Raw genomic sequence first — 72089 nt, 5'->3', positions numbered from 1 at the left:
TCAAATTCCGCCTCACCACCATCCTGCAACCTGGTGTAAATGTACAAGCTGTTGATCTCATGACCATAGACCTCTTTCCTTCCGCCTCACTGCCCTACTCCCTTCAATCATTCCACCCTCTCCTTCTGCATTTCTGTTTTCAGATATGCAAGATTTACTGCCTGGCAGCCCGGGCTCGAAAAACAGAGATCTCTGATGAAGAAGCACCATCACTTGATCTGATACTTGCAGCCACCAGTTCAGATACCCACACTAGGTGCATTTAAAGGGTAGTGTAGAAACAAGATCAGCACGTGGTAAGTCACTGGGCACAAGTGGGCTGAAGTCAGGCCAGGGGGATGGATAGTGTGTGGCAGCTTCCTGAAAGGTGAGGTAGATGATAAGTTCTGCTGCAGAGTCAGATGGCATCTTTGATGGGATTGACATTTTTAAAGTTTCAGCTTCAGTAATTTCAACACTAGCAGTGCCATGGAGCTGAATATCTGAACCTCTATATTAAAATTTGCTCACCACAGTAATTTCTACAATTGAATCAAGGGCAATGATCAATGATCCCTCTTTGTTGCTCAGGAATGTATCAAGCAGGAACAAACAGGCCATGCACAAGCGACATTCTCTTTAAGACGTACGCCTGCGCTGCTTTGCTTCAATCTTAAAGGGGCCACGCAGTGCAACAAGCCGGCCATGCGCAGCAAACAGAAGTTAAAGGAAATGTTGGTAATGATGTAGAATTATCAGTGCAAAACTCCCCAACATGAATGGCACAGAATATTTTTTATTCCCACAGAATGGGCATAGCATCTATTGCCCTCTGTTACAAAGTACAGTGGGAGCAGAGGAGCCCCCGAATCCAGAATATAGGAGGTATGTCTAACAAACAATATGATTGCAGAGAAATAAGTAGGGCTTGGAATTCTGCGCTCTTAAATCTGGCAGGAGTGCAAAGGAAAGGCCAAAAATTAGGAACCAAATATATTGGGTCCCAGTCTAACAGCAATCATAGATCTTATGTAACCTTGTACGAGGTGGAATCTTCACCCACACCATACAGTACAGAGCTACTGAAGTAGTGTCAGGGTGAGGGGATTTGGTGAGTGTGTGTAGACTTACGGCATCAGGAGATCTGTGACCTGGAATAACATAACAGCAATATACCTGGTGATTCGAGAGGCCTCCATGTGTTCCCCACATTGGGGGTTCAGACTAAAATTGTGACCTGGCTCCCTGAAAATAGAGAAAGTATTTGGTCTGCCTTTTAGTTTCCTGTAAAAGGGGCTGGGGAAACAAGACTTGCTTCTGGTGGGGAAGGAGGTGATTTCCAAACACCTTCTTTCAGCATGACCAGAAGTACGTGTGATTGCTAAAATGTTATTTGAAGAGAGAACTGAAAACCCCAACGGAGAAGCAACCAAGGAAAATGGGAAACAAAATATGAAAAGTAAACAACAAAAAAGGAAGCGGACTAAACTGCCAGAGCAGGTAAGATATGTTTTGCTACACTATACCCCTGACCAAATAGAAATAGAACCACCATTATCAACACTTGTACAATTTGCAATCATGATTATCCACTAGGACACTAAAAATTCATAAGGGTTTGCACCCCCATTTAAGCGTTGTGAGCCATCCACTTAGGCCCAACATCACTGACCCTGCTGAAGTTTACAGGGTCAGATGGTGAGGCCAAGAGAAGTGGACCTTTGGCATCGGAAAATGGTCTGGAACACATCTCAGCAGAAGAGAAATCATTGTGCTGTTTAAGTGGCTGGCTGGGCGGGTGTTGGGGTGGTGGGGGTAGGGAGGGGGGGCAAAACCCTTGGGAAGCAAATATAACACTGTAAACCCCCGCTGGGCATATGGGAGACATGCATATTTAGACCAGGCATACATCCATCTGTTATGCTGCGTTCCAATTGAGAGCCAGGGTGCAAGAACTCTGTGAGGAAGAGACTCTACCCATACTTGGCCATCCCAGGATCCTAACTGGAGGTGAGTATTTGGGTCCTGGTGAGTAGTGGTCCTTATGCTGGAGTCATCCAGATTTACAGAGAGACCACTTGAATGGCTGCTGATTTTAAAGATCCAGATGTTTTGCAAGGCAAAGCCTTGTTCGATATTCCCTCATTACTTATTATTTCTTATTTTGTATTTCATCACCTTTTCTTAAAGAATAAGCTGCACAATGTTTATTTTTCCATTTGTTTTCCACCAATTTTCATTCCCATGCCTGCAGTGCTGTTGTTATGTATGTGCAAAACCAGCATTTAGGAACTCCTGATTGTCCTCCAATTTTCCTCATACCATTGACAGATAGTGCAGATTATAAATTATTTCCTATATAAGAAAATCAAATTCAAAATTGCTGGAAAAATACAAAATAAAGCGTACCCCTCTCTGTTGCCTGACCACTAAGAACAACTCTCCAGTATCATCCCCGGGCGCACACGTCCCAATATCTTTCGCAATATCCCTCAATTCTTGGACCCCAAGTGGGGTGGAATATGTCATATTTGGGCCGGCTGGCCCTTGGCCATCTGCCCCTGCTTGTGCTCTAGTGGTTACAAGGGTGGGGGCCATTGGGGCAGATGGTTTTTCCGGTTCTGGAATATATGCCGGCAGTGGATCCTCTGGTGGAGTTTCCCCGTCACCGCTGCTGTATCTATCCATCCCGTCTGCTAAATCATCCCAATCTATATCCCCTTGACCACTTTCTTCACCTCTTCCGGGTGCGAAAGCACACAGTATGCCCCTCTGTGCAGCTAGCTGATCTTGCAGCCTCACTATCAGTTTCTGACACTTTGTGTGATCACCGGTACTGCTCCTCTTTTCCTGAGCTGCTCTGTGAATCACATTCATAGCAGTTTTTAAATCACTACATTGTTGTTTCCATCCCTCCACCTCAGCTTTAGCGGCTTGGGCTTCTCCCTCTCTCTTACTCTTTTCATTAGCCAATTTTTCACACTGTAACTGATATTGGTTCATGTGCATCAAATCCGCACTTCTCTGTCCCTTTAAATCAGTTACCTTCTCACTAAGGCGGCCTATCTCCTCACGGAGTTTTTTATTCTCTTCCTCTAATCTGTCTCTCTCCGTCCTAGCCTGCTGTGGGCATTCTATCCATTCCTCAAATAAACATCCGATCGCTACGGACTTCTGAACCTTTTAAAATTTCTTATCTGACATCTTTGTTTGTGCAATCTTCCGAACGGCTTCCCCAGCGGGTTTTCCCTGGTCACCAACGTGACCCGCATACTCCCCGTATTGCGGCCACTTCCCTATTATGTATTTTTGGAGGAGTCCCTTCCGGTTAAAACAATCCAAGTCCCCAGGGCTTGGAGATTCACTTTGATTTGTCATCTTATGTTAATAGCTATGAATTAACCCAAACTCCTGTTCTCTGTGTACTTTGCCAACTCGGTTCGGCTCGAGTCTCCTGCTGATGCGACAGAGAGATTTATCCTCGAGCCCACCCAGGGACGCCAAATATGTTGCCAGAGGTCACCGGTAATGGTTGTTGGCTTAGTGAAAAGAGGAGAAGGGTCAATTCTCTCTTAACTCTCAATTCGCTTTATTCACGTCGTTAGATCATCTACATATAGCTTATGCATCTGGTTAAATATAGACATGCAGTTTGCAGCAGGTTATACAGTTTTCTACCCAAAACTAGGATCTAAACACACACCCACAAGGTTTCCCTGACACTCCCTGAGTGGTTACAGAATATAAAAGCTAATACCCGAAAAGGAGAGCTGACGCTGACCAGGCGTTCCGTTCTCTCTCTCTTGTGTCTCTGCATTGCTGACGTAGGTTCTTCTGCTTCTGCGATGATTGGTCTCCGGAGTTCTCGCTGCTCCACACCCGAAATCCTTTCAGTCTTATACTGAATCTCATCTCTTCAATGTGTGCTATCTTTTTCCCGTTGGTTTAGGCCTGCTTGCCTGATCTGTGGCACATTCTCATTGGCTCTGTTCCAAGACTTGCAATATCACCTCGTTCTTCCATTTCTAAATAAGGACTCATCACATTTTCTTTGTCTTCAAGATACTCAGCTACTTTAAAACCGGTTCCAGCCAGCTGAGACCAGTGACTGGAGTCAGGTTTCAAAAGTTGCTCAGGCCAGTAACTGGACTCAGGTTACTTCAGGTCAAAAGTTGCTTTTGCCTGTGTCAGCAGTTCAGCTGAAGCCCCTGGCCAAGACTAGTTAGTACAGATTCAGGAAAATAGTGCAGATGAATCCATGATTGGATAAGTGATGCAGGAACTAAGGCTTCAGATTCCTGTGCCATTGGGACTAACACTGACAGGAGGGATGGAAAGCAGGGGGTGACCCCAATTCGGCAAGTGGCAGAACCCAGAGCAACTTGCCGGTAGCAGCCAATGGAGCAATTGCTATCAGGCCTGCTGTCCCCATTAAGGTCAACAGCCCACCCCCAAAAGCTCCAGTCCAATCAGCATGGTAGCCATTGCTGGGGCTGCACTTGGAAGTCGAGCACATATTGAAGGACATGCGTCAGCAAAACAAGCTAAGTGGGGCTGGGTATTGAGGCCGTTCAGGCAGGTCGTTGTGGGGTGGGTGGTGGTCACTGAGGGCAGGCAACGCCGATGCATTACGAGTGACCATTGCCACCAGGCTGCCCCTTTGTGGCCCAAAGCATGCCCAAAAGGTGCCCTGCCCATCCCTGGATCCTGTGAGCAGGATGCCAGGGTTTGCCTGGTGGGCACCCCATGCAGAAGAGGGCCATACCCCCAGCCACTAGCAAAATGCCAGCAGAAGCAGGAAGAGGCCCTTAATTCAACACTTAAGTAGCTCAGTTGGACTCCAGGTAGGCAGGCCATCTGCCACCTTCCCTGCTCCTTGCAAAATGTCATGGCAGCGAGAAGGTGTTGAACTGCCCGTTCCATTTTGCCAGCCTTCCCACCTTTGAGTTCATCCCCAAAGGCTCCTTAAAACTCTTTCTAGTTAAAATGAAGGAACAGTCAGAGAGCTGTTATGTTGCTGGGTGAGACCCCCAAGTTGTGAGAAGTATATAGAGGAACAAATCTGCAGGGAACTTTTAGAGAACTGAAAAAAAACAGAGTTGTAATAGATATTAACTTCAATTCCATTGTTATAGACCGGGGAATAAACAGTGTGAAGGGCAAGGAGGGTGAAGAACTCTGAAAGTGCTCTTTGTATCTGTCTTCACAAAAAAAGAGGATGCGGTCAATGTTGCAGTGAGGAGGGGGCAATGCTGCTTTAGTTAAGACAAAAATAAGCAGAAATTAGGTGCTAAATTGGTTGGTATTAGCCAAAGTAAACAAATCTTCCAGCTTAGATTGAAATGCTTTCTAAGTTGCTGAGGGAAGCAAGGATGGAGACAAACATAACCTTTCAATTCTCCTTTGAAATGAGAGCGCTGCCAGAGGATTAGAGGATTGCAGATGTTATAGCCTGTTCAAAAAAGAGAAGGGATATAAACCTGGTAACATTAATAACATGGTGGCGGTGAAGGATGGACCCAGAATGCATGAAAAAGTAAAGAAACTGCAGCCTGACCTGTGAGAAATGCACCTGAGTTGAAGACACAGTTGGAGATTGCCTAAAAAGAAGCCCCATTGCAGATGTGGAGGCTGAAGGACTCCACCAGAGCATGTGGAGGACCATTGCCAGACCTGATCGGATGCAGAGTCATAGGACCTAGCCAGATCACAAAAAGGCTGAGCAAAATTCAAAAGAAAAAAGAAAAGAAGGCGCAATAGCAGACAGAAAAGGTGCTAAAAAATGTCTGAAGAAGTCATACGGACTTGAAACGCTAACTCCTGTTTCTCTCTCCACAGATGCTGCCAGACCTGCTGAGTTTCTCCAGCATTTTCTGTCTTTATTTCAGATTTCCAGCATCATAAGACCATAAGACATAGGAGCAGAAATTAGGCCATTCGGCCCATCGAGTCTGCTCTGCCATTCAATCATGGCTGTTAAGTTTCTCAACCCCATTCTCCTGCCTTCTCCCTGTAACCTTTGATCCCCTTACCAATCAAGAACCTATATATCTCGGTCTTAAATACACTCAATGACCTGGCCTCCACAGCCTTCTGTGGCAATGAATTCCATAGATTCACCACTCTCTGGCTAAAGAAGTTTCTCCTCATCTCTGTTCTAAAAGGTCTTCCCTTTACTCTGAGGTTGTGCCCTGGGGTCCTAGTCTCTCCTACTAATGGAAACATCTTCCCCAAGTCCACTCTATCCAGGCCTTTCAGTATTCTGTAAGTTTCAATCAGATCCCCCCTCATCCTTCTAAACTCCATTGAGTATAGACCCAGAGTCCTCAAATGTTCCTCATATGTTAAGCCTTTCATTCCTGGGATTGTTCTCGTGAACCTCCTCTGGACCCTCTCCAGGGCCAGAACATCCTTCCTGAGATGCAGGACCCAAAATTGCTCTATTCCAAATGTGGTCTGACCAGAGCCTTATAAAGCCTCAGCTGCACATCCCTGCTTTTATATTCTAGTCCTCTCGAAATAAATGCCAACATTTCATTTGCCTTCCTAACTATCGACTCAACCTGCAAGTTAACCTTAAGAGAATCCTGGACTAGGACTCCCAAGTCCCTTTGCACTCCAGATTTCTGAATTCTCTCCCCATTTAGAAAATAGTCTATGCCTCTATTCTTCCTACCAAAGTGCATGATCTCACATTACCCACGTTGTATTCCATCTGCCACTTCTTTGCACATTCTCCTAACCTGTCCAAATCCTTCTGCAGCCTCCCCGCCTCCTCAATACTACCTGTCCCTCCACCTATCTTTGTATCATCTGCAAAATTAGCCAGGATGCCCTCAGTTCCTTCGTCTAGATCATTAATGTATAAAGTGAAAAGTTGTGGTCCCAACACTGACCCCTGCGGAACTCCACTACTCACTGGCCGCCATCCTGAGAAGGATCCCCTTATCCCCACTCTCTGCCTCCTGCCAGACAGCCAATCTTCTATCCATGCTAGTACCTTGCCTCTAACACCATGGGCTCTTATCTTACTGAGCAGCCTCCTGTGCAGCACCTTGTCAAAGGCCTTCTGGAAGTCCAAGTAGATAACATCCATTGGCTCTCCTTTGTCTAACCTACTCATTACCTCCTCAAAGAATTCTAACAGATTTGTCAGGCATGACCTCCCCTTGATGAAACCATGCTGACTTTGCCCTATTTTATCATGCACTTCCAAGCATTCTGAAATCTCATCCTTAATAATGGACTCTTAAAATCTTACCAATGGCCGAGGTCAGGCTAATCAGCCTGTAATTTCCTGTCTTTTGCCTCACTCCCTCCATAGTATTTTCCTTTCATTCAAAGGAGCTGCTGCCCTGAAAGACTCTTTAAAGATTCAAAACATAGCCCTGGAAAAGCTACTTCGGAAAAGCTATGTTGGGACTATCAGTAATCGCAATGTGAATTGCAAGAGGTCAACAAGAAAATAGACAGTTGAAAGAACAGCTAATTGTATGTAACCCTTCAGCAGCATGAATAAGGCTGTTTTGAATAGTAGTCTGGAAGAAGTCATGGAGACAGCTCTCGGGCAGGGCTGTACCTTGGAGATGTATACAATTGTGGGTTACCAATAAATGGCTTATATTCAACCATACAAGCCTCCTGACCTTGTAGTGAGACACGAAACAGCCTTATAAAATGGTTTAACATCAGTTTAATGTCACTGGGGGAAAATCAGTTAGAGACCATTATCAAGGACACAATTAATTCTCACTTGGAGAAGATGGGTTAATAAGGGACAGCCAGTACAGAAATGCTAAAGGCGAATCATATCTTATTAACTGGTTTGAGTTCTTTGATGAAGTAAGAGTAGATGAAGGTAGTGTAGTAGATGCTATATATATGGACTTTCGAAAGGCATTTGCTAAATTTACAACAAAACAGAATTATTTAGAACATAGAAGCACATGGTATTAAAGAGATGGTGGTAACTTGTATACATGAGTGACTTAGAGTAGTGGTGTACAGCTGTTTTTTCTGACTGTTTCCCCAGTGATCAGTATTAGGACCATTAATTTTCTTATATACAGATGACCTGTACTTGGGTATAGGGAGTACAATTTTGAAGTTTGAACCTAATACAAAACTTGCCAGCATAGTAACAAGTGAGAAGGATAGTAGCAGACTTCAGTAGGACATATGCAGTCTCGTGAAATGGAATACAGTTGGACATGGCAGATGTAATTTAATGAAAATGGAGTGTGAAGTGAGGGACTTTGGGAGAAGCAACATGATCAGCTGTGATGTGGGATTAAATTAGACATTGCTTTCAAAGAGTTTCTATGCTGTAAAATTTGATGATTCTTCTTCAATGTTGCCTTTTTCGCTGCTTCTGACTCCCTTCTTGACTCTCACCTTGCTTCCTCTCAACAGTTCATGTTCTAAGTGTGGTTTTTACATAAGATTAAATCAGATATTTCAAAACAATTACATTAAGCAGATTTATAGATGAGCCTAGAATGTGTGTAAAATATTTACATAGGCAAAAGAAAGCTTGTTTTTGAGTGTCCATTCTCAATTTAATTATTAGCTCCACATATACTAACTACACAACGTGTAGCTTTTATTTGCCAGTCTCTAGAATTAATTTTCCAACCATAAGAGTTCAGTATCATTGGGTGGAATTTTCCCAGATTTGCACTAAGTACGGTAGCAGGCGGGTAAAATGATGTTTTACCTGCCGGCCGCAAAGGTGGGTTTTCATGCTGCATTGCCCTAAACTCGCCACATTATTTATGGATACACACCGTTTCCATGGTGAGCGGGCTGCCATTCGCCTGGCTGCCATCATCCCGCCACTTCATCACGCTGGGTGCCAAATTGTGTTCAGCCGCAAGCACACCTCTCAGTGCTTCCAGGCCACCAGAAGACATGGCCCTGAAACTGAAGCAGACTGCAACCCGCAGATTCAGCGATGTGTCCCTTGAGTGCCTTTTGGATGCCATGGAGGCCCGCTGGGATGTCCTCTACCCCCACTCTGGCCTCAGGATGGGCAGTAACAGCACTAACCCAGCTTGGGAGGTGGTGGCAGCGGTGGTCAGTGCCAACACCCTTCAAGACAGGACAGGCACACAGTGCCGCAAGAGGATGAATGATCTCCTCCGCTCACTCTTCTTATCACTTTCAACTCTCGCACTCACAAACCCATCACACACCCAGAGGGATATTACTTGGTGCCAGTTCAAGGGACATCACCATTCACTCTCTCACACACACCTTCATTGTGCTCATTCCGTCCATGGGACCACTCACCACCCACTTAAGCCAGGCATACTTATCATCTGACCTGGCAGGCATCCTGCTTACACTCTCTCCACCTCTATTCATGCAGGACAAGCTGGCTCACAACAAGAGGGAGAGGCCACAGACAGGTGGCAGAATGCCCGAAATCAAGGTCAGCATGGACTTTGAAAACAGAGCCATCCAGCTGGGTGGCGATGATCTGGTCCTGTCCTGTGCTGACGGTGAGGTCAGCGCTGCTCTACCAAGTGAGGATCCAGCAGTGCAACATCCATCAGACAACCATGCTGTGAGTGATGTGTCCTGTTTCCCAGGCCCCTGCCATACACTAATTATCTCCCCTTGCTTCCACAGGCAAAAAACGATGGAGTCCATGACTCAGGGCCTCCAATCAAGCCTCAAAGAAACCTCTGAAGAGGAATCTGAAGGCACCCTCCCTGAAGTCCCATCAGAGCGCTCACCCACACCCTCCACCAGTACAGAGACACACACCTCGGTGGGACATAGCTTTAGAGTAGCTTTGGAATCACAATCTGGTGAGCACATCATGCTGTCTGATCCACAGCAGGCGGCAGTAAGGACTTCCCTGGAGCCCGGCACTCGGAGGACTGCTGGAGGCCAGTAATTTGCTGAATCTGCGACAGATGATGAGCCTCTGGACTCGGTCATATCACAGTTGCTGGACCTGCAAAGGCAAGCTCGGGAGCATGAGGAAGGGATGTCCGCTGCACTCCTCAGATTGCAAGGCACAATGGAGGAGTCCGTCCGCCTTTAGGCTGAGGTGATAACACCGGCATTGCAATGCGCCAAGGTCAACACTGGTAGGATGGCGGCAGCCATGGAGACCTTGGTCCAGGATGTCACTCCTGCACTGCTGCGCACGCTGAACTCTACCGTTGCTTACAGCAGTGTGTATGCGAAAAGAATGCAGCTCGATCTTACTCCAGCTACCCTCGTTCCACAAGGAGTCAGCCTGAGACCACCAGGCACCCATCGGGAGGAGGATCCGCAGGTGCGCACTCCGGACCCATCCATCCAGGTGGCTCCGAGAGTGTCCAGCCCATTAGCCTCCCCTCTCCCTGTGACCTCCGCAGATCCAGCTTCACAGGCTGAGGAGGGTGCCACTGCCACACACCAAGACCCTGAAAGCAGGCCGGGGCCCAACAAGTCTTGGCCCTCCAAACAATGCCCACCAAGCTCATCACAGACAGGCCGTCGCAATCAGTAAGCTGCCTTCACCTCTGCTGTGGATGTCCGGGGAGCACCAAGACGTAGCAGCAGAGTTAGGAAAGTTAAGGAGAATTAGTTGCACAGCCTGGGCACGGGTGTTAATCATTTGTGCACACTGTTTACTATTGTCAATAAATTCCCAAGAATGTCTCCCTGCCTATGGCCCCTTGTCCTGATGAACAGTGTTCTTGTCACTCAGATGTGAAACCTTTCTGCACAAGATAAAAGGTAGGTGTCTCAGTCCAGAGCCTCTTCCCTGTGCTCTGTGCAGCCTTCAGACCAAAGTGATGGTCTGGCTTCACACTCACTGGACACGTTACTGTTGCCTGCACCTTGGCGGTGCTGGTCATTACTGCCAGAATGTAGTGCGCAGGCACCACAGAGTTCCATCATTCTCTCTGTGTGCTCTCGGCACCTTTAAAGTGGGGCTGGCCCCCATCTCTTCAGCACCTGTGACCAGTAACGCTGTGCTCCTGAAGGCTCAGGTGCTGAAGGCAGAAAAAGGATCAGATGCTTCTAAAGTTTCATGGCTGCGTATCTATGATATGACCATGATCACAGAGTGCAAGTGAGCTGCCCTCGGCCAGACAGGAGTCAAACATTCTCAGAGGCTATGTGACGATCTATGGAATGTCCTCACTGCATATTATCATCATCCTCCTGCGATCGAGCGACTATTAGGGCCTCCACTGCATCTCCATGACAGGAGCATTCTCACAGAGGATATTAGTGTTGCCATAAGCCAGACTGGAGTCAAATGTTCATAGATGTGACGTGAGGATCTATGGGGTCTTCTCACTGCATGTCGTCATCATCCTCCACAAATCTAGCAGCTGTGAGAGCCTCCCAAGCGCACCTGTCTTGCTTCGCCAGTGCAAGGCCTCATTCCCATCATAGTTTCCTCCGAGGACCTCCTCATCCTCATTGGAGACCTCCAGCTCCTGCATCTCCTCCTCAGCCAGCTCCTCATCCTGTTGTAAAGGGCACAGCAGACAATGACGATGATGCGTGACACCCTCTGCAGACTGTATTGCAGGGCTCCACCAGACCGGTCCAGGCACCAGAACCTTATCTTCAGCATCCCGATGGTCTGCTCCACCAAATTGCGAGCTGCAGCATGAGCCTCATTATAGCGTCGCTCTGCTGCAGTCTGAGGCCGCCGCACAGGTGTCATCAGCCACGTCCTCTGTGGGTAGCCCTTGTCCCCGAGGAGCCAACCCTGCAACCTCTGTGGACCCTGGAAGACTGCAGGGATCTGCGAGCGACTCAGGATGCAGGCATCGTGCACAATCCCTGGAAACCGTGCGCACACTTGCAGAATGATCGCAAATCCAGCTGCACATTCAGTCAATGGAATCTCTTGCGGTTGATGTAGTTCACCGTGTGTTGCGATGGAGGCCTGAGCGCCGCATGAGTGCAGTCAATCGTACCCTGCACCTGTGGGAAACCCGAGATCTGGGCAAATCCAATCGCTCCTGCATCCTGGCTATCCTGGTACCCGTTGAAATGCACAAAGTTGTGCCACATTACGGCAGCAACATGGAAGCAAAATTGGCTGAGAAATAGGAAGCAGAGGGTAATGGCCAATGGATATTTTTTGGGCTAGAGGATGGTTTGCAGTGGAGTTCCCCAGGGGTCGGTATTGGGACCCTTGCTTTTCCTGATATATATTAATGATCTAGATCGTGGTGTGCAGGCGGCAATTTCAAAGTTTGCAGTTCACTAAAATGCTCATGATTTTGCAGTCTGTGCCAGGGGGTTGGGGGGGGGGGCGCCCGCCATCGGTCAGGTGCACTGTGGACGATCACAAACTGGTTTCACGCCATCGTGAAACCGATCGCGCCATTTTGTCTGCTTACACCACCCATCACGCCTGATGCCAGCGAACACGGAAAATTGTGCGGGGGCTGTGCTAAAAAGCTTTGGAGCACTTGGTGGCACATTGATGCCTCCGCGTTGTTTGAGGGGGCACATAAATCAAAAGCCCGATCCCAATCATATCTCGCTGGAACTGTCTGAATTGCAGAAGAACGGTCACTTTATACAAGTTTCCTTAATGCGTGGCCACTTCCCTACCCCCCACCCCGAATGTTTGTGCGCTATATTCACCAGCTGGGCTTTCCTTGCATCCCCCTCACAAGTCACCTTAATGGCAGGGCTGCCCTTAACCCAAAGCCCTCTGCGCCTCTCAAGTTTGAAGTCCAACAGGCGACCCTGGCGAGCGCTGCACGTTACTGTGTGCTCACCTCCGAGTTCCCTTCAAAGTGCAGGCCGCCAAGTGCATGTCACTGATGTGCTGTTGTGAAACACATCAGTGTGTTTTCCCACCGACGTGGACAGATGATCCAGCGGGGGAGGGACGATTCCAGTGGGCTGGCCTGATAATGATATGCTGATGTATGACAATAACGTTCCCGACGTCTGATGGTGGGAAATGCAGCCCGCCATCGGTCAGGTGCACTGTGGACGATCACAAACTGGTTTCACGCCATCGTGAAACCGATCGTGCCATTTTGTCTGCTTACACCACCCATCACGCCTGATGCCAGCGAACACGGAAAATTTCGCCCATTGTTTATAAAACCCTTTTAACCATCAGCCACGGTCAGCAATATATAAACTTGTACTGGATCCAAATTTATTTGGCAAAGCTTCTGTACTGCTTATGGGCAACACATTTATTAAACCCAGCTTCTCATATTTATACTTGCATCAGTCTATCCTTCATATGAATCTTGCCTCCAGTCAAGAAAGCAAACAATCAATGGAACTTCAAAACTGTAGTGAGTGTGTTGATCAGGGATTTCATGACAAGTTCATAAATGCTAAGAAGAACTGTCATTTGCTTTTTGCTTTGAGCAAGTTGTTTTCTTGCAAGCAGTTGAGGATTTACAAAATAAAATTTGTAAGGCAAAGGGACACCGGGACAAAAAGTTACAAACTAAAGCAAGTCTTACTGTGAGGAAAAGCTGCATAGTGCTCATTAGAAATGACAAAATGAAGGTGTAGTCAACATGTTCTTTGGTGTATGAGTGTGGCGACTGAAGATTCTGACCGTGGACCAGAGGGAGGAAAAAATGTGGTAGACTAGAGCTAGAAGGTACATTCCATAGGGCTAAGGAAGATTGTAAAGAAAGAGTGGAATGAAAGGATTTGAACATGAGAATGAGGATATTAAGGTTAATATAGTGAATAGGAAACCACTGGGCTTTGGTAACTATATCTGAGTGTGAGCTGTGCATTAGTAAGGGATGGAATAGAATTGACAAACCTGTGGATGGATAGGAGCTTAAGTATGTCAGGGATAGGAGTGTGCTGAGGTGAGTGTTAAAGGCATCAAGCTTTGATTGGTGTGGATGAGGTTTTCAGTGGTGATATGAATGAGGTAGGGAGGTCAACGGGTGATACCCTTCCTTAATGCCCTCAGTCAGAATTCTGTTCAGGAGTAACTATTCTGGAATTAAATTATGGCGTAATAATTATGCATTTCAAAATTTGCTTGCATTAACTTTGCATTATTCCTTGTGTGCACTTGACTGCAGAACTACAATTGTATTTTTAGGAATTAAAAGTGGGAGACAAATGGAAAGCCAGTTGACGGAGTGGAGACACTACTTTTATTTTTGTATTTGTCCATGCGGGATCAGCTTGTTTTACTGTAAAGACTTAAACAAAGTGAAAGCAGAGAGCATGCTGAGACAGGATACCAGTCTGTAATCATGGGTGGAATCATTCCAGATTTGCACCGTGTGGTAGCGGGTGGGAAAAAGGACGTTTTACCAACTGGCCGCAATGGCGGCTTTTTGCACTGTATTATTGCATTCCTGGTGCGCCGGCCACATTAATCATGCATTCACAAGGAACATGCCGGATCACTGGTGGGTGGGCATGAATTTGCCCACCATGTGTGACCTCAGGCCTTCAGTAAACAGGGCACCATATTTAAAGGCCGTCCCTGCACAGAGCTAGCACTCTTCAAGGAATAGGAAGCTGCCGGGAACTGATGGCTGCCAAAGGGAGGAAACATGCTGCCCCCAAATTTAGCGACGCCTCCCTCAAGCTCCTACTGGACGTAGTGGAGGACAGCTGTGAAGTCTCCTATCCTGCTCTGGGCAAAAACCAGCAAGCAAGGTCATCAATCCAGCATGGGAGGCAGTGGCAGTGGTGGTCAGTGCCAATGCCTTGCAAAAGAGGACAACCACCCAGTGCCGCTACAGGATGAATGGTCTTATCCATTCCACCATGGTAACTCGCTCTTCTCATCTCTGTTAACTCACAAACTCACAAACCCATCACACATCCACAGGGATCTCACACCTCAAGGGACAACACCACTAACTCTCACACACACCCTCACATCTCCATCAGACTCATATCCTCTGAATCTCATGTCCTCATCCTGTCCATGCATCCGCTCACCACAAACGTTCCAGGCAGTGCCATGTATCCTGCTCACACTCTCCATCTGTTTTCATGCAGGAGAAACTGGATCACAAAAGCTCACGTGGAGCCTTCCTCCATCACACTCATCTCACTGTTTCAAGCATTTTGAATGCTGCCTGCTGGGGTTCACTTTCAGCTGGCCATCTGAGCTGACCTGCATCTCCACCCACCCAATGGCCACACTCCCATGCAGCACCTGTTCCCGCCCAACACGAGGCTCCTCTCAATTTCGATTTCAACAACATGGTCATAGTAAGGTTTCTTCTCAGCTCCCCTGTCCTTTCCCCTCCCCCAGTCACCCATGTCCTTTCTCCCATCACTGTTGACCCCCCACCCCACCCCCCCACCACCACCGGCAATATCTTCCAACTCCCCACCATCACCTACCAACCTAACCCCTTCCTTTCGGGGATGTTCAGGTGAACGTGCAAACTCCCTACCTTCCCAAGAATCCCACTGCCATCCATCACCTCCCCAACCTCCTCCTTCCCACCCCCATGGTTTATGTCTGCCTCTGAGACCCCAACAACCACCCTCGCCGACCCTTCTACCACTACCATCACACCCTCACCCTTCTAGCCCACTCTGCCCCCTCTCATACTTACCATTCCCTCCTACCACACCCACCCTCAGTTCACTCCCCAGGAGGCAGTCATTGACTCCACAGACCCCACACTTGCACATTCACCTGGACACCTCCCATGCCTTACTCCCTCCTCTACCCTTACTCTCTCCTCCCGCCGGACTCCTTCCTTCCCTGGACTCCTTCCCCACTCTGAACTCCTTTTCCCCACCGAAATCCTTCCCTTACACCTTCCTCTCCCCTTACAACTATTTTCCCAGTTGCCACATTCTCTCCCGTTACACCGTCCTTCCCCCGTACTCCCTCCCCCCCAACCTCAGCCCCCTGTCGCCTTTGTTTCTCCCTCCCAAGCCTTACCCCCCTCACCCTCCTCACCCCGTACATCTTCCTCTCCCAGTCAAACCTACACCTTCCTCTTCCACCGCTTCCCCAGACCTTCCTCTCCCACTCAGAGCTGGACCTTCCTTGCTCCCCCATCCCCACAATAATCACCCGTAGCAGCCCATGGCCAAGACCGTGATGTCCCGAAGCAGACCCCAGACATCAATGGAGACCTGCCACGGGCTGCTTCGCGGCAGAGCCATGTCCATGAAAATCTACCCAGCTGAGGTGCACGTGTTCCTCCAGGGTTCAGTAGACGTAGGGCTCCAGCACCTCCTTGGATGTCTGGGATCTGAGCAAGGCCCTAACGGTAAATCCCGACTTCTGCATGTCACACTTGTCAAGACGTGTCCTGGGCTGGCGTGTTTTCCTGCCGACGTGGGCGGTAAACGACATGGGTGGATGATTCCGGTGAGCAGGCAAGATAATGAGATGCAAATTCATTGAAATTAGGTTCCCGTTATCTGGTGGTGGGAAAGGTGGCAGCCATTGATGGGCGGAGTGGACGATTGCAAACTGGTTTCACAACGGTGTGAAACTGTTTTTTGCCCTTCTTGCTATATGGTCCGCTCATGCCTGCCATGACACCCGATGTCAACAGGGCCGGAAAATTCCGGCCAGTGTCTGCATTAATCCAAGGAAGTGAATTACATTTTTTTCTTAGGTGTGGCAAATTGAAAACTTGAAAGACAATTGCTTTTATTGCTAGTAACTGTTCACATCACATATTATTACTAGCACTTCTCCCAACCAACCCCGATGAGAAAAGCGTGACTGCTGTGTCATGATATCTTCCTCATGTGTAAAAAGCCACCAGTCACAAGTTCCACAGGGAGCAATCTTTAAAGGCTTAAAAGACTGTCTGACTGAGCAGTATCAGGAATGCCCAGTGATGTCTGATTCTTTCTGGCTTGGCTTCAATCTGCTCTGGAAAGCATCTCATGACAAGGGTCGTTTAGATATAATTAACTGAAGTTAGTTATCATTTTTAATCTCAACGCAGCTAATTGGTGCATTCCAGTCCAGTGAAATCATCACTAACACTTATAATAAGGGAATGCAATATATTTATAAATTGTTAACAAAGTCAAGGTTAAAATAAATGATCCTTTCCATCAACTATTAGGTGTATTTCCCTTGTTTTATAGTGGTTGGTGAATTTAACACTGGTAGCAAGTTTTTTTATTGTCTAAATACAAAATAGAGCTTATTTTCAATGCTAGAAGGCCAAATGATCTACTCAAGCTCCTATTCATTACGTTCTTGTGCTCTAATACGTAGGCCAGAATATTGCTGTCAGCGTGCGAGAGCGGGCCTTAATTAGCCTGCCAATGTAAAATGGCGGCACGCAGCCGATCGCGGGCGGCGATTGGCTCCGCGCCCACCCGCTCCCACCCAGCCCGCCCGACATACGTAAGATGCGGGTGTTAGAATTTTTAATGATAAATTCTGGTGTTAACCTTTGGCAGTACTTGATGTTGAAAGACAGTTATAAGGCATCAGCCAATTAATCATATTGTATTGGCTCGTGTCAACCTTAAAGGAAACTATTATGAGCTCAAACCCTACTTCCCAAATTAAGCACATAAAATAATCTGACATTTCAGTCCAGTACTGAGGGTGCACCACACTGTTGGAATGTCATCTTAATAATGAGATGCTAAAGTAAAGATTGAAGAAGTAAACTTTCAGAAGTAAAAACAGAAAATGCTGGAAAAACTCAGCAGGTCTGGTAGCATCTTGGAGAGAGAAACAGAGTTAACATTTCCAGTCTGTTTGACTCTTCTTCAGAGCTCTGAAGACGACTCATTGACTCGAAATGTTAACTCAGTTTCTCTCTTCACAGATGTGACCAGACCTCCTGAGTTTTTCCAGCATTTCCTGTTTTTATTTAATATTTCCAGCATCTGAGTATTTTGCTTTTATTTAAGTTTTCAGAAGGCCTTGTAGAGAATTGAGAGGGCAGGATGGTTTTAGAAGGGAGATCCATAGGGCTTAAACATTGATCTCTGAAGCAGGAACAGTAATTTGAAGTTTGAGAGTGGAGGATATGATTTTGGAGAATATGAACAAATTAATGTTGGAGTAAACTTGGGGAGAGATTTGAAATTGAGGTCCAAGGGTGTTGAAGTCAGTTTACTGGGAAACAGGGAGCCAATGAAGCTGGAAGAGGATAGGATGATAGGAGAGGATCCAAGTCACAGAGTTCTGGACTAGCTAAAGTTTATGAGAATTGCTGCCAGTGAGTCCAGAATAGGATAGGATTTAATTCCATGAATACTCAAGTGCCTTGTGATGTTCAATAAGTTTTTTGTTTGAGTGTGCAGAGTGTTTGGGGTCCAAACCTTACTCTTTGATTCTGCCTCACTCCTCTCTGTTCTATATATTTAAGACAGATGAAATACTTGAGGCTTGGCTTCTGAGCAATAACAGCTATAGCCTGAAGACTTGATTAATGACTTTCCTACTGTGTATTTGCTGCACTGCCAAGGATGGTTGCAACTATGGGCCACATACTCCTATTTTTACAAAAAAAGGTGTTAATAATTCTGTTTGTTTTGCAGAATTTAGTGACTGCCAAACAAAATGTTGGCCGAGTGCAATTTTCCTTCAGGCAAAAAAGAAATCAAATTTCATTGGTGGGTATTACAGAAAACCAGTTAGTCACAAAGCATCTATTCTAAAGCTCTTTCACACTTACAAAATAGCTCAATAGCTACTTTGGGCAGAACTTTCCATTTTGGAGACTAAGTATGGTGGCGGGCGGGTTTCGCAGCGCACTTCCTCCTGGGCGGCATGACGGGAACTCACGCCTAATTTCACACTCGGAAGCTACTTAATTATGCATTGGTGAGTAGCTCTCTGAATCACGTGGCAGGGTGAGAACTGATTTGTCAGCCCCCCTGTTACCTAATAGGATCGAAGGTCCGGGCGCCATATTTAAACGCCACCCCGAGTTCACTCTTTCCTGCCCAGCTGTATGGAGGAAATATTTTGACATAGCTGCGCCCAAGAAAAAAGCTGCACCAAAGTTAAGCAATGACTCCCTTGAGACCATCGACCGCGGTGTCCTTCGGCACCAGGTGTCCCCTGACTGAGGGATGGCTCCAGGAGGCCCACCAGCCTCACCCCACTGGCCTGGGAGGGGATCGCAAAGGAGGTCAGCTTGTCGGGCACCCACCTGAGAAATGCCATCCAGTGTAGGAAGAGGGTGGATGATCTCATCTGCTCCACCAGGGTAAGTCACCCTTCAGCTTACCCCAATATCTCACTCACATAATGGCATCACGCACTCAAAGGGTCACATTGCTCAGGGATGCAACACAATATTAGCGTGGGAGACATCCGCACTGATTGTCTCACAGACACTTTGACATCACCAGCATCTCATCTATCGTGCCGCACAAACTCCATTCTCATCCCTTACTCAGCACACACAGCAGGTTTCCCAACCTCTGCTCTATCCCTTCTCATCACATCACATCCATTTGTGTTCATGCAGGCCAAGCTTGCCCACAACAAGTGGGAGAGGTCCCAGACTGGAGGAGGGATGGCCAAATTTGAGGAGGATGCTGCCGAGTTGGCAGGCGAGGACAGAGATTGTTCCCATGGGGATGGCGATATCGGCCTCTCCCAGCAAGCCAGTACAGACCAGTCCTCCATGGGTTGATCACGTCTTGACACTCACAGTGAGTGACAGGCAATGTTGCGTTCAGTCTCTTCATGAATTAAATCTATCTTCTCCCTCTCACAGGCAGCAGCAGGTCCAGACAGACCAGCACAGACAATATAAGCCCCAGCCCCCAGCCCACCTCAGAGGAGGATGATGAGGATCCATTTGAAGGAGATCCATCACTGCATTCACCTGCAGCCTCAAGCAGCGCAGAGACACAAGCCCCGATGGGCCATAGATCTAGATTAGGCTCGGGGTCACTTTCTGGAGAACACCTCACTGACACGTCTCCGCAGCAGTTGGAGGCAGAGACAGTCCATGCCTCTAACACTCAGAGGATTGCTGGAGATCAGGTACTCACTGAGTCTGAGTCAGATGATGAGCCTCTGGAAATAGCCATGTCACACATGCTGGAGATACAACAACAGGTGGCGGAAAATCAGGTATAGTTGCAAGAGGCAGTCAACAGACTGGAGCGAATGGTGGAGGAGTCTCTCAACGTTCTGTGTGGTGTCATGGCTCTGACATGCGAGCGCCTTAAGGTCTCCATGGGAAGGCCGGTGGCCACCTTACAGACCTTGGTCCAGTGGATCCTGCCGGATTTGCGCTCAGACCTGCACCCCATTGCTATAAGCATTGGTGGGATCCATCATTGGCTAGGTGAGAGGGGGCAGGGCACCTTGACCTCCTTCCAGGAGCGTCTTCTCCTCAGGGAGACAGGCAGGGGCCCTCAGGCACTGCTAGGGAGGAGGGCTGCAGCTGGAGACCACGGGGTCATCTACCAGGTCACTCCAAGAATATGCAGGCGATCCCAATCCCCTCTGCCTGTGACCCCATCACCTCCAGCTGTTTAGGCTGAGGAGTGTGCGTCTTCCCCAAAGCAGGAGGACCAAAGCAGGCCTGGGCCTCCAGGTCCCAACCCACTAGAGGACGACCACCAAAGTCATCAAAGACAACAGGGTGTAGCAATCAGTAGGCTGCCTCCACCTCTCCTGCGAATGTCAGGGATGCACCAAGACATAGTGGTAGGGTTAGCAAAATTAAGAAACTTTGACATCACTTCTGGGTCATGGGTGTTCAATCACAGTATTTATTATGCACCTTTGTAAATACATTGGCTGTTCATGAGAATGGTCACGTCATTTGAAAATGTTGTGCATTTGCATCTATGTGCCCTCTTATTGCGAGGGAGAGCCATACTCTCACGGAGTGATCACCTCCCTTTGTGTGCCTCACATTCATGTGATGTCTAGCAGAGTCATCATAATTACTCAACTTTTGTGCTTTGTCAGAGAGATGTGTCAAGCTCTTTACTGGAAGTGTTTGCAAAATGCATTAGTAACCTCTACTCCACACAAGACAACATGGGGTTAGTTAGGTGTGCTCAATAGCCTTGGAGGGGTAGCTGTAATTGTTTCTCCAAATAGGATGGTTGTCTTCATTGGCAGTGCTAAAGCACAAGATGTGCAGCCATGATGGTCTCTCCAACCATGCACGCAACTCAGTGTCTGCCTAAGGTTTCTCATTAAGGTGGAGATGACTGCATCAAGTCCCGTGACACAGTGTTTGTGCTGTTGTGATGACTTGTATTTCCCAGAGCACATGGATGAAGGTTTCGCCACTGACCTTTCCAAAGATTAGGGCCTGGTGAATCATGAGGGTTAAAGGTGCAAGTCCGAATGCTGAACTTGCCCTCGATGTTACTGGCTGTAAAGGCTTTTCAATGCATTGGCATGGCACTAAGGGCAAGAGGAAATGTGTCCGTGTCCTGTTGCCCGCACCTTATTCCTCCTGGAATTTTGTGGCTATCAGTGTGACACGGGCAAGTCTCCCATACTGTGCTTCTTCGATGGCATCCTCACATGGGAGTTGGTGGTCATTTCTCTCTTCAGTTTCTTTCACTTTCTGTTCTTTATCATCTGAGGAGCTCTCAGCCTCCTCCATGTCTCCCTCTGACAAGGGATCCCCTCTTTAAAGCAGCAGGTTGTGCAGAGCGCAGCAGACCATGATGATGGGGGACACCCTCTGTGGAGAGTACTGCTGAGCTCCACCTGAGTGGTCCAAACATTGTAAGCACATCTTCATGTCTAGTTACGCGCTGTGTTCTTTGTCTCTTCCAAGGCGCTCTGAGAATGACGCATGGGTGTCATGGGCCATTGTTTGAGCGGATACCCTTTATTCCCAATCAGCCAACCCTGTAATCGCTGAGGCCCTTTGAATATGTGAGACACCTGGGAGTGACTCAGGATGTATGGGTCGTGGGAACTCCCAGGGTACTTGGCACAAACATACATGATGTGCTTCTGATGATCACACACTAGTTGAATGTTCAGGGAGTGGAACCCATTCCTATTAATGAACATCAGGGGCTGCTGCCATGGAGCTCTCAGTGCCACATGTGTGCAATCGATTGCACCCTGAACTCTAGGGAAGCCTGAGATAGCTGCAAACCCCAGAAATATAACAGCCTGGCTAGCTTAATTGAGTCTGAACTTCACATAATGATAAGCTTTACTGTAGAGGGCACCTGTCACCTCCTTGACATATTTATGTGGTTAGGACTATGAGAAACTGCATAGGTCCCATGTGGATCTCTGGAACAACCCGCAGGCAAAAAAGTTGAGCGCAGCAGTCACCTTCAGGGGCACTGGCAGGGGATGTCCTCCCAGTCCATGGGAATTTGATCCTTCCACAGAATGTGGCAGATATTATCCACCACATCTGTTGACAACCGTAGACGTACGTGGCATTGTCTTTCGCTCATCTCCAGACCCTTGGTCACACGAGCTGCCTCCGTGAGATGGGTCTAACCTCCTCATCCTCTGGTTCTTGCTGGGGTTCCCCTGGGCCACGGATTTCAGGCTGGGCCTCCTCTTGAAGCTGTGTTAGGCGATGCCGGGCCCTTCTTCAGGGCTGACCAGGGGTGTTGTTCAGATATTGGGGAAGAGAGGTTCAATCGGGAAGAGTGGCATCAGTTGGGTGATGATATATTGTTCATGCATATGTATACATAAACATCAAGGGTGCCCCATCACACTACTGCACTACCGCCTGTGTATGGAATTAACAATGTTTCAACCCACAGCACATAGTGTGATCTGAGAAATAGATTTGATGAAGCTCCAGCATTTGAGTCTAAAATGTGATTATTTTGAACTTCTGGGAAGCACAAGATGTAACATGGTGGCAGCAGGTGCCTGTGAGTAGAACCCAAATATTAGGCTGAGAAAAATCAACCCAAATTAGTGCCAGAGAGGGAAAAAAAAACTGAAAACGAAATGGCCACTGCCACACCAATAAATGCACAGCTCCAGCTAATGATGAATTGGGTGGTTGCTGATATTGTGGATGTACTTGAGAAGTTTAAACAAAAGGGCAGATTGACATTTATTAGCTTTCTAAAAGGTACTCGCAAAGAGGAAAGTGTCAGATAGATCCTTTTGTGGGGAGGGGAGAAAGGTTTAGATTTGTTTAATAGCTAGGAGATCAGTGAGGATGATTGCAAAAACTCAGTCAAAATTTTTGAGAAATTCAGCATACATCTCGAAGCAAAGTAAAACCATTGGATCCACTGATATGAATTTCAAAGCCTGAGTCAGAGACCAGGTAAGCCTGTTGATAATTGATTAATGAAATTGAGGAATGGAGCCAGCAAGTGTAAATTCAAAGAAATGGTTGAAAGGCTGGTATGTCAGCCGATTCGTGGCTCTGCACAACCTGATCTATAAAACACTCTGATTGGAAAAGACAAGGGCCGGGATTTTCCATGCCCACTGGCGTTGGGCGTATTTGGTGGTGTGAGCAGACAATATGGCGCGATCAGTTTCACAACAGCGTGAGACCAGTTTGCGATTATCCACTCAGCCTGCTGAAGGCGGGCCGCGCTCTCCGGCACCTAACATCGGGAACCTCACTGTAATACATCAGCATATCATTGGGCGGAATCATCCCACATTTGCACCAAGTGCGGCAGTAGGTTTTACCCACTGGCCGTAATGGCGGGTTTTCATGCTGTATTGTCCCAAACCTGCCGCGTTACTTATGCATTCCCTGGAAAAAGGCTGTTTCCATGGCGGGCGGGTTCTCCTTCGTCCGCCATGCCATCACTTCGCCACTTCATCAGGTCGGACGTCGTATTTAAAATCCAGCTGAAAGCACACATCTCAGTGCTTCCAGCCCACGACTGCTGCAGTGAAAATGTCCACGAAAGGCAAAAAGACTGCAGCCCCCAGGTTTAGCGACTCATCACTGGAATGCCTTTTGGATGATGTGGAGGCCCACTGTGATGTCCTCTACCCCCCTCTGGCTGCAGGATGGGCAGCAGGGTGACCAACCGGGCTTGGAAGGCGGTGGCAGTGGTGGTCAGCACCAATATCCTTCAAAAGAGGACAGCCATCCAGTGCCGCAAGAGGATGAATAATCTCTTCAATTCCGCCAGGGTAAGTCACTCTTCTCACATTCTCAACTTACACACTCACAAACTCATCACACATCCACAGGGCCCTCACTCACTGCCAGCTCAAGGGGCATCACCATTCATTCTCTCACACTCACCTTCATTGTCCTCATCCAGTCCATGGGACCACTCACCACCCACACAGGCCAGGCATAGTTATCATCTGGCCTGGAAGTTGTCCAGCTTACACTCTCTCCATCTGTCTTCATGCAGGACAAGCTGGCACACAACAACAGGGAGAGGCCGCAAACTGGTGGAGGAATGCCTGAAATCAAGGTACTCATGGTGTTTTACCAAGTGAGGGTCCAGCAGTGCAACATCCATCAGACGACCATGCTGTGAGTGATGTGTCCTCTTTCACAGGCCACTGCCATGCACTAATTATCTCCCCTTGCTTCCGCAGGCACTTATGGGAAACAGACGACGTGTCCATGGCCGAGGGCCTTCAATCAAGCCCTGAAGAAAGCTCTGAAGAGGAATCTGAAGGCACCCTCATTGAAGTCCCATCACAGCACTCACCCACATCTTCCACCAGCGCAAAAACACAGTGGGACTTAGCTTTAGAGTAGCCTCCAGATCACAATCTGGTGAGGACATTGCATTGCCTGACCCACAGCAGGCAGCGGCAGGGACTTCCCAGGTGTCCAGCACTCATAGGACTGCTGGGGGCCAGAAATTTGCTGAGTCCGAGTCATATGATGAGCCTCTGGACCTGGTCATACCTCAGTTGCTGAAGCTGCAAAGGCAAGCTCGGGAACATCAGGAAGGGATGTCCACTGCACTCCTCAGATTGCAAAGCATGATGGAGGAGTCCGTCCGTCTTCAGGCTGAGGTGATAGCACCGGCATGTCAACGCACCAAGGTCAGCACTAGTAGGGTGGTGGCCACCATGGAGACCTTGGTTTTGTTCCTCCATTGCTGCGTGGGCTCAACTCCATCGCTGATGCCATAGTTGGCCTCCAACAGTGTGTACGTGAAAGGGGTGTGGGGCAGCTTGATCTCACTCCAGGCACCCTGCTTTGTTCTTATGCGGGGTCACTTTGCTCACAACCCGGTTGCACGCTTATCTGTCTGCGGGTGAGTCAATAACAATATACTGCAGACGAAGAGACAATATGAAATGAAGCACATGCTATTTTCTTACACAGACAACAGAGCACTAACATGATGTGTGCTTCTCCAACCAAATCTTATTCTCGACTAACATTAACATTGTAGCTCGCGCTACACAGTATTGGGTCGTACAGTCACGTGGTCAATCTGCTCACATTCTCTTAAAGGTGTACCGCACCTCAGGTTACCACATCCCTCCCCCTTTAATTGAAAGTACATATTAACTATTTACATAAATAAACTATTTACAAATTCAGTCTCTCAGGAAGCTTTTTCAAACACGTCGACCGTCAGAGTTCTCTGACTTTGGATGGTTTATTTGAGGCCTCCCTCTCAGGAGTTATCTGTCCACTAGGCTCCCCAGTAGGAACCTGCAAGTTTGCTTCTTCGACTCTCTCAGGCCCAACGGGTGCTACAAGTACTTCCAAAGCAAGAGGAGTTTCTTCTATCTGTGGTGTAGACCACAGGACCAAAGAGAATGTTTAGCGCACCTTTTCTTGTGGATCTGTTTCCCTTTTCCTGAGGTGATCTACATGTCTTCTGATTATCTGACCTTCAACTAATATGTGGTAGGACAGGGGTCCTTTCACTGCACTGACTCCACCTGATAGCTATTTGGGCCCACCTCCAAAGTTCTTTGCAAAAACGCTTCTCCTACAGTGAAGTTTCTTCCACGACAGTGGTAATCATGTTCATTTTTCGGGGTCTTCTGACTTCTCTCTTCTCTCCCCCCTAAATATGGCCTTATGAGGCTCAAACATGTCCTGAGACGTCTCTTCATTAACAACTCTGCAGGGACAATACTGGCGGTCGTGTGTGTCATAGTTCTATAGCTGAGCAGGAAACGTGATCATTTAGTTGCTATAGATTCTCCATCTAGTTTTCTCATTCCGGCCTTGAAGGTCTGGACTGCCCTCTCAGCCAACCCATTGGATGCAGGGGTGGTATGGCGAGGTCTTGACATGTGTTATGCCATTGAGCTTTGTAAATCTTTGGTATTCCCTGCGAGTAAATGCCGTTCTATTATCAGACACCATTATCTCTGGTAACCCGTGTATCACAAAACTCTGATGTAATCTGTTTATGGTAGTGGCAGATGTGAGTGATCTCACCTCATATACATCCATCCATTTGGAAGGAGCGTGGATAAGTAGGAGGAACATTGTGCCCAATAAAGGCCCCACGTAGTCAACATGGAGGCGGACCCATGGCCATTCCCAGGGATGCAGTGGAGCAGAAGGAAGCAATTTCATGGCACAGCATGCAGCTCTTGGCCATGTTTTAGATTTCAGTGTCCATCCGTGGCCGCCATAAGTAGCTGCGTGCCAACATTTTCATTCTAGAAATGCCGGAGTGAGCGCTATGCAATTCCATCAATAAAGGTTGTCTTCCTCCAGGAGGCACAATGACTCTCGCTCCCCACGGTAAGATGCTGTCCTGGCAGGTAAGCTCGTATCTCCTGTTAAAATAGAGCTTCATTTCCTCCGACTTTCGATCGTTAGACCATCCCTGCAAGATTTGTTCCCTGACGTGAGACAAAACTAGATCATGGTCTGTCCATTCTTTGATCTGTTTGGCATTCACTGGTGACGAATCCAGAAAGTTTAAAAACAAGATAAGTTCTTGTGGGATGGGGACGCTCATATTGCTTTCCTTTGGAGGTAATCAGCTCAGTGCATCGGCATTGGCAATCTGGCATCCTGGCCGGTGGATAAAAATATATTCATAAGCAGCTCGAATCAGTGCCTACCTCTGGATGTGTGCCAAGGCAATTGGAGGTATTGCCTTATCTTCCCCAAACAAGCCTAATAGTGGTTTGTGATCGGATACGATGGTGAAGTGGCGACCATGGATGTATTGGTGGAATTTCCTAATACCAAATACAATGGATAAGCCTTCTTTCTCTATTTGTGAATATCTTCATTCTGCCACCTGAGTGTTCTTGAGACATAGTCAATGGGCCGCTCAGAACCATCTGCCATCCGGTGGGAGAGTACTGCTCCTATTCCATAAGGGGATGCATCGCAGGTCAAAATTAATTATTTCTTTGGGTTGAAATGTACCAACAGGGCTGATCAGTGTAGCAACTGCTTTACTGTTGTAAAATCCTGTGTTTGTGGAGCTTGCCAAGTCCACCTGTGGTTTTTCTTGAGTAACTCCATATAATGGAGCCAGCACTGTTGACAAATTTGGGAGAAAATGACCGTAGTAGTTAGCCATTCCCAAGAAGGACTTGAGTCCTGTGGTGTTTATTGGAGCTGGCGCAGCACGGATAGCTCTCACCTTGTATTCTACTGGCTGAAGGCCCTGCGAGTCGACCCTATGACCCAGGTGGATCACTTCTTTTGTTTGGAAGATACATTTTTCCCTTTTCAAGCGTACTCCGGCTTGTGAGAAATGCTTCAATACCTCTTCCAAGTTAGCCAGGTGTTGTTCATCAGTTAGACGTGTTACTAGGACATCATCGAGATAAACCACCACATGGGGTAGACCTTGAAGTAAATTTTCCATAGTCTGTTGGAAAATGGCACAAGTCGATGAGACTCCAAAGAGTAACCTAGTACACTGGTATAACCCCTTATGTGTGTTGCTAGTCACAAAATCCTGAGGGGCCTTTTCTAGTTCAACTTGTTGGTAAGTGTGGCTCATGTTGAGTTTCGTATATGCGGTTCCCCCTGCCAGTTTGGAGTACAATTCATCAATTTTTGGTATAGGGTGCCTGTCTAGTCTGGCCACTTTGTTAACTGTCAACTTGTAATCCCTACATATTCGCACACTCAGGTCAGGCTTTAGTCCTGGAACTATGGGTGCTGCCCATTCGTAAAATTGTACAGGTTGTAAGACTCCCAACTTTTTTAGCCTGTCTAATTCAATATCCACTTTTTCTTGTAATGCATAGGGGACTGGCCTCACCCACAAGTATCTGGGGGTTGCCTCAGGATCCAAGTGGATTTTAGCTTACAGCCCTGTATCTTCCTGAGCTCTTTCCTGAACACAGAGGCATATTTCTGTAATAATTCTTGCCGATCTTTCATTCTGAGTTAAAAAATCTCAGTCCATTCCAACTTTATTTCCTTAAGCCAGTTCCAACCAAGTAGAGTTGGACTCTCCCTGCTACCACTATCAGGAGTAAGTTAGCAGACTGGCTTCTATATTGTACTGGAACCTTGCATATGCCTTTTATTTATATGTCTTCGCCAGTATATGTCGTTAATCTAGCACCTGAGTTTTCCAGCTTTAGTGAATGGCTTCCTCCATTCAGATACTTAAACGTGTGTTCCCCTATAACTGTTGTCGATGCACCTGTATCCACCTCCATTCAGATGGGTTTTCTGTTGACTTCTACTGTCAGGTAGATTGGCTCTGTTTTACCCATTTTTAAGTTGTGTAGCAAGTAAATATCTGACTCTATTCCTTCTGGTTCCTCCACTATATGAATTTCATGACTTCTGCCTTTGTGTTTGAAATTTTGTCTCAATCTGCCTTTGCAATATTGCATAATGTGCCCATTGCAATGGCAGTAGAAATACTCGTTTTTTTTAAATTGTCATTCGTTTGCACACTATCTGGGTTCCATTCCTGCTATTATTAGTGTGGTTTTTCTCTGTTAAACCATTGCTTTTTGCTGGACTGTCAATGGCGGCTGTTTCCTACCTTTGTGCGGAGCCCTGCGCTTCCGCGCCATTTCTAACCGGTGCCTCCCTCCAAATGTGAAGGATGACGCCATTTTGTGTTCCCTTGATTGTTCCTGAATCCCTCACTGCGCTTTCCATTGCGAGCGCCAACTCCAGCGCTTTGCTGAAGTCTAAATTTGTTTCTGACAACAACCTTTTTTGAATGGCATCTTTGTTAATCCCACACACTAATCGGTCTCTTAACATGTCACTAATCAACGTCCCGAGCTCACAGTGCTCTGTCAGTTGTTTTAAGGCTGCTATATAGCTGTCTCTTCAGGGACGTGACACCTCGAATTGAATTTAAAACGCTGCATTGTTACCAAGGATTTCGGCTGAAAGTGGCTTTTCACAACATTCACCAACTCATCAAAGCTCTTGGAATGTGGGGTGTTGGGTGCTGTTAGACGTTGAATTAGGCCGTATGTTTTACTGCCACACATCAATAAGAGGGTCGCCCGCCTTTTCTCCCCCCCTGAAATGTTGTTGGCTAAAAAGATAAACGTGAGGCGTTCAATATAATGTGACCGGTCATCGGTGGTCTGATCAAACAGTTCAATGTGGCCAAATTGCAGCATACTGGAAGGAGATAACTTTGACGACTATAGTGAGGGCTGTACTTACAATCGCCCTGCAAGGCTCAGCTGATTCATTTCAGTTGAGTTTTTGCGGCTTCCCTTGGTGCCGTTGACAGGTCATGTTTTGCCTTGTTGCCATTTCTTTTGTTCTGCAGTGGAGTCGCTTTGCTCGCAGCCCAGTTGCATTCTTATCTGTCAGTGGGTGAGTCAATAACAATATACGGTAGGCGCAGAGACCAATATGAAATGAAGCACATACTATTTATTTACATAGACAACAGAGCACTAACATGATGTGTGCTTTTCCAACCAGACCCTACTCTAGACTAACATTAACATTGTAGCCCACACTACACAACTATTGAATCCTACAGTTACGTGGTCAATCTGCTCACACTCTCTTAAAGGTATATTGCACCTCAGATTACCACACATCCCTTCTCCTCAAGGAGTCAGGCAGAGGCCCTCGAGTACCCATAGGGAGAAGGATCAGCAGGTGTTCCCCCGAGGGCCATCCACCCAGGTGACTCCGGGAGTGCCTGGGTAATCAGAATCCCCTGTTCCTGTGACCCCCACAGCTCCAACTCCACACGCCGAGGAAGGTGCCACTGCAACACAGCAGGAGCCTGAAAGCAGGCCAGGGCCCACCAAGTCTCGGCTGTCCAGAGGATGCCCGCCAAGGTCATCATAGACAGGGCATAGCAATCAGCAGGCGGCCTCCGTCTCCGCTGTGGATGTCCAGGGAGCACCAAGATGTAACGGCAGGGTTAGGAAAGTTAAGAAATTGTAGCTGCACAGGCCTGGGCATGGGTGTTAATCACTTGTACATACTGTTCACTATTGTCAGTAAACTCCCAAGAATGTCTCCTTGCCTGTGGCTCCTTGTTCTGATGAGCAGTGTTCTTGTCACTCAGATGTGAAATGTTTCTGCACAAGACAAAAGGCAGGTGTATCAGCCCAGGGCCCCTTCCCTGTGCTTTGTGCAGCCTTCAGGCCAAAGTGATGGTCCGACCTCTCATCCCTGGACACATTACTGATGCCTGCACCTCAACAGTGCTTGTCATTGCTGTCGGAATTTCATGGGCAGGTGCCACAGAGTTCCGTCATTCTCTCTGTGTGCTCTTAGCAACTTTAAGGTAGGGCTGGCCCCCCATCTCTTCAGCATCTGTGAGCAGTGATGCTGTGCTCCTGAAGGGTGCTGAACGCAGGCAAAGGATCAGGTGCTTCTAAAGTTTCATGGCTGCATCTCTGTGATATGACCCTGATCACAGAGTGCAAGTGAGCTGCCCTCGGCCAGACAGGAGTCATTCTCAGAGGCTATGTGAAGATCTATGGGATGTTCTCACTGCATGCCATCATTCTCCTGCAATCGTGCAACTATTAGGGCCTCCACTGCATCTCCATGACAGGAGCATTATCACAGAGGGTATTCGGGCTGCCATAAGCCAGATTGGAGTCAAACATTCACAGATGCAATGTGAGGATCTATGGTGTCTCCTCACTGCATGTTGTCATCATCCTCCATAAATCTAGCAGCTATGAGGGCCTCCTGAGCCTGTCTTGTCTGACCAGTGTGAGGGCCTCATCCCCGTCAGTGCCACCTTCAAGACATCTTCACCCTCATCCCTTTCAGCGTCCTCCTCATCGGAAGAGATCTCTGGCTCCTCCATCTCCTCCTCAGCCAGCTCCTCTCCCCATTGTAGTGCCAGGTTGTGAAGGGCACAGCAGGTGATGATGATGTGTGACACCCTCTGTGAACTATGTTGCAGGCCTCCACCAGGCCCATCCAGGCACAAGAACCTCATTTTCAGCATCCCGATGGTCTGCTCCACCAAATTGCGAGCTGCAGCATGAGCCTCATTATACCGTCACTCTGCTGTAGTCTGAGGCAGGGATTTGTGACTGACTGAGAATGTAGGAGTCATGCACACTCCCTGGAAACCATGCGCAGACCTGCAGGATGCATTTCTGGAGGTCACACACCAGCTGCACATTCAGCGAATAAAATCCCTTGCGGTTGACATAGTTGACCGCTTGTTGTGATGGAGACCTGAGCACCATGTGAGTGCAGTCGATAGCACCCTGCACCTGTGGGAAACCCGGGACCTGGGAAAACCCAATCGCTCTTGCATCCTGGCTGTCCTGGTCCCAGGCGAAATGCACAAAGTTGTGTGCCCTTGCGATGATGGCATCTGTGACCTCATGGATGCATTTGTGGGTGGCGGATTGTGAAATCCCACAGAGGTCACGTGTGGAGCCCTGAAAGGAGCCACTGGCATAGAAATTGGGTGTCACTGTCACTTTCACGGCCATGGGCAGTGGATGCCCTCCATGTTCCCATGACGCAAAATCCTGCAGTAGCTGGCAGATGTGACCGACCAGTTCCCTAGACATTCACAGTCTTCGGCGACACTGGTTCTCAGTCATCTGTAGGAATGAAAGGCGGTGTCTATAGATGCTTGGTGTTGCTACACACAGACCAGCGATGGTTCACTGTGGATCTACGGCGGCATGTGCGGGAGCCCAAGCCGCCCCTTCTTTCAGAGGGTGCTGCTCCTCTCCTTGCGGAGCCAGGCGCCTCAGTTGCTCTCTCCTCCGTTGTCTTCACTCTCTGTACACCTACAAGGCATACAGCTAGTTCACCAGGTTCCATGATCCTGATGTACTCCTCCTGCTGGATGAAAGAGAGAGGCACATGGGTTAGCATGGGTGTACTAAGAACCTGTCCAAGTTAAGTGTGAAGATCCCTTAATGCATTTCATAGAGTGCTGGCCACCACTTGGATGGCCAGAGATGTGTGCGCTGCATGGCTGCCCAAAACCCCACCCACCTCCGCCCCACTCCACCCAACCAATTGGCGGAAGTTTTGCCCATTGGACTGCACGCTGTGCTCTCAGCTCAGGCGCAGGCATTCTCCTAAGCCGCACTGCAAGGATGCGCTGTTAGCTTGAACCATGGGGGAGACGGGTCCAAACCAGGATGCTGACATTGCAAGAGGCTGTGAGAGTCTCCACCAGTGACTGCTCCATGGCCAACTTTCGCAAAGAGATTGTACAACGTACTTGGTGGTCCAACTGTTCTGAAGTCCACTTAAATGTATATTACTTTGCACTCTGTGTTCAAAGGGCGAAAAGCTCTGGAACACTTGGTGGCATTTTGATGCCTCTGCATTGCTTGAGTGGGCAGATAGTTTAGAGGCCCAACTCTAATCACATCAATGTGGCTGCACCTGAACTGTCTCAGTTTATTATGGCACAGCCAATGATAAATGCTGAGCTGCTCAAATCCCAAAGGGAAACTTGAAACAACTACCACAACTGTTCTGCAATTTGTATATATTTCGAGATGTGTGCCTTTAATTCAATAGTAATAAGACCACCGAGTCCTATAGGTTTCTTACACAGCTAAATTAAACCTTTAATAATAGAAGAAATGATTTTAAGCGTATACATAGACCTACAAATTACTACTATGGTAATTTCTAAATCCCCTTGTTAATCTAACACCCAGTTACACCTCAGTTAAGACAATGGTAAAACAACATAGATTTAAATAGACCCAGGCAAAGCACACACCCTGGACAGCCAAATTCAAAATGAGATTTTCTCAGCTTCGGTCCCTTGTAAACAGCAGCTTGAGGCTTAGATGCTGGAGGCTTTTCACACTTCTTAGATCTCAGAATGCCTTCCTTTACACACAGCCTTTGTTCATTTATACATATTTTTCCCCTTTGAATGCATAATCCCATTGTTTCACTATGTCTTTGGACTTCACCTCTCTAATAATAAAAATCTATCATAGTACCAATTTTACCAGTAATCTTTGGGAAAAATAAACATTCTGTTTCTTAACTTCTTCTGGCTAGGTGAAACATTTCACCCCCTCTTTTGAATTCAAGCTAGTCTTATTTATTTAAAAATGCAATTGCTCCCTTTACACCTCACATTCTAAATTTCACCCATGTTTACCGATTTAACATTTCAAACCTAGCTTATCTTCTGACACATCAAAGCCTTCAGCCCAGCTGCCTTTAATTCAATTAAGTGCCACCCCCCCAAACACACAAACACACACACACACACAGATATAGACACAGACCCCACTATTACTCTACTTTACAATAAATTCCAATAACATTATGAAAATTATTATATTTTCCTGACACAGTTGCAGAGGAATGGTCACTTTATGTAAGGTGTCCCTAATGTGTGGCCACTTCCCTCGCCCACGCTACCCCCCCACCACGAAAGCTTGTGCACTGCATTCAACCGCAGGGCTGCACTTGCCCCATCCCCAATGCACCTCAAGCTTGAAGTCCAACAGGTAACCTGGGAGAGCGCTGTGCAATGTTACTGTGCACTCACCTCCGAGGTCCCCTCCAAGTGCAAGCCTTTTATATGCTGTTGTGAAACACGGCAGCGTGCTTTCCCACCGACATGGGCGGATGATCAGGCGGGGCGGGACGAGTCCGGCTGGCTGGCCTAATAACAATATGCAGATGTATTGCAATGAGGTTCCCGGCATCCTTGAGAACCCTCATAAAATACCAAGAGACAAAGGAAGACCCAAACCTTGCCTTATTGTCACTCCGAGCTACACCTCTCAAGGCCTACATGAAATTGTCCACAGACATACTCAATGGCAGAAAGTAAAAGATAAATTTGGCAAGCAAGATACACCCTCCGAATGACCAGAGGAAGGAAGACAACAACTCACTGATGCATAGGTCAAAGGAGGTCAACACTTCAACAAGCATGCCAAATCCTTGCCTTTATTGCTGAGAGCACAAACTGTACATCTACAGGATCCAATCATGATAACCTGGAACCCAGCAAATGTAGTTGGTAAAGATGAGACTCCAAAGTCATACATCATTGAGACTGATATAAAAGCAAAAAGCAAAATACTGCAGGTGTTGAAAATCTGAAACAAAAACAAAAAATGTTGGAAATACTCAGCAGGTCTAACAGCATCTGTGGAGAGAAAAACAGAGTTAACATTTCAAGTCTGCATGACTCTTCTTCAGGACTGAAGAGATGTAAAAATGTGATGACATTTATACTGTTTAAGGGGGGGATGGAGCAGGTGAAGGTGGATAGGTGGGGGCAAAGAAGAGATTGGCAAAGATGTCATGAACAAAAGGACAAAGGGGTGTTAATGGTAGTGCTAAGGGCTAAAGGAGGTGCTGATAGTGGCGTTTAGGTCAGAAAGCAGAATGTGATAACAGCAGGACAAGGGTAAGCACTCTGGAAAGAATAACATGAACATGTGATGGATGGCCCTTGTTGGGGATGGGGTGGGGGGAGGGGATGGTGGTGGAAAAATGAGATCAAAAATAGGATAAAAGGTGGGGATAAAACAATGCAAAAATGAATAAAGTCAAATTTAACATTGAGTTCAACAACTTCAGACCATGAACTCTCTCCCCTATCCTTACCCCTTTTTAATCCCTTTTTTCAATATTCATTTTTATTTTTTACTTTCAATTTTTTATTTTTATCCACATTTTTATTTTTATTTATTTTCATTTTTTAAAAACTTATTCGTTGTTTTATCACCACCTTTTATCCTATTTTCGATTTTTTTTCCTCACCACCGTCCCCTCCCCCATCCCACCCCACAAAGGCCATCTGTCACCTGTTCATGTTGTTCTTTCCAGAGTGCTTACCCTTGTCCTGCTATTATCACATTTTGCTTTCTTACCTTAACGCCACTGTCAGCACCTCCTTTAGCCAGTACCACTACCATTAACACCTCTTTGTTCTTTTGTTCATGACATCTTTGTCAATCTCTCCTTTGCCCCCACCTATCGCTGGCCTCCTATCCAGTTTCACCTGCTCCACCCCTCTTAAACAGTATAAACATCATCACATTTTTACTTCTCTTTAGCTCTGAAGAAGAACCATGTGGATTTGAAATATTAACTCTGTTTTTCTTTCCACAGATGCTGTTAGACCTGCTGAGTTTTTCCAACATTTTCTGTTTTTGTTTCATCATTGAAACTGAAACTGGTAAGCAAATGAGAAGGAACAGAGTCCATATTCGATCTATGGTGGCAAAATCGCAGGGTGTGGGTATGAAGGTTGGGGGGAGTTTGTAGGCAGTGAAGGGCTGGAGATCAGAAGTTTGGTGGTGGCATTGGAGGCCTGAGAGGAAGATCATGGTGGTGGGGGATTGAGCCAATTGCGGAGGCTCCTTAGGCAAGAACCTTGATCGATGAAGCTGCTGGAATTTCCATTGCTTGGGAAACCTGGTTGACGTTTATTAAATTCCAAAAGTAGCCCAAGGCCCCAATACCATATTTAAAGTACCAACCCACCTACTCGGAGCAGGACACCTGTCTGCCTTCTGGCCTGAGTTCAAGTCAGAATTGGGCATGTTGGAGGCAGGTTTAGATGGGGAAGTTAATTTTGCAGACTTTAACCTTCCATGCAACCCAAACCTGCCTGTGTTTTAGATTATAATTCTCTTCAGGGTTAACCTGTTGTTGCTCTGCTTCTAAAAGCAAAACTCACATTTATTTCACACCTTTCACAAGCTGAGGAAGTCCCAAAGCTCTTTACAGCCAATGAAGTGCTTTTGAAGTGTAATCACTGTTGAAATGTAGAAAATATGACCGTCAATTTGTGCACAGCAAGTTCCTATAAACAGCAATGTAATAAATTACCACCTGTTTTAAATATTGGTTGAATGATAAATGTTGGCCAAGATACCAAGAGGAATGTTTCTGCTCTTCTTCAAATAGTGTTTTTGGATGTTTTACAGATAATGTAAATGACATTTACTTGGCATATTTATATGGCATTCCTTCATCTGTTATTATAAATCAGACACTAATCAATTTACTTTAAGGAGGTTAATATATCTGCTATATTGCAGACAAAGGAATGTGTTTGGTGTTTATGTGCTAACATCAATAACACTAATTTCTCAGCTTCTGAAAAAGCCATGACCAATAGAAACAAATTGCTGGTAATGCAACATCCATTTTCCAATATGTGTTGCGCACTGCCAGCCATAGAAGGAACATCTAGCCCATTCTCTCAGTTTAAAGAGAGACTGGGTTAATTTTCAGACTTTGCATTCCAGGATGAAGTCTCACCAATCGGGAGTACATGTCGGAAATGTGTGTGTGTACTATGACTGATTTTCCAACCTTTTTGCAGTTCATACTCACATATCTAGTCTGCACTCTTGATGGGTAAGGCTCTTTGCCAGGAACATAAAAGATACTAATTCCTACTATTCCCTCACATGTGGGCCTTTCTCCTGAAAATCATGTTTTATTCAGATTTTTGCAGCTTGTTCCTACCCATGGCGTGTCCACAATGTGTTCTGGTAGTGTCAATCTAAAAACGTTCGGTCTCATCCAAGTTGCCTCTTGGCAGTGCGGTTGCTACCATTTTAGGGGAGTCTATTTTCTATTAATTACTATCAGCAGAGAAAGTACAAGACTCATTTATAACTCAGTGGATATTTGCAACATATGGTGTGTAACTGAGCCAAACAAACCAAGAAATTCCTGGGTTTGATCCTAGTCTGTGCTTCATTAGTCAATCTGTGCCAGAGATATTAGGGGGTGTGATTACAATTGGCCATAGGTTCCCCAGGCTAGAGAGGGGAAAAATCAGCCCAGGTTCCCACCTTTGATCACTGAGCCCTCATAGTGAGGATGTAACAGTCGGGTAGGATCATGCTCAGATGTCATGTGACCCACAGTCAATTGGCTTCAAGGCACTTTCCAGGCTCAGAGATACAACTGGTGACCTAGGTAAGAAACTGGGGGGGCTGCTATTCCCAGAGGCTCACAAGGGAAATTCAACCAGACTGCATCGCAAGACCAGAGAGACCAGACAAGGCCTGCTCCAGGAATTTGTTCTCATAGCCTAGCAGGATTCAACTTCTGGGAAGGAGGAGTAACAGGAAATCAAAGGGAAAATTGGGAAAAGGGAAAAAGAAATGAAATAAGCTGATTTCAAGTTCATTAAACCTATTCATTTGCATTGTTGCTTCTTATGCCCAGATTATTACCATGACGGAGAGGGATTGGAGTCAGGCCGGTCTTCATGCATGCAAAATGTAGTCACTTAAATCACTAGCTGTCTCCACTGAAGTGGGATTTTGGAAGGCCGGGAGTGTGAAACCCAGAGCGTGCAGATTGGAACAGGTAAGAGGAGGCCTGAACTTGGTGGGTACCCCTTTGGAGAGGTAAGGTACCTCTTTGGATAGGATCCCGGGACACCTTTGGGAAAGGCAAGGCACCCTTTTGTATTGTTAAAAGTGAACATGACAATGCACTTCTTATGCACAAACTCATTGGAGCTGTCAAGATGTCAAAGAACTGTCCAGCTCTCAAGGAACTGTCCAGTTCTCAAGAAACTGTTAAAGAGCTGCCCAGCTGTCAGCGCTGTCCAGGAAATGTCAAAGCTGTCAAGGAACTGTCCAATGATTCTAGGTAAGTTGGCATGGAGGAAGTAATGACAAAGGGTGGTGGACATGGGTTGGCCTGAGTTGGCACTAAGTTGGCAAAGGAGGTATTGGGACAATTGGGGGTGGGTAGAAGGCCATGGGTTGGCGTAGGCTGGCATGGATGGAGCATAGGGAGTACGTGGAGGGGTGAGTAGGGGTGAGGGGTGAGGGCTGGAGGGATGTTTTTTTTTTCATTATACTTATTATTTATTTAAAGAAAGTGCCAGAGCACAGAGACAGGCCTTGTACCCAGCTCACTTCCCACCCGGTAGCCTCCGTCCTCGTTCCGGGTCACATATCCTGACTGCTATTTCAGCCCACCGCTGCCCCACACCACCCCACTCCCCCCAACTCCCCACTGAAAATCTGACCTGAGTGTGGCCATTTTAAAATATTTGGTTGGCAAAGGCAGGATATTTCTCGACTTTGCAAACACGACATGGAGATGAAAATCTGGACCTTAGTTTGATGGAACTACCATGGCTATTTGTCAGTAATTAAATTAAATAAAGAACAAAATAACTTGCATTTAAATATAAGCATTCACCACCTCGGGATATCCCACAGCATCTTACAGCTAATTAAGCACACGTGAAGTGTAGTCGCAGCTGTAATAAAGAGAAGCAAGGCAGCAAAGCCCCATAAATAGGAATGAAATAAATATTTAATATAGGTATAATCTGTTTAACATGTTGGTTGAGTGATAAATATTAGCCTGGACACTGGGAGAATACATTGCCCTTTTATGTCCACTTGAGAGGGCAGATGGGGTCTCAGTTTACTGTGATAAAAGCAAGTACTGTTGAAGGGTCATTCGGACTCGAAACGTTAACTGTGGTCCTCTCCGCAGATGCTGCCAGACCTGCTGAGTTTTTCCAGGTATTTTTGTTTTTGTCTCAATTTACTGTAACTGGCTCAAAAGATAGTGGCTGGGATTTTCCGCTCCCGTTCATGGCGGCTGTCATGGTGGGCAGGAGCAAAGGATATCGCGAGAAGGCAAAAATCGGTTTTACGACGTTGTAAAGCCAGGTTGTGATTGTATGCTCCAGTCGTCAATGTTGGGCTGCAGCATATCGGGAACGTCACTTCAGTATTTTTGCAGGTCATTGTAAGGTCTCCTCGCTGGAATCATCCCCCCATGCTGGATCATCCGGGCATGATGGCATGCAATTACAACAACGTGTTTCACAACAGCATATAAGTGATGTGCACCTGGCGACCTGCACTTCGAGGTTAGTTCGCCTACCTTGTGCCGTACAGCAGCTTGTAGGAATCAGCGCCAGGCTCTGCGGGCAGCAGCACTTCACTTTCAGGAGGCAAAGTCTCTATTTACCAGACCAGCGGTAAGGCGGGGCTGGCTTCTCTAGGACTGCAGGGCTAGGGCTGTACTAGGGAAGAGGGACAAGTGCCCTCATGCAGGAGAAGGAGCTGCAGGGCTAGGGCTGTACTGGGAAGGGGGGCTATTGGCCTTACACAGGAGAAGGGGATTCAGGGCTAAAGCTGTACGAGGGAAAGGGGGCAAGTGGCCTCAGGCAGGAGAAGGGGCTGTAGGGCTAGGGCTGAACCAGGGAAGGGGGCAAGTGGCCTCACACAGGAGAAGGGGCTGCAGGATTAGGGCTGTATTGGGGGTAACAAGTGGGGAAGGTTGCATTCTGACACATGACTGGGGGGAGGGTGCAGAGTGTTGGGGGGAGGGAAGTTGAACAGTGTAAGTGGCCTTCGGATGGGGATGGGTGAGGTCCACATTGGCCACTGGCACATTCACTTCAATTTGTTCAGGGTCTAACAAACAGACATGCAGCAGAAGCGCGATGTGATCGAGGAATACAGGGGATGAATGGGGAGGTCTGTGAGGGAGCAAAACCCAAACATGAAGCTCCTTCGAGATGATGGGAGAGGTTTCCATATTCACACATGGAGGGTCCAAGCTGGCTTGGCAATGAGAATTCAGCACCAACATCTTCCAACCTGCAGCAATGGAGCAGTACAAAATTAAAATGAGGAGGAGCTCTGCTGGTGAGGGTTCTGTGGGTGGATTGAAGGGCAGCTGCATGTACTGGGTGGGGGGGCGGGTGGGGGGCTGATTACATTGGCACACAACTGAACTGTGCATTCCGAAATGAGGAGAGAGGCACAGCCGAGACATATTCGGAACCTTTCACTGACAGTGCAGGGAATCAGGAAAGTGAAGCAACGATGCCCATTCATGTGAAAGTAACCCCACAAAGTGGCACTAATCGATCTCTTTGTTTTAACCCCTTGCATGCAGTGTGGAAATTCCCCAGAGTAATAACAAACTCTATAGTAACTGGACGAATGGACAAGCTCCAGAAGCGTCTTAGAAAGTTGGCGCTGGATGGTGCACTGAAGAGAAGCCTCAGGCCCCCCTCAAATAATTTCATTTCCTGAATGGACATTTACCCTCATGTTTATTCCCAAGAGTGTAGTATTAGAGTGCAGTGAATGAGGCTCCCAGCGCCTGGGCTGAAAGCAGCACATCCAAGTGCCTGGCCAAAGCAGTGTCATAGCAGTCAGCCATTTTGCGGGGGGCACCTTGATATGCAGCCCGCACTGGCATCATTTTGGGGTGAGTACTCTCGACACGGGAACAAAGCCCTTGAACCCACAATCACTGATGGGTCATTGACAGAAAGAGGACCCTTGGAGACTAAAGCTGTCACTTGTCTCTTTCTCATTGAAGCTGCAGAGAAGAGACCATCAGGAAGATGGAGGCTGGATTTATCGTTGCCTGCAATATTGCTTACAGGCAGGAAAGAAGAAGGAGAAGATTGCGACGGAGGTGCCTAGGTTGCCAAAGGGAGGAGCAAGACCTCAAGTCTAAGGGGCAGCAGGGCCTCCTCTGGACACAAGGGATGAGGCTCACAAACACGTCATGCTTACGTAGCTCGCAAGTCCCAGGGTCTAAGGAACTCGCATGTCTTATCTGCAGATGAGCAAGAACCAGTGTCACCGATGGCTCCGCATGTCCTGGGATCTGGTGACTCACATTTGCCACATTCTCCAGGAAATGGTGCCACGGGGACTGAGAGGGCATCCACAGCCAGTGGCTATGAAAGTAACAGCTGCTTTGAATTTCTATGCCAGTGGCTCCCTCCAGGGCTCCACTGGGGACCTTTGTGGGATCTCTCAAGTGCCACACACAAATGCATTTGAAGTCACAGACGCCTTTTTTGCCAAGGCCCAAAACTACGTCAACTTTGACAGATATTAAGCAAACCAGGCTGTCAGAGCAATGGGCTTTGCTGAGATTTCCAGATTCCCACAGGTGCAGGGTGCCATCAATTGCACTCATGTGGCTCTACAACCCCCTGGCAACAGGCACTGCAATACATAAACCGGAAAGGCTGCCACTTGCTGAATGTACAGCTGCTCTGCGACCATAAGAAACTTAATATGCAGGTTTGCGCCAGATACCCAGGAAGCATCCATGACTCATACATCTCGAGTAGATCACAGGTCCTGGACATCTTCGAGGAACTACACAGGATCCAGGGCTGGCTCCTTGGTGACAATGGGTACCCGCAAAAAAGTGGCTGGTGATGCCAGTTCGGCGGCCTCAGGCTCTTGCAGAAAGAAGGTACAGTGAGGCTCATGGCACTAGCGGAGCATTGGCGGAGCACACCATAGGGATCCTAAAGATGCGATACCAATGCCTGGACAGATCTGGCGGAGCGCTCCAGTACACTCCCCAGTGGTCTCATGGATCATCGTGGCTTGCTGCATGCTACATAACCTGGCACTGCAAAGTGGGGAGGACTTGCCAGATGACAAGATGGAGGAGCTGCACATCTCCTCCAATGTGGAGGACCTTGAAGGGGAGGAGGGTGATGAGCTCGAGAAAGCTGAGGCTGCAGTGGAGGAGGCCATAGCATTGGCCAAATGAGGCAGGCGTGCATGTGAGGACCTGATAGCCACCAGATTCCACCAGGAGGATGACGAGTTGTAATGAGTACCCTATTGGACGTGCGCCTTCCATCATTGGCCAGCATGAGCACCAGTATTGCAATTCCTTTCATTTAGCCCATGCACTTCAATGTGAGTGAATAGTTCCATATCAGGCTCATATTCTCCTCAGCTTTTGAAGGATGAAGAACCTTTAGCAGCATGTATTCTTACTGAGATGAGATGCTAACTGGAGGAGGATGTCCTAGCATCAGATGTCAGATGGTGCTGCCTCCTCAAGTATATCTACAGAAACTGAACTGGACTAACTATATAAATACTGTGGCTACAAGAGCACGTTAAGAGGCTAGAAATCCTGTGGCAAGTAACTCACCTCCTGACTCCCCAAAGCCTGTCCACCATCGACAAGGCACAAGTCAGGAGTGTGATGGAATACTCCCCACTTACCTGGTTGAATGCAGCTCCAATATCACTCAAGAAGCTTGACACCGTCCAGGAATAAGCAGCCCGCTCGTTGGCACCACATCCACAAACATTCACTCTCTCCATCGCCGACACACAGTAGCAGCAGTCTGTACCATCTACAAGATGCACTGTAGAAACTCACCAAGGCTCCTTAGACAGCACCTTCCAAACCCATGACCACTACCATCTAGAAGGGCAAGGGCAGCAGATAGATGGGAACACCACCACTTGGAAATTCCCCTCCAAGCCATTCACCATCCTGACTTGGAAATATATCGCCGTTCTTTCATTGTCGCTGGGTCAAAATCCTGGAGCTCCCTCCCTAACAGCACTGTGGGTGTACCTACACCATGTGGACTGCAGCGGTTCAAGATAGCAGCTCACCACCATCTTCTCAAGGGCAATTAGGGACAGGCAATAAATGCTGGCCTAGCCTTGCAAAGCCCACATCACATGAATGAATGAACAAGCACTTGGAATTAGCATCAGTGGCCTCGGTGAGTGCTCGGGTGAGGGGTACAGCGCTGTATCCCTAGTTTGTGATGAGAGCCTTGTCCCCGCAAGACACACAACTGCAGGGCGAGAGATGCACAAGGTTGGACATTCGAGCGCCAGGACTATAATGTGGCTAAGAGGGGCCGAGCTTCATCACCTTGAGGTGGCAGGGTGCCCCTACTTATTGGTGAGCTTAGCAAATGTACTCTCTGAAAGTCAAAAACGCAGTTGGCTGACAGCACACGAGCTCTGAGTATGGGCTCATAACATGAAAACCCTGCTGAAAGACAGAGAGCACATGGGTTTGCACAACATATGACACTTCTCCATGCGTGAACACATGTTTCCTTGTACACTGCACCTTCACCTTTCAAGAATGCAGACAAGATAGGAGGTCATCTCTTCTGTAACCTTACACAGCCAAGAAAAAACATGACATGACCCTGTGAACGAGGTTCCTTCCACAAGCACACTTAACATTAAGTTTGAGATATCACTGACATTGAGAATGATGCGCAAAAGAGACACACACACTGTGGTGATAAGGAAGCACACTAAGTAGACAAGAGGCCCATGATAACGACATGTGCAATAAGTGGGGAGAGGGACCATGGTATCACACGCGATTGACAACAACACAGCTCATCATAAAAAGATGTGAAATGGCTGCAATTCTATTTACATTTGTGCACATTGCATATATGTTGTGAACACCTGCAACACCTCTGTGCTCCTAAATCTTTTTAACATTCCTAACCCTACCGCTATGTCCTGGTGCTTTCCCGACATCCACTGTGGAGGAGGAGGCAGCCTGCTGACTGCTGCACCCTATTGACTGTGTCCTCTGGAAGGCTGAGGCCTGGAGGGCCGTGGCCTGCTTTGGGTGTCCTGCTGTGGGGAAGGTGCACCCTTCTTGGCCTGTGGAGCTAGGGGTGATGGTATCACAGGAAAAAGGGATTTGGATCGGCCAGAGAGTCTCGGAGTCACCTGGCTGGATGGCGCAGGGATATGCAGCTGCTGGTCCTGCTCCCTATGGCTCCTGCAGCAGTGTAGGACTGATATCCTGAACCCAGGTCTTCACAGCGGCCACCAACCTACCACTGTTGATCTCGGTGCATTGGAATGCCGGCGCTATCACCTCAGACTGAAGCCGGACAGACTCCTCCATCATACGTTGTAATCTGAGGAATGCAACTGACATCCCTCCTAATGTTCCCTCGACTGTCGCTGCATCTCCAGCAACTGATTTAGGACCGAGTCCTGAGGCTCTTCATCTGACTCAGAATCAGCAGAATCACAGCCTCCAGCAGTTCTCTGAGTGCCAGCGACCTCGGATGCCACTGCCTCTGCCTGCTGCAGACCAGATGGTGCACTGCGCTCACCAGGTTGTGACCCCGAGCCTGCTCTAGAACAAGTTCCCACCGAGGTGTGTGTCTCTGAGCTGGTGGAGGGTGTGGGTGAGCGGTGTGACAGGTCTTCTATTGTGCTTTCCTCTGGTTCCTCATCCAAGGTGTCCTTGGGGCTAGAGATGAGGTTTGAGGATGCCTTCGGCAGCTTACCAGAGGTGCCTATGAGAGAAAGGAGAGATAATTAGTGCATAGCCAGTAACTCTAAAACAGGACATAACACTCACAGTATGGTTGCCTGAGGAATGAGCTGGTGAGGATCTTCACTTGTGTGTGTGCTACCAACCTCACCGTTGGGATAGGCACGATCGATATCTTCTCCAGCCAGCTCTATGGCTCTATTCTCGAACTCTGTGAGGACCTTGATGTCGGGAACTCCACCCCCAGTCTGGGACCACTCCCTTTAATTGAGCACGAGCTTGTCCTGCATAAAGACAGATAGAGAGAGTGTGAGCAAGACGCATGTCAGGGCAGATGAGCAGGAGGCCTGGCATGTGTGGGTGGTGAGGGGAGCCATGGACAGGATGAGGACACAATCTCCAGAGCCCAGATGAAGATGTGAGGGTGTGCGTGAGAGAGTGAGTGTTGATGTCCCTTGAGCTGGCAGTGAGTTAGATGCCAGAGAATGTGTAGTGGGCTTGTGAGTGTGTGAGTTGAGAGCGATGAGATGGTTGACTTATCCTAGTGGAATGGATGAGATCATTCACCCTCTTCCTGCATTGGGTGGCTGACCTCTTTTGGACCGCGTTGGCACTGACCACCACTGCCACTGCCACCCAAGCCGGATTGGTCATCTTGCTGGGCCTCCTGCAGCCAGAGTGGGGGTAGAGGACATGGCAGCGGGCCTCCACTGTGTCCAGCAGGCGTTCCAGTGAGGTGCCACTGAATTTGGGAGCTGTCGCCTACTTGAATTTCAGGGCCACATCTTCAGTGGATCAGTCCTGGGCTGTAGATATTGAGAAGGCTGTGCATGGCCGCACATTAAACATGGTGCCCGGAGTGTGGAAGCGATGAAGTGACGAGCTGACAATGGGGCGGGCAAATCAGGGGCCGCCCACCAGAGACCCAGCGTGTTTCCCGTCTGCGCATAATTAATGAGATGGGGAGCGGACAATACGGCATGAAATCTCGCCATTCTGGCCTGCGGATAGATGGCCGTTTTTCACGCCCGCTCCACACTTCGTGCAATGGGGGAGGGGTGGGGGAATCCCTCCCAGTGCCCCTGACAGTGCAGCGCTCCCTCAGCACTGGATCAAAGTGTTAACCTAAACTATAGGCTAACTCTTTGCAGTGGGACTTGAACCTGTGATTCAAAAGTGAGAGTGTTACCACTGAGCCAATGATGACATTTTGGGATAGGCACTGCTGTTAGCAAGTTCCCCTGCACAGGAGGAGACCGCGCCCAATTCATGCTGCAAGTAAGACCTCAAAGTTGTTCCTTTCAATAATTTCAATAAATTAAGTGGGCTTCCAGTGCCACTTATGCTGTTCATTGGCAACTTTAATTGTTGACTCCTCCAAAACTGTACAGGAGTGAGTGACCTGATGAAATACCAAGTGCATAACAAACTAACTGACTGATCTTGCTGACCTACCAGAAGCATTTTGAAAGGAACCAGAGGAATATAATTTAGAGCCGCAGTGACCTTCACTTTACAAGAAATGCAATGCATGCCTTGGTGCCTATTTCTTCCCACATTTATCCCTATCCTATTTCTCACTCTAAAAGGTGGCACAAACGAGTGAATGTCTCCATACTGTAACACAGCCCCCTTAACACCTCTGTGAGGTTCAGGTATGATGTTCTATTCTTGAAACCCCACAGGCTGTAAAAACTTGACCCAAAACCCCACTATAGAAACCAACAAAGGATGAATCAGAGTCTTTAATGGAGATGTATTAATTTTCGTGTCTGAAAGCTGCTTGCCAATTGTGTTTGCTGCAGGCAGTGGCTGAGAACATCTATCAAGCAACCAAACCACTATGTCATTGTGTGCCCTTCCAGCATGGAGTGGCAGCTGCTGAATTTTGTGGTGACTGTTTTATACCCAGAAAAATCTTTGCAACATGGCATAACTTCTGCCCCCTTATGTGTTGATTGCCAAGGGATTTATGCCAAGCAAAAAATCACTGAAACTGCAAAAACAAAAATTTAGTTTTTGCAGTTCTATTGTGCTGTTACACGATCCAATATGGAAATATGTTTGATAACTGAAGCCATGAAGAAGCTGGGATTTGGACAGGAGAATGAATCTTTATTGGGGCAGCTTCTCTAAAACTATTTGTGCGCAGAAGATCAAAGATACATCTGCTGAGCCTCAGGAAGAACTATCACTTAGAAGATCCTCAGAAGGCTTATGCCACCAGCCACAGTAGAACAGGATGCTTCATGCAAGCAGCTGAGTGTAGAAGTTGAACATTCCCCTGAGGATTGAGTCTTTAATAAATATTATTGCCAAGTATTTTAGGAAATTCATGAAAGTCAGTTCTTGTTTATGAATCCATTTTAAATGTTTACATTGTTTCCAGAATGGATAATTGTCCATTGAGCCAAGCAATCAAGCATCTCTTTGGCAGGGGCAGTAGCCAGGGTGGGGGTGGGGATTGACAAACATGCATCTTTGTTTCTGCATTATTTTCTATTGTGTGCTACTTTGAATCTAGCCACCTGTTTCAAATCATTAGTTTATTTTCAAAAGTCCCAGCATTCCAGACCTCTTTGGAAACTTTATTCAGTGTAATTGCCCAGTCTTTTTCAATGGATGTCTGTTGTAGGCTTTGTCATTCTGTTTCCAGTCGATCCGTTATGCAATTTCATATGTTGCTTCACTAGAACAGCCAAATCAGCCTCAGTGAAACATGTCTGTCTTGTGCCTTTCCTTTCATAACTAGCAGGGAACTTAGACATAAGGAGTATTGACATAAACCAAAACAACTTGTTTCTGATTCCAGAAGCTGTGAATTGAAATTATTTCAACTAGCTTTACTTTGGCTCAATTTATTGCCATAAAGATAAATTATGAAGCAGTTGATTTAAATACTCGCCATTCGTAGCTTTGGGCAAAGTTAGCTTCCAGTTATCGCTAGAAATGCATTCAACAACAACTTGCAATTATATAGCACCTTTAATGTAGCAAAGTTCTTAGATTGCAAAAAGATCCAGAAAAGCTCCTATTCCATTGAACTAATTATTTATTTCCCAAAATTACTCCGGCTGGATACAGCTCTGTGTAAGGAGCATAAATTTGTGAAACACACTTTTCCTAATGTCTTTCCCTAATAATAAAACCTCAGAGCCTCCTTTCTTATTCCTGCCATCACCACATTTGTTAACTGAAAACTAATTTTTCGAGACTGACGTGGTCACGTCACAGTGTATAAGTTAAAAGCAAATAAAATCAGTTGACTTAGAAAGACAGAAATATCCCAGACTCACTCTTTGCTCTGCTCTGCAGCCCTTTATGAACTATTCACTTGAGCATAGTACAGCATATAAACATTCATAAGTGAAGAATGGCCTTTGGGGATACTTTCATATAAAGTACTCCTCGATTTGTACAATTAAAAACCGCATCCTACGTTTGCCACCTGATACCATGGATTTCACAATTCACTGGCCTACAAACTGGTTTGTACCAGCCTGCCCGGGCGATCTGGACACATCGAATGATCTGTGAGTCACAGCTGAAAGGCTGAGGTACCCGACATTGCAGGCGGAATTTAATGAAGACACTGAGAGCAGGAAATGTGGCAGGAGGACCAAGTTCATCAGACAGGAGCTGAAACGTCAAAACCACGACAGCGGCTTCAGAATGAAAAGTTAAGTCAGCAGCTTGGCCATGGCGGGTTGTGCCTCACATCATCCCATAGTGGGTTCCTACTTGTAATACATTTTCATTCCATGAATACTCATTATATTCAATTTTAAAAAAATACTAATTCCTACAAGATCAAGTCAGTGGCACACAGAATCCCAGTTCATGCCCGTTTAAAGGTGGCATACACCAATTGGCTTTGTACAGTTGCGTCTGAGGTCAGCAGTTTTCTCTGTTGAATTCTGTGGCACAAGTGAGGAGAGCAGGAGAGCTTGGATGGAGGGTCAGGACCGGCAAGGGCGAGTTAGGGGTGAAGGGGGGGGCGGATTGGGGGGGGTGGCGTTGGAGGGTTCGGGCCTTAATGGCAAATTCCATCCAATGCCTCAAGCCTCACTTACATCAGACCATGGAGCAGCAGACACATGGGAGTAGTCAGCAACCCACACGTCTCCAATTAACAGCTTGTAGGACTCATTGTGGAGCTTGTTAAGACCCTAAACAGCAAAAGTTTGGGGAATTTTTAATTTGTGAAGCATGGGAAAAATGGAGGGTCTGGGACATGTTAGGGTCCAGCCATTGGAACACAGTAAGGAGCCATGAGTGCTAATGAATACATTGTTCAACTGTTGTATAAAACTTTTGAACTCAGATGCTCATGCAGTGGCACAGTTAGTTACTCTTCTTAACCTAAAGGAAATTGTCACCTAGAATTCAACATTTTAGACCAAGACTCATGAGATACATTTCATTTACTGAGTACATTCAAGGGAAGTACCAGATGACAGCAGATGCATTCTCAAGATTGCCAGTGGAAGGCATCAAACTGGAAGATTTAAATTTTATTGAGGAAATGGAAGCATATCCTTCACTCATTACCAACACTTAACAGCCACCAAGAAGAACATAAGAAATAGAAACAGGACTAGACCATTTGACCTCTCAAGCCTGCTCTGCCATTCAATAAGATCATGTCTGATCCTCTTGTGTTTCGATTTCCACATTCCTATCTACCCCCAATAACCTTTGATCCCGTTGACTAACAAGAATCTATCTAATTCTGCCTTACAAAATATTCAATGACCCCACCTCCACCACCTTCTGAGACAGAGAGTTCCAGTAACACAATTCTCTGAGAAAAAAATTCTCCTCATCTCTGTCCTAAAAGAGATTACAAGAATTTAAGCAAGCACAACAACAGGATGACGAGTGCAACAAAATAAATGAGTATCAGAATAGATGGCTGGAGTATAAGACCATAAGACATAGGAGCAGAAATTAGGCCATTCGGCCCATCGAGTCTGCTCCGCCATTTAATCATGGCTGATAAGTTTCTCAACCCCATTCTCCTGCCTTCTCCCCGTAACCTTTGATCCCCTTACCAATCAAGAACCTATCTATCTCGGTCTTAAATACACCTATGGTCCTAACAACCCAATACTTCACCAATACTTCCAGCAGAGAAAACATCTCACAACCATTGATAATTTCTTAGGGCGCAAATTTCCGTGCCCACTAGTGTCGGGTGTGTTCGGCGGCATGGACAAACAATATGGCAGGAAGGACAAAAATCAGTTTCATGATGTCGTGAAACCAGTTTGCAATCATCCGCTCTGCCCATGAAAGGCAGGCCACGTTTCCCACCACTGCATGTCAGGAAATTCATTGTAATACATCCGCATATCATCATAAGCCCAGTTTACAGGAATCAGTCCAAGTTTGATCATCTGAGCACCTCGGCATGATTGCACGCCAATGTGTTTCACAACAGCATATATAAGGCGTGTACCTGGGTGAGCTGCACTTTGAGGGGAACCCGGAGGTGAGTGCACAGTAACGTTCTGCAGCGCTCGCGAGGGTTGCCTGTTGGACCTCAAGGTTGAGGTGCTGCCCGTTCAGGCGAGGGGACAGGAAAGTTGCATTTTCCCAGCTGGCTGACAGTGTGGTGCTGGGATAAGGGCTGCGCTGCAGTTGAGGTAAGTTGTTGAGGGGCAAAGGCTGCACTGCAGTTAAGGCGCGTTGCGGGGCAAAGGCTGCACAGCGGTTGATGGTGGTACACAAGCATGTGCAGGGGGGTGAGGGGAGGGAAGCGGCCATGCATTAGGGAAACCTTGTATAAAGAGACCATTCTTCTGCAGCTGAGGCAGTTCCAGGCGTAGCCACATTGTGTCACTTGAGTGGACAGATAATCTAGAAACTCAACTCCAAGCATGTCAGAGGAATGAAAGTGCCACCATATGCTCACAGCTTTTCACCCCTCGGGCACAGGCTGCAAACTAATGAGCATTGTGGACTGCAGAACAGTTGGACGACTGGGCACGTTGTATAATCTCCTCGCTAAAGCTGGCCATGGAGCAGTCACTGGGGGAGGGGCTCACAGCCCCTTGCAATGTCTTCATTCCGGTTTGGACCCATCTCTGCCACGGTTCAAGCTAACAGCACAGCCTTGCAGTGCAGGTGAGGAGAATGCCTGCGCCTGAGCTGAGAGCACAGCAGGCAGTCCAGTGGGCAAAGCTGCTGCCAAATGGTCAGGTGGAGTGGGGCAGAGGTGGGTGGGGTTTCGGGCAGTCAGTGCACTAAACTCTGGCCATCCAAGTGTGGCCAACACTTTTTGGATGTTTTAAGGGGCCTTCAGACTTAACCAAGAGAGGTTCTTAGTACATCCATGCTAACCCACGAGTCCCTCTCTTTCAACCTGCAGGAGTACAACATCAGGAACATGGAGCCTGGTGAACTAATTGTATGCCTCATGGCTTACAGGAAGCGGAGATGAATGAGGAAAGAGTGACAGAGGCATCTGGCTGGGCAGAGGGAGGAGCAGCACCCTCTGGAAAAAGTGAGGGCTAGGGTTCCCACACACGCTGCTGAAGCCACAGTGAGCCCCTGCTGGTCAGTGCCTAGCTAGACCAAATGTCTATAGACCATGTTTGTCATTCCTGCAGGTGACTGAGAACCAGTATCACTGAAGACTGCGCATATCTAGGGAACTTGCCGGTCACATCTACCACCTGCTGCAGGATTTGGCGCCATGGGGACATGGAGGGCATCCACTGCCAGTGGCTGTGAAAGTGACCATGGCACTCAATTTTTATGCCAGTGGCTCCTTTCTGGGCTCCACAGATGACCTCTGTGGGATATTGTAAACTTCCACACATAAATACATAAGGAGGTCACAGACTCCATCTTTGCAAAGGCACAGAACTTTGTGCATTTTGCCCAGGTTCAGGAAAGCTAGGATGCAAGAGCGCTGGAATTTGCCCAGATCTTAGGTTTCCCACAGGTGTAGGGTGCACTTGGAATGTCGTGGCAACAAGCAGTCAACTACATCAGCCGCAAGAGCTTCCACTCGCTGAATGTTCAGCTGGTGTACAACTACTCCAGATGCTTTGCAGCGAGTAGACTGCATAGCATCAAGGTGGAGGGAGCCACTACATCACTAAGAAGCATCTTCGTAACACATGGCAACCCGGATGTTGTGGTGTCAGGCAATGGTGCTCAGTTTGCTAATGAGCTGTTCCATAACGTTGCGCAGGAATGTGGTTTCATGCAAGGGACTAGTTCGCCTAGATATCCTCGGTCAAATGAATGAGCAGACAAAGGAGTTCAAACAATAAAGGAACTGATGAAAAAGAACAAAGATATTAACTTAGCCCTTCTTAACTACAGAACCTCACTGCTACAAAATAGGTCCTCACCATTAGAAAGCGGCTGTGAATACAACTTTCACCTCTACAACAAACACTACAACCTAACATTACCCCGCATGATCATGAGAAAGTTAGGATGTGTGAAGAGCAACAAAGAGACAGTCAAACTCATAATTTCAATTTAAGGCACAGAGCACAAGACTTGAAAGAGTTTCAACCCAGGGAGAGAGGCTGGATGTGAGGTCAACGGAAAGAAGGCATTGTAATCGAAAGGGCTCCACAGCTGAGATCTTATAGAGTTGAGGCGGAGTAGGGAAATATCAGGAGGAACCAAAGAGCCTAGATTTCATTGGGAAGGAAACCAATGGAACCTTGGGCAGACTATTTTGATCCTGATGGAGAAAGAAACCAGGGAACAAGTAGAAGCTCTACAACCACCCAGGTGGAAGACACTCCTATTGAATGACAAGAGAATGCAGTTTTTCCTCAACCTCAAACTAAAATCAGGACCAGATCAGGGAGATTGGTCAAGGCACCACAGAGACTAACCCTGTGAAGTCTGAGACTTTGAGGGGAGATATAGGAGTATGTATATAGTTGGGATAAAGACTTTGAGCAAGATGTAGAGTAAAGGGTTAACATCAGGAGCACCTGATACTGATGTAACTAATGATGTAACTATGATGCAACGTCACACCAAAGTAACCTGATACAGATGCATCTGTCCATGACAGTATCGGCATGAGTGACCACTGCACAGTCATTGTGGAGACAAGGTACCGTCTTCACATCGAGGATACCGTCCGTCCTGTTGTGTGGCACTACCATCGTGCTAAATTGGATAGATTTTGAAAAGGTCTAGCAACTCAAAACTGAGTATCCATGAGGCACTGTGGACCATCAGCAGCAGCAGAGTTGTATAAAAACACAATGGGAGGAATTGTCTGCTCCTGTTGGCATCAGGCATCATGGCAGGCTGGGCAGGGAGACAACATGGTGAGAAGGCCAAAATCGGTTTCACGCCATTGTGAAACCAGTTTGCGATTGTCCGCTCCACTCATCAATGGTGGGCCACGTCTCCCGCCACCACACGTTGGGAACCTAATTTCAGTATTTTAGCATCTAATTATAAGTCGAGCTTGCCAAAATCATTCCCCCACATCAAATTTACCTCTCACGTCAGTATGACCTCAGAATGGCGTGTTTCATGACTGCCTGTAAAAGGCGTACACCTGGCAACCTGAACTTCGAGTTGAACTCGGAGATGAGAACACGCAACCTTGCACAGTGCTCATGAGCATTGTGTATGCCATCAAGGAAGAGGCACCACACATTCATGGGGAGGACATAGGCGAGTGGCTTTTTCCCAGTTGGCCGTCAGCGCGATTCCGGAGCAAGGGCTCCAGTGTGGGTTAGGCCGGGGATTGTGTGGGGAGCAAGGCAGCACAGACTGAAGGAAGTACACAAGTACATGTTGTGGGAGGGGGCAGTGGGGGAGGGGTGAGTGAGGGAAGCAGCCATGCACTTGGAAAAGCTTGCCAAAAAAGTAAGCAATCTTCTGCAGCTGAGACTGTTCAGCTGCAGCTGCTTGACATGCTTAGAATTGGGCCTCTGAGGTTTTTCTGCCCACTAAAGTAACACAAAAGCATGAAAATGTCACCAAATGCTCCAGAACTTTCACTCCTCAGACTCAGGCTGCAAATTAATGTGCGTTTTAGAGGGGAGCAGAGCAATCGGCCGACTGGGCAAGTAATACAATCCTTGCGAAAGGCGGCCATGGCACAGTCACTAGTGGAGGTACTCACAGCCCCTTGCAAAGTCTTTATTAAGGTTTGGACCAGTATCCATTATGTTTCTAGCTAACAGTGTAGCCTTACAGTGTGAGTTAGGTTACCTGCGCCTGAGCTGAGAGCATAGCTTGCAGTCCACTGGCCGAAGCTGCAGCCAATTGGTCAAGTGGAGTGAGGTGGAGGTGGGTGGGGTTCGGACAGCCAGTGAGCGTTCTACACACTGGCCATCCAAGTGGTAACCAGCACGCTCCTGCATGTGTAAAGGGGCCTTCAGACTTAACCAAGAGATGTTCTTATGACACATAACCCACGCGTCTCTCTCTTTGATCCTGCAGGAGGAGAACATCAGGATCATGGAGCCTGGTGATTTAGCAATATGCCTCATGGCTTACAGAGAACAGAGAAGAAAAGAAGAGGTGTCTGGCTCAAAGTGAGGAGCACCTCCCTTAAGATGAAGAGGCGGCAGGGCTTGCTGCGCACCCAGCTGAAGGTCCACAGACAGCTGTTGCTCGTAGGCTCTTCACTAGACCCAGGGTCTATAGACAGCCCTTCTCCTTACTGCAGATGACTGAAAGCCAGTGTCACCGAAGACTACACATATCTAGGGAATGGTCAGTCACATATGCCACCTGCCGCTGGTTTTGGCTCCACGGGGACATGGAGGCCATTCATTGCCAGTGGCCATGAAAGTGACTGTGGCACTCACTTTTTATGCCAGTGGCTCCTTCCAGGGCTCCAGAGGTGACCTGTGTGGGATCTCACAAAGCTCCACCCACAAGTGTACCCAGGAGGTCATAGGTACCAGCTTCACAAAGGCACAGAACTTTGTGCATTTCGCCTGGGATCAGAAAAGCCCAGTGCTCTTGCTCCCTGGATTTGCGTAGATCTATGGTTTTCAACAGGTGCAGGGTGCCATTGACTGCACTCATGTGGTGCTTAGATCTCCGTGGCAACAAGCAGTCAACTAAGTCAACCACAAGGGCCTACACTCGCTGAATGTTCAGCTGGTGTGTGACCACTGCAAACACATCCTGCAGGTCTGAGCACGGTTCTCAGGGAGTGTCCACGACTCCTACACTCTCAGAAGGTCTCAGATTCCTGACATCTTCCAGGGTCCAGAGACATTGTAGGGTTTGCTTCTTGGGGACAAAGGCTACCAACAGAGGATGTGGCTGATGACACTCGTGCAGCACCCTCAGACTTCAGCAGAGTGACGGTATAATGATGCTCATGCCGTGATGCGGACTTTGGTGGAGCAAACGATAGGCATTTAGAAAATGAGGTTCTGGTGCCTCAACAGGTCTGATGGAGCACTGCAATAGTCTCCAAAGGGTGTTGCACGTTATTGTCGCTTGCTGCGCGTTCCACAACCTGGCGCTGCAAGAAGGGAGCAGACTTGGCTGAGGAAGAGATAGAAGAGCTGCACATCTTCTCCGATGAGGAGGACATTGAAGGCGATGATGATGAAGCCCTCGAAGGCGGGGATGCCAGCGATGAGGCCATCTCACTGGCCAGATGAGGCAGGCGCACTCAGGAGGCCCTCATAGCCACATATTTAGTGGAGGATGATGATGAGATGTAGTGAGGGCACTCTATAGATTTTCACATTGCCTCTGTGAATGTCTGATTCCTGTCTGGCTGAGGGCAGCTCGCTTGCGCTCTGCGATCAGGGTCATATCATGGAGATGCAGTCGTGAAAATTTAAATACACCTGATCCTTTGTCAGCCTTCAGCACCTGACCCCTTCAGGAGCACAGCATCATCGATCACAGATGCTGAAGAGATGGGAACCAGCCCCACCTTAAAGGTGCTGAGAGTATACAGATAGGGTGACAGAACTCTGTGACACCTGTCCACGACATTCTGGCAGCAATGACAAATACCACCTAGGTGCAAGATCACGAATGTGTCCAGTGAGTGTGAGGCTGGACCATCACTTTGGTCTGAAGGTTACGCGCTGCACAGGGAAGAGGCCCTGGACTGAGACACCTGACTTTATCTTGTGCAGAAAGGTTTCACATCTGAGTGACATGAACACTGCTCATCAGAACAAGGAGCCATTGGCAGAGAGACATTCTTGGGAGTTTATTTCCAATAGTTAACATTACTTACAAGTGATTAACACCTGTGCCTAGGCACATATACTAAAATTGGAACGATACAGAGAAGATTAGCATGGCCCCTGCGCAAGGATGACACGCAAATTCATGAAGCGTTTCATTCTCCTTAACTAATTGGTTGACTCCGAAAGAGTTAATTCTCCTTAACTGTCCTAACCCTGCCACTACATCTTGGTGCCCCCCAGACATCCACAGCAGAGGTGGAGGCAGCCTGCTGACTGCTGTGATGACCTTAGCCGGCAGCCTCTGGAGGGCCGGGAACTGGAGGGCCCTGGCCTGCTTCAGATGTCCTGCTTTGGGTCGGTTTCACCATCCTCAGCCTGTGGAGCTAAGGGAGTCACAGGAAAAGGGGATTTGGATCAGCTGGACATTCCCGCAGTCACCTGGGTGGATGGCCCTGAGATGTCGAGCTGCTGGTCCTCCTCCCTATGGGTGCCCAATGGCCCGTGGCTGACTCCTTGAGGAGCAGGGGAAGCTAGAGTGAGATCGCGCTGTCCCGCACCCCTCTCGTGTTGACACTGTTGGAAGCCAACCATGGCATCAGCGATGGAATTCAGCCCGCACAGCAGCGCAGGACCGATGTCCTGGACCAAGTTCTCCATGGTGGCCGCCATCCTACCAAAGTTGACCTCAGAGCATTAGCATGCTGGCACTATCACCTCAGACTGGAGGTGATGGTCTCTTCCATCGTGCCTTACAATCTGAGGAGTGCAGCGGACATCCCTTCCTGATGTTCCCAAGTTTGCCTTTACAGCTCCAGCAACTGAGGTATGAACATGTCCAGAAGCTTCTAATCTGACTTGGACTCAGCAGATTTCTGGTCTTCAGCACAAAAACAAAAATACCTGGAAAAACTCAGCAGGTCTGGCAGCATCTACGTTTCGTTAACGTTTCGAGTCCGTATGACCCTTCAACAGAACTAAGTAAAAATAGAAGAGAGGTGAAATATAAGCTGGTTTAACGGGGGGGGGGGGGGGGGGGGGGGGTGGGACAAGTAGAGCTGGATAGAGAGCCAGTGATAGGTGGAGATTGCCAAAAGATGTCACAGACAAAAGGATAAAGAGGTGTTGGAGGTGGTGATATTATCTAAGGAATGTGCTAATTAAGGGTAGAAAGCAGGACGAGCAAGGTACAGATAGCCCTAGTGGGGGTGGGGTGGGGTGAAGGAATCAAAAAAGGCTAAAAGGTAGAGATAAAACAATGGATGGAAATACATTTAAAAATAATGGAAGTAGGTGAGAAAAGAAAAATCTATATAAATTATTGGAAAAAAAAAACAAGGGGGGCGTGAATCAGAAAGGGGATGGGGATGGAGGAGAGAGCTCATGATCTAAAATTGTTGAACTCAATATTCAGTCCGGAAGGCTGTAAAGTGCCTAGTCGGAAGATGAGGTGCTGTTCCTCCAGTTTGCGTTGAGCTTCACTGGAACAATGCAGCAAGCCAAGGACGGACATGTGGGCATGAGAGCAGGGTGGAATGTTGAAATGGCAAACGACAGGGAGGTCTGGGTAATGCTTACGGACAGACCGAAGGTGTTCTGCAAAGCGGTCACCCAGTCTGCGTTTGGTCTCTCCAATGTAGAGGAAACCGCATTGGGAGCAACGAATGCAGTAGACTAAATTGAGGGAAGTGCAAGTGAAATGCTGCTTCACTTGAAAGGAATGTTTGGGCCCTTGAACGGTGAGGAGAGGGGAAGTAAAGGGGCAGGTGTTGCACCTTCTGCGGTTGCATGGGAAGGTGCCGTGGGAGGGGGCAGGAGTAGGACTGGAACAAGGAATGTTCCACATACCCCATAAAGAGACAGGCATAGCTGGGGCCCTGAACTCTCTCCTCCATCCCCATCCCTTTTCTGATTCACCCCCCCTTTTTTTTTGTTTTTTTTTCCTCCAATAATTTATATAGATTTTTCTTTTCCCACCTACTTCCATTATTTTTAAATGTATTTCCATCCATTGTTTTATCTCTACCTTTTAGCCTTTTTTGATTCCTTCACCCCACCCCACTCCCACTAGGGCTATCTGTACCTTGCTTGTCCTGCTTTCTACCCTTAATTAGCACATTCCTTAGATAATATCACCACCTTCAGCACCTCTTTGTCCTTTTGTCTGTGACATCTTTTGGTTATCTCCACCTATCACTGGCCCTCTATCCAGCTCTACTTGTCCCCCACCCCCCCGCTTAAACCAGCTTATATTTCACCTCTCTTCTATTTTTACTTAGTTCTGCTGAAGAGTCATATGGACTCGAAACATTAACTGTGCTCCTCTCCGCAGATGCTGCCAGACCTGCTGAGTTTTTCCAAGAATTTTTGTTTTTGTTTTGGATTTCCAGCATCCGCAGTTTTTTGCTTTTATTCTGGTCTTCAGCTGTCGTCCGGGTGCTGGAAACCTGGGAAGTCCCTGCCTCCACCTGCTGTGGATCAGACAGTGCGATGTACTCACCAGATTGTGACTCTGGGGCTACTCTAGAACTAGGTCCCACCGAGCTGTGTGACTCTGCGCTGGTGCAGAGTGTGGGTGAGTGATGTGATAGGTCTTCAGTTAACGTGTCCTCAGATTCTTCTTCCGAGGTTTCTTTAGGGCCTGAGTCAAGGACCTGGGTCGTGGACCCCCTCAGCTGATTCCCAGATGTGTCTGCAAAAGCAAGAAGAGATAATTAGTATATGGCAGGGGACTGCGGAACAGGGAACTCACTCACAGCATGGTTGTCTGATGGATGTTGCACTGTTGGCTCCTCACTTGGTTGAGCACCGCCGACCTCACCGTCAGCACAGGAATGATCCAGATAGTCGCTGGCCAGCTGGATGACTCTATTTTCAAAGTCTGTGAGGACCTTAATGTCGTGTTTTCCTCCACCGGTCTGCGACCTCTCCCTTTTGGTGTGTGCCAGCTTGTCCTGCAGGAATACAGATGGAGAGAGTGTAAGCAGGATGCCTGCCAGGCAGATGAGAAGAATGCCTGGCATTTGTGGGTAGTGAGCGGTCCCATGGATGGGATGAGGACATTTTTTGCAGGGCAAATGAAGGCGTGTGTGAGAGAGTGAATGGTGATGTCCCTTGAACTGGCAGTGAGTGAGATCCCTGTGGATGTGTGATGGGTTTGTGGGTGTATGAGTTCAGAGTGATGAGAAGAGTGACTTACCCTGGCAGAATGGAGGAGATCATTCATCCTCTTTCGGCAAAGGCGACTGTCCTCTTTTGCAGGGTGTTGACACTGACCATCGCTGCCACCGCCTCCCATGCTGGGTGGTGACCTTGCTTGCTGGTCTTCACCCAGAGCAGGGCGTAAAGGGTTTCACGGTGGGTCTCCACTGCGTCCAGTGGCACCCGAGGAAGGTGTCACTAAATTTGGGAACAGTGTGTTTCCTCCCTTTTGGGACCCATGCTTTCCCAGCAGCTTTCGATCCCTTAGAGAGCTAGCTCTGTGCAGGGGCGCCCTTTAAATATGGCGCCCGGATTATTGAAGGCACGAGGTACCAGCAGGGCAGGCAAATCAGAGGCATGAGTGAATGCATTATCAATGAGGTGGGAGGTGCCGGGAATGGGACAATATAGCGCGAAAATCCGCCATTGCAGCCAGCAAGTGAAACAACTTTTTTCACTCCCACTACTGCACTTAGTGAAAATCTGGGATGATTCCACCCAATCTGTAATCTCGTGGCCCGGCACATCCCCCACTCTACCATTACCACCAAGCCAGGGGATCAACCCTGGTTCAATGAAGAGTGCAGGAGAGCATGCCAGGAGCAGCACCAGGCATACCTAAAAATGAGGACTATCTGCCTGACAAACAGCAAAAGTAGCATGCGAGAGACGGAGCTAAAATATCCCCACAGCCAAAGCATCAGGCTTAAGTTTTGTAGTCCTGCCACATCCAGTTGTGAATGGTGGTGAATATTTAAACAACAAACAGAAGGAGGAGGCTCCACAAATATCCCCATACTCCATGATGAGGGAGTCCACCACATCAGCACAAAAGATAAGGCTGAAGCATTTGCAACAATCTTCAACCAGATGTGCCAAGAGGATGATCCATCGCAGCCTCCTCAAGGTTCCCAGCATCACAGATGCCAGTTTTTAGCCAATTTGATTCACTCCACGTGTTATCAAGAAATGGCTGAAGGCATGAGATCTGGAAAGGTAATGGGCTCTGACAATATTCCGGCTTCATTACTGAAGCCTTCTGCTCCAGAACTTGCTGCACCCCTAGCCAAGTTGTTCCAGTACAGCTACAATACAAGCATCTACCCGACAATGTGGAAAATTGCTCAGGTATGTCCTGTCCACAAAAAGCAGGGCAAATCCAACCTGATCAATTACCGCCCCATCAGTCTACTCTCCATCATCAGTAAAGTGACGGAAAGGGTCATCAACAGGGCTATCAAGTGGCACTTACTCAGCAATAACTTGCTCACTGACTCTTAGTTTGGGTTCCGCTGGGGCAACTGGGCTCCTGACCTCATTACAGCCTTGTTCGAAACATGAACAAAACAACTGAACTCATAACAGGACGTGAAGTGAGAGAGACTGTCCTTGACAGCAAGGCTGTCAACCGAATGTGGCATCAAACACCCCTAGCAAAATGGAGTCGATGGGAATCAGGGGGAAAACTCTTTGCTGGCACAAAGGAAGATGGTTATGGTTGTTGGGGGTCAATCATCTCAGTCTGGGAACGTCACTGAAGGTATTCCTTTGGGTAGGGCCCTAGGCCCAACCATCTTCAGCTACTTCATCAAGGACCTTCCTTCCATCATAAGGTCAGAAATGGGGCTGTTCACTGATGACTGTACAATATTCAGCACCATTTGTGACTCCTCAGATACTGAAGCAGTCCATGCCCATACGCAGCAAGACTTGGAAAACATTCAGACTTGAGCTGATAAGTGGAGAGTAACATTCGTATCGTACAAGTGCCAGCCAATGATCATCTCCAACAAGGCAGAATCTAACCATGGTCCCTTGACATTCAATGACATTACCATCACTGAATCCCTCACTATCAACATCCTGGTGGTTTCCATTGACCAGAAATTGAACTGGACTAGCCATGTAAATACCATGGGTACAAGAGCAGGTCAGAAGCTGGGAATTCTGAGGTGAGTAATTCACCTTCTGAAACCCAAAAACCTGTTCAGCATCTACAAGGCACAAGTCAGGAGTGTGAAGGTATACTCTCCATTTGCCTGGATGAATGCAGCTCCAACAACACTCATGAAGCTTGACATCGTTCAGGACAAAGCGGCCACTTGATTGGCACCCCAAACACCACCTTCGATATTCACTCCCTCCACCACTGACATACAGTAGCAGCAGTGTGTACCATCTACAAGATGCACTGCAGCAACTCACCAAGGCTACTTGGGTAGCACCTTCCAAGCCCATGACCTCTACCACCTATAAGGACAAGGGCAGCACATGCATGGGAGCACTATACCTGCAAGTTCCCCTCCAAGCCACACATCATACTAACTTGGAGCTATATTGCTATTCCTTCACTGTCACTGGGTCAAAATCCTGGAACTGCCTTCCTAACAGCACTGTGGGTGTGCCCACACCATATGGACTGCAGTGGTTCAAGACCAAGGATAACCACCACCTTCTCAAGGGATTAGGGATGGGTAATAAATGCTGGTCTAGCCAGCGACACCCACATCCTGTAAAGGAATATAAAAAAAGGAGACTAGAGTGACCTGAACTCACAACCCACAATGACTAACCACAATCTGCATCATTACGCATTCCACATTCCAATTCATTGGAGTGAAGTCAGTCTGACTGGAAAACCCATCCAAGGCAATGACTTCAGGGGACTGTAAAGGACTCACATCACCTCTCTCATTAGCAAGGCATTTGTGTCAATTAACTGAAGTATTCAACTTTTGGAGATGGTTCATTAAGACTAATTGCTTGGATAAGGGACCCTGGCTAAGTCAGCTTCCAGACATGGGCTGATCAAGTCACCTTTGGAATACATATACAATGTCTTCTTTTAAATTCCTCTGGCACTTGGCACGCCAACCCTATATATGTTTTAAGCATGTTTTCTCAGCAGCACTGAGGACAGACAGCTTAGGGAGAAGAGCTAAGTGGGGTCCCTCCAGCCTCTTTTTTCCCCCAACCCACCTGGTAAGATTCAAGTCCTGTTTGCTGACTGTGACCATCCAGGGATGCCCTGCTGCAGACAGAGATTTCGTAAAAAAATCCAACCCAGCACTACCATCTCCTGTAGAACAACTAACTCAATCGTCTACATCTTTAAATCAGAAGCATCAAGACCATTGGATTCAGCCTGAAGCTAGCCAAATCACCAAAGTGCAAACTGTATACTCTTTCACTTTCTGTACTCTAACTTGGCCAACCTATCCTTCTCACTCTATAATCTGTATTTGTGTGTGTGTGAACATTGAGTGTCTATGTAGGCGAAAGTTGGTGCATATTTCATTATTTTACTTAGATTGGTTTAAGTATAACAGAGCTAGCTTCATTCTTTGTTAAACTTCTATTGGCTCATCTATGATCACAGCAAGTAAACAGTTAAGTACTCACTGAATTGGCAAGTATATCCTTTTCAAACAAAAAGCACCTGTTACGGTGCTTCAGGCTGCTGCACCTGAGTCATTGCAGAGACAGTCTCTGTCACTGGGCCTTGCTGGCTGGATGGTTTCTCTGAGAAGGGCTGAGGAGGCGAGGGGTGACACTAGTGGCCCCTCTGGGGTGCAGCTGGCATCTTTGCGCATCAGTGACACTGAGCAGTCAATGCTACAGTGAGTCTCACTCTTCCTGTGCCTGTCCGCATGCTGTTCCTGCACCCCTCAGATGGTGTTGCATATGGCTCTCCAAGAGGCTGAGGAGGGACTCATGCACTCAAAACCCTGAGACTTTACAGAACATAGGTATCACATGGGTTCCTCCATTGTCTGCCCACGGATCCACAATGCCTCAGGGAATTCCAACAATAGGGATCTCATCTGCCTATGATGCTCCAAAAAGACCCTTCTTACATGTGACACCCGAGGCCCAGCATCTTCATCCTGTGGAGCATAACTGTGTCTGTCCTCCGTCTTCCAGAGGGAACTGTCCACACCTGACTGTGCCTCACCCTCCTCCTTCTCCTCCTCACTCAGTGTGCTTCACCTAGGCCAGGAGTTTCCATGCCCGCTGGCGTCGGGCATGTTCGGTGGTGTGAGCCAACAATAAGGTGCGATTGGTTTCATGATGGCCTGAAACCAGTTTGCGATCGTCCTCTCAGCCCGCTGATGGCAGGCTGCATTTCCCGCCATCAGATATTGGAAACCTCATTGTAATACATCAACATATCTTATAAGGCCAGCCCACTGGACTCACCCCCCACCCCGCTGGAACGTCCACTTCTGTTGGCAGGAAGAAACGTCGACATGTTTCACAATAGCACATAAGCAATGTGCTCTTAGTGGGCTGCACTTCACTCAGTGCTTCATGGCGTGTTTGCCTACCTTGCTTCGGTCAACACTCGCAGTCATCAGCGCCAGGCTTCATAGGCGACAACACATCACTTTTAGGGGGGCTCACGGGTAGGTCTCTATCTACCAGATCAGCCATTTGTGGGTGACTTTTCAACAGCTGCAGGGCAAGGTCTTGCTTGGGGAAGGGGGAAGGGGGAAGAAGTAGCCTCAGGCAAGGGAAGAGGCTGCAGGACGAGAGCTGTACTGGGGGAGGGTACCCCTAGGTATGTGTGGGGACACATGTTGATCTGTGCAAGTGGCCTCAAGATGGCGAGGACTGAGGTGGCAGCCTCCAGAAGAGATGAGGCCAGATGGAGATGTAAGGGTATGTGTGTGAGAATGGGTGGTGAAGTCCCTCGAGCTGGTAGTGAGTGAGATGCCAGTGAATGTGTGATGGGCTTGAGTGTGTGAGTTTAGAGTGATGAAATGGTTGCCATACCCTGGCTGCACGGATGAGATCATTTATCCTCTATCTGCATTGGATGGCCAACCTCTTCTGTGCCGCATTGGCACTGATCACCACTGCTACTGCCTGCCATGCTGGATTGGGCCTGCAGCCAGAGTGGGTGGTAAAGGACATCACGGTGGCCTCCATGCTGTCCAAATGGCATTCCAGTGAGGTGTCATTAAACCTTGGGGCTGCAGTCTTTTTGCCTTTTGTGGACATCTTCCCCTCAGTAGTCGTGGGCTGGAAACACCGAGAGGTGTGTGTGCGGTTGGACTTTAAATGTGGCGCCTGGCGTGATGAAGCGGCGAGGTGATGGCGTGGCGGGTGAATGAGAGCCCACCTGCCATGGTAACAGCGTGTTTCCCGGGAATGCATAAGTAACGTGGTGGGTTTGGGATGATACGGCATGAAAACCTGCCAAAAACATCGTTTTATCCGCCAGCTACTGCACTTAGTGCAAACCTGGGACGATTCCGCCTCTAATATTTCCTATTGAGGCCCAACCGAGGTGAGTGTGTCAGAGTTGGTGGAAGATGCAGAGGAATAATGAGACAGTGCAGCTTTAGGGACATCTCTCCCCACTAAGGAGGCCCGTGATGACTGAATTGGCACAGCTTGTTCTCCTACCTCAACTGCTCCTGTGGGAAACCCAAGGAGATGGTCATGGCTTACTCAGCATGTGCCTCAGCATGACAAATCCAATAGATGACAGTGCAGTGGTTTTCAACCATATTTTGGTTAAGGAACCCTATCATGTATTGTGAAATTCTGTGGAACCCCAACCCTCTCTCCCTCCTCCCCTCCCACTGTATGTATATATATATATATATAGTAAAACAAAAATGAGAACAAAGTGAAACACAATTGAATGAATAATTATATTTCATTAAATGTAAGAAGAATATATTTGAAAAATTGGGTACCATTTTCAAATGACCTGAAAATTGTGTAGAACCCTTTAGGGATGCTGGGGGGACATTTAGGTTCTGGGGGAGCCTGGGTGAAAAACAATGTGACAACGGTTGTATAACCACAGTGCACATTCGGCAGAAGTGACCTCCACGCCCTTCAACTGTAGATTTGAGCTATAAAATGACCCTGCTCTGGATGAGCTCTCATCCCACCATTGCCCACAGCCTGACGTGATGGCACTCTCACTAACTCCAGGGCTGCTTCCTCCATATGGCTCAGTATGTGGATCTGTGGCATGAGACCAAGGCACTTCTCTGGAATTATGCTCTCTCTTCTCCTATATGAAGGCAGAAAGATTTATGAGAAAGCTGCTCTCCCACATCCATCCCACATGACATTCACATGAGACATTGCATATCTCAGTGATGACCTTTGTTCAATTGTGCACCATATGTGAGGGTGGCTGATGTCTCAGGGATACAACTGTCCACTTGTTCTGAGGAGAATTATGGGCAGTCAGTCTGCTCAATCTCTGTGAATGCTGGTGTCTACAGAGTTTGAAACCTATCACCCAGGCATCTCTTCCCACTCACATTTCCAGATTTCAGTAGATTATTAAAGTGCTTTCAACACTTGTGCCAAATCCTGTGAATCACTTCCCGGCTGCTCCCTCCACGTCCACCTCTCTCCATCACTTCTTGGTATGGATTGGAGGATTTATTTTTCCGGTTAGAGCAAACATCACATTTCTTTTCTCAGAGACAGAACCTGTCAAAGCCTAAAGGGAGCCATTGGAGAAATGCCCCAGGGTTGCCTGCCCAGGCCCGCACTGCTGCTCCATTGTTCCAGGCAATGGCAAATCCAGTCATGGCTGCCATTTGCCTTTTAGAAACATCCTCCGTAACAAGGTCCTACCTCCAGTCTGCACCCAACGCCACTAATTGGGTGCCGAACTGCCTTCCAAACTCCCAACCACTTGGAGCCTTTTCCTTTAAGACTCACATTGTGCCAATGATGCCAACATGGCGCACAGTTGTGACCCAGAAAACCCACTAGGTTCCCGACCCCAGTTTGAAAATCCAGCCCGTGCTGCTGAAGCTTTTTTAAAAAAAAATGAACATTAAATTTCTGAAGGGACTTTAAAATTCCCCTATTGTGCTGACTCAAAATGGTAAAATGTAAGCTTTCCTATTATTCCTTGTGTTCAGATACAAATCTCTGTTAGACTGTGGAATTGCCCAATGGAAATCAATCACTTCTTGGAGTGAGTGAGCACTTAGGGGTGTTATGAATCAGCTTGTGCTGCTCTCACTCACCTCCTAGTCACTGGTGTAAAGCTACAGAGGATTCATGGGCTGGAAGAAAAATCAAAATGGAGATTAAAAATTAAACTAACACAGCCCAGCTAATTAGTGCAAACTATGGGGGAAAGAGAGAAGGAAAGCTGAGGGAGTGCCAAAAAGCAAAAAAGAAAGGATTAGCACCATTATGTGACAGTCTCCCCTTTGCGATTGGAATCAATTTCTTTTACTGGAGATGATCCAAGAACCCTGTTAGTGTTCCCTTACAAGACAAACACAAATCGTTTGCTCTTTCAGCAGTTATTAGCAGCCACTCGTGATCAGTTTACTAAGTGGGGATTTAAGCAATCAGGAATCTCTGCACAGGCATTACTGTTCACTGAAGCCAAGGGGAGAAGTTTTCCAGGCCAATAAAGGAGGGATCAGAGGTAGGGGGGAAGAATTTTCCCTTCCGGGACTAAGTCCCGTGACGGGGGCGGGAACGGGGAGTCTTTTCCGCCACGGAGGCTGGTGGGAATTCGTGCTGTATCACGCAACCCTGGCCTCATTAATTATGCAATCAGGGGTTTCCCAACGTATCACGTGGTAGGCCGGGCTGGATGGTGCCGTCATATCCGGGCGCCATTTTTAAAAGGCAGGACAGCGACCTACCCAGTGTTGAGAGAGGAGATGGCCTGAAGGGGACAGGGAGTTCTGGTGCCCAAATTCAGCAATGCCTCTCTGGGCACCCTGCCTGGTGAAGTGGAGGCCAAGAGGGATGTCCTCTATCTAGAGGATGGGAGGAAGAGGCCGAGCAGGGAGACAAACCCGGCATGGGAGGAAGTGCCCAAGGTGTGCGCCGGAGGACTGCCTTGCAGTGCAGGAAGTGGATAAGTGATCTCATCCGCTCCGCCAGGGTACGTGAACCTTCAGCTGCTCTCGCACGCCTCACTGAATGGTACAGGGGACATGGGCCTCAGTGGCAATGTGATAAGATGATGCCTTATAGCCCCACTGCTGTCTATCTATTATGCAATTATGCAGGTGGAGAGGCCAGTGTGGGTCGCTGACCCTTCCACATAGAGAGAGCTCACATGCTGCCTGGCGGAGGGTTTCGGGGTGGGGGGGGTGGGGTGGCGAAGGGGGTCACGTGTTGAGGGCACCAGCAAGCACCGCTAATGACATGCCTTTGTGAGCCTTATCCTGCCTGGTTTAACTGCTCTGGAGGGTGCTGCCCCAGAATCCTGGTGGACAAGCTGCAGTGCATCAGTCGCATGGCACACAATCCAGTGAGTTACTTGTAAGACTGGAAGCATGAGAAAGACACATGAAACCCAATTATTCTCAACCCATCTTTTCACTTTGTGCAGGAAAAGTTAAGCCATAAGAGGAGAGAGAAGGAGAAGGGAGAAGGGAGTCAGCCAGACTTCAAAGGCCTCACTGACTTCGAAGAGTGGGCAGCCCAGCTGGCAGGGGTGGACCGGGACAGGGCCTGCGGAGGTGGAGAGGTTGGTGGGCAGCCTCCATCCAGTAATGATTCATGCACATCACATTGAAACCTAAGGCTCACGCATCCCTCCATGTTGAAGGCAGCTCATGCAGTCACTCGCTCTCTCCTCTCTCACTTACAGGTGCCACCAGGAAAAGGGCAAAGCCTGAAACAGACAAGGCCCTGTCCAGCACTCAGACAAGCCCAGAGAGGACCAAGGTCATGGAGGAGCAAGAAGGTGCACCTGTAGAGGCGTTGCAGCAGTCACCTGCACCCTCCACCAGCCCAGAGACACACACCTCGGTGGGTACTAGATCTAGGTTGGGAAGGGTCTGACATTCTGGCGGTCACTGCACGGACGCGTCTCCACAGCAAGAAGAGGCAGGGACAGCCAAGCTCACCGGCATTTGGAGGACTGCTGGGGAAGAGGCAACTGCAAGGTTCGAGTTCGGTGATGAGCCTTTGAATTGGCCTTCCAAGAGATGCTGGAGAGGCAGCAAGAGGTGAGGAAATATCGGGCAGAGGTAGTGGAGACCCTCAACAGAGTGGCATGTGAGGCAAGGAGTCTGTCTGCCTGCTGGCCGATGAAGTGGTGCTGACCTGTGCATGCATGGAGGTCTCCATGGGGAGGGTAGCCAACTCCATGGAGAATCTGGTCCAGCAACTTCTGCTGTAGATATGCACAGACCTGCACTTGCTGTAACCATGGGTGAGCTTTTGCAGTGACTACGCAAGAGGCAGACAGCGCACTTCAACTTCTCCCCAGGTGCCTCTTTCCTCAAGGACTCAGGCAGGGGCCCTCAAGCACCCAAAGGGAGGAGTGGCAGCTGGGCACCCCTGGAACCTCCACTCAGGGCTCTCTGAGGGTGTCCAGCCCTTCAAATGCCCCTTGCCTGCAACCCCTTCAGCTTTATCCTCTGTGTATGCAGAGGGAGCAGCTGCCCCACAGCAGGACACCCAAAATAAGCCGGGGCCCTCCAGGCCTCGGGTCTCCAGAGGACGGCCACCAATGTCATTCAAGGCAACAGGGCCAAGTGGTCAGCAGGCTGCCTCCACCCGTGCTGCAGATGTTGGGGGAACACCTAGAAGAAGTGGTAGGGAAAGAAAAATTAAGAAGTTTTGATTTCACAAGTGGTTGCACAGATGCACTATGACTGTTAAACTTATCACAGTTTTGTAAATATAGTTCATTGCACTTTATTCATGTTTGATGTGGTTTGTTTGCAATAGTCCTTAAACCTGTGCACACCAACCCTCCCACCCAACCATCTACCGAGGGACACCACATATCCCCCGGTATCAGGCATGTGCAGAGAGGCAAAGGTCTTTGCCAGGGCCCTTGCGAGCCATGTACGAGAAGTCTCCCACGCACACTGAGACTTTGCCCTTCACACTCTCATCTGTCCCAAAGCCCTAGCATTGTAAGTACTACATAATGGGGTTCCCCTTCAGTTGTCCATTTGAGCTGGCCTGCATCTCCGCCCACCCCCGATGATCCGACACACATGCAGCATCTCGAGATCTCCACCATGAGGCTCTGCATAGTTGTGAGCAGCCATGGTGCTAGTGACATAACAAGTTGAGTCAAATACCTTTTCCCCTCCTCCCGTTAGCCACACCCTCCCCCCCAATAGCCATTGACCCTGCTGGAATCGCTTTTGACCTCCCACAGTCACCCTTCAACCCTCCCCCATCACCTTCTATCCCAGGCAGGTCATTGTTGAAGTCCCCTACCTTCACCTCTGTTACAATGGACATGACCCTACTCACCCTGCTGCTCCCTGGAATCCTAATCACCTTCCGCATCCCCTCCAACAACCCTCAGCGCCCCTTCATTTGACATCGCCTCACCTTCAATCCTCCCACCCTACAGCCTCTCACTGCCCCCTTTAACCGTCACAATCCCATCTAATCACTGGTACCCTGGTATCACTGGTATGCCCCCCTCCCAGGACTCCTCCATTGACTGTACAGACCCCTATGTCAGAACCACGCCTGTCCAGACCTGCAGAGCAGCCCCCCCACCATGCCTATCCAAACCTGCACAACACACGCCCCCATGCCCGTCCACACCTGCACAGCCCCTCCACGCCACGCTGCACTCCAGCCACCTGCCACCCTCTTGCTCCATACCACCTCACCCATTCCACCAGCTCTCTCTTTCCCCTACCACCCACCATCAACCTTCCCTGCCTCCGTCGAGGCCTCCACACCCCACCCCCTAACCTCTTCATTCCACTCCTCCCTGTCTAATCCTCCACTCAGCGCAGACCAAGGCCTCCCGACAGTACCTCCTGCAGCCATCCGCCTGCAACTTGAAGATCCACCTCCTGGAAGAAGCTACTCCGAGGACACCCACCTCCAGGATGCTGCTGTGCCGAGAAGATCCACGTGGCTGATGCTCCACCCACTCCATTGCTGCACGCGGTGTTCCAGGGTCCGGTCGCTGGGGGCCTCAATCTTCACTTCCGATCTCTGCAAGCAGCCCAAGACCTTCTTATGGTAAGTTTGACATTTGCACACTACATTGGCCCAGACATGCTCTGGACTGGTGTGATTTCCCGTCGGCGGTGCAGGCGTTCGGGCTGGGAGTCAATTCCGGTCAGGCCTTCACCTGCATCCTGTTAACAGTAAATCCCAATAAATCAGTTTCACGCCGGCCTCTAGCGGGAATGGCGACCCGTCATGGTGGGTGGGAACGCAAGTTCCCGCCATCATTTTACACCAGCGAGAAACTGATTTTTCAGGTCCTGCCTCATTGTCCCCCCACCAACCTGCCATTAAACCCACCATGGCGGGGGACTGGAAAATTACACCCAGGGAATGGGGCCCAGGAAAATTTGAGAAATGCCAGGGGACACTATTCCCCACATGTTCCCACCTCTTCCCAGTTTTACTAGGACGGCATGCATGCCTATGTCAGCAGAGGGATGTAGATGAAGGTAATTATGGAGGTTCTTTTGCATGGCTATGGAATTTTCTGGCAGCTCACGGGAGCCCCGCTCTTTCTGCAGCTCAGCTACTCACAGGGAGCAAGAAGATCGAGGGAGGTCTGAGAGCCATGAGTTTCATATACAGTGGTCATTTTAATAGACAAAATTGGCAATCCTCAGGACATCTACAGGCAAGTGTTTGCAGTTGTTTGCTTTGCAGCTGCAGACAGATCCACTGGATAGTGCTGGGCTTGTGGAATTAGCTGCTGGTGCCTCCACCTTGCCCAATCCTCTCCCCCATTCACCTCAACAGCAGTCAGTATTCAGTGGATCTGCCAACCACCATTCATTTTGGATGGTCCGGTTGGCCCTTTCAAGTCTTCAGGCAACCTGATGCCCCTAATTGAATGGCTGTCCTGGAGGCAGGTTCTTAATTGGCTTCCTCTGGGCTGATAATGCCTATGTCTTGCAACGGAGATGTCTGGGTTCATGATCCAAAAATCAGCCTGATATTGGGCTCGCAACTTGAATGGATTCAGCACCAACAGTCTCCAAATGTAAATTAACCAGTCACCATTAAATGCTAATGGGATATAGTTACACGATTATAGTAGAATTCATTCAGCCATTTATAATGGCCAGCAAAGATCAAATTTAGTTTGAAATTCAGCTTCTATTTGTCGCAATAAACTGAACTGATTGCCAGCTTAAAAAGAGTCAGTGTTTTCTGTTCTTCACAGAATCACAGTGCAGAAGAGGCCCTTCGGCCCATCAAGTCTGCACCAACATGTGAGAAACACCTGACCTACCTACCTAATCCCATTTACCAGCACTTGGCCCATAGCCTTGAATGTTATGACGTGCCAAGTGCTCATCCAGGTACTTTTTAAAGGATGTGAGGCAACCCAACTCCACCACCCTCCCAGGCAGCGCATTCCAGACCGTCACCACCCTCTGGGTAAAAAAGTTTTTCCTCACATCCCCCCTAAACCTCCTGCCCCTCACCTTGAACTTATGTCCCCTCGTGACTGACCCTTCAACTAAAGGGAAAAGCTGCTCCCTATCCACACTGTCCATGCCCCTCACAATCTTGTACACCTTAATCAGGTCGCCCCTCAGTCTTCTCTGCTCCAACGAAAACAACCCAAGTCTATCCAACCTCTCTGCATAACTTAAATGTTTCATCCCAGGCAATACCCTGGTGAATCTCCTCTGCACCCCCTCCAGTGCAATCACATCCTTCCTATAATGTGGCGACCAGAACTGCACACAGTACTCCAGCTGTGGCCTCACCAAGGTTCGAGACAACTCCAACATGATCTCCCTACTTTTGTAATCTATGCCTCGAGTGATAAAGGCAAGTGTCCCATATGCATTTTTCACCACCCCACCAACATGCCCCTCCACCTTCAGAGATCTATGTACACACATGCCAAGGTCCCTTTGTCCCTCTGAACTTCCTAGTGTCATGCCATTCATTGAATACTTTCTTATCAAATTACACCTTCCAAAGCGTATGACCTTACACTTTTCAGGGTTAAATTCCATCTGCCACTTATCCACCCATTTGACCATCCCGTCTATATCTTCCCGTAGCCCAAGACACTCAACCTCACTGTTGACCACCTGGCCAATCTTTGTGTCATCCGCAAACTTACTAATCCTACCCCCCACATAGTCATCTATGTCATTTATATAAATGACAAATAACAGGGGGCCCAGCACAGATCCCTGTGGTATGCCACTGGACACTGGCTTCCAGTAACTAAAGCATCCTTCTGTCATCACCTTCTGTCCCCTACAACTAAGCCAGTTTTGAATCCACCTTATCAAATTACCCTGTATTACATGTGCATTTGCCTTCTTTATAAGTCTCCCATGTGGGACCTAGTCAAAGGCTTTGCTGAAATCCATATAAACTACATCAACTGCACTATCCTCATCTACATACCTGGTCACCTCATCAAAAAATTCAATCAAATTTGTTAGGCATGATCTCCCTCTGACAAAGCTATGCTGACTATCCCTGA

The 72089-nt window shown here is 48.0% G+C and overlaps 1 pseudogene; it reads left to right on the top strand.

Annotated features, from left to right (window-relative positions):
• Nucleotides 1–55524: 55524 nt before the first annotated feature.
• Nucleotides 55525–55624, top strand: LOC144671982 (U6 spliceosomal RNA; annotated as a pseudogene).
• The last annotated feature ends 16465 nt before the right edge of the window (nucleotides 55625–72089 follow it).

Source organism: Cetorhinus maximus, chromosome 2 (genome assembly GCF_964194155.1).
Source record: "Cetorhinus maximus chromosome 2, sCetMax3.hap1.1, whole genome shotgun sequence".
NCBI classification, from domain to species: domain Eukaryota; kingdom Metazoa; phylum Chordata; class Chondrichthyes; order Lamniformes; family Cetorhinidae; genus Cetorhinus; species Cetorhinus maximus.
The sequence above is the reverse complement of the archived record's forward strand: the minus strand, read 5'-3'. Positions and strand labels throughout refer to the sequence as shown.